Below are 72,089 nucleotides of genomic sequence, written 5' to 3' on the forward strand. Positions count from 1 at the left end.
TCACTGTTAAAGGGGCGGTCACTGTGAAAGTCACTGTTAAAGGGGCAGTCACTGTGAAAGTCACTGTTAAGCAGGCGGTCATTGTAAAAGTCAATTTTTAAAGGGGCAGGAATTGTGGAGGTCTCTGTTAAAGGGGCGGGCACTCTTAAGGTCACTGTTAAAGGGGTGGTCAATGCTAAAGGGGCGGGCACTGTGAAGGTCATTGTTAAAGGGGCGGGCACTGTGGAGGTCAATGTTAAAGGGGCGGGTACTGTAGCGCTCACTGTTATGGGGGAAACTGTCGATATCTTTTTATGACACACAGCAACATAAAATGAAATAGATGAAATATACCCGTGCAAAGCTGGGTCCTTCTGCTAGTCTCTTATATATATAAAAATGAATTTCTGTCTGTCAAACGACCGTACCGATCTTCACCAAATTTGCCACACAGGTACATCAGGTGTCCGGAAAGGTTTTAGACCGGGTCCCAGCTATGAAGTTCACTGTTAAAGGAATGGCCACTGTGAAGGTCACTGTTAAAGGGGCGGTCCTTGTGAATGTCACAGTCAAAGGGGCAGTCACTAAGAAATTCACAGTCAAGGGGGCGGTCACTGTGAAGGTCACTCTTAAAGGGGCGGTTACTGTGGAGGTCATTGTTAAAGGTGCGGGCACTGTGGAAGTCACTGTTAAAGGGGCGGGCACTGTAGAGGTCTCTGTTAAAGGGTCGGGCACTGTGGAGGTCATTGTTATGGGGGAAACTATCTTTTTATGACACACGGAAACATAAAATGAAATAGATTAAATATATTCGTGCGAAGCCGGGTCCTTCTGCTAGTCTCTTATATAAATAAAAATGAGTTTCTGTCTGTCTGTCTGTCTAGACGTCTGTCTGTCTGGACGTTTTTTATGCACGACCAAATGACTGGACCGATCTTCACTAAATTTGGCACACTGGTACATCAGGTGTCCGGGAAGGTTTTAGACCGGGTCTCAGCTCCAATGGACTTACCATTCCTGAGATATTCCTAAAAAATGGCCTGCATTAGCCAATAGAAGTCAGCAAGCCTTTCACTTAAAACCGAACTGCCATATACACTGTCACATGTCCCTTATTAGCCAATAGAAGCTCACAGGTCCTACTCAAGGTTGCCATAACAACTGATTACAGGTTTTAGCAATTTGCAGGTCCTTAAATATTCAGTCATATTAGGTGTGTCAGTCAATATAAGTTCATATTTAATATATCCAGATTTTCATAACAACACAGCCATAAATATACTGTACACACGGTCACATGTCCCTTATCAGCCAATAGGTCACAGTTAAAAGGGCGGTCACGGTTAAAGGGGAGGTCACTGTTAAAGGGGCGGCCACTGTGGAGGTCACTGTTAAAGGGGCGGCCACTGTGGTGGTCACTGTTAAAGGGGTGGCCACTGTAAAGGTCACTATTAAAGAGGTGGGCACTGTGGAGGTCACTGCTAAGGGGGTGGGCACTGTGAAGGTCACCATTAAAGGGGCAGCCACTGTTAAAGGGGTGGCCACTGTTTTGATCACTGTTAATGAAGCGAGTACCGTAGAGATCACTGTTAAAGGGAAGGTTACTGTGGAGGTCAATGTTAAAGCTGCGGCCTTATGGAGGTCAGTGTGAAAGTCACTTTTAAAGGGGCGGATACTGTTAAAGGGGCAGTCACTGTTAAAGGGGCGGTCACTGTGAAAGTCACTGTTAAAGGGGCGGTCACTGTGAAAGTCATTGTAAAAGGGGCGGTCACTGTGGAGGTCACTGTTAAAGGGGCAGGCACTGTGGAGGTCACTGGTAAATGGGCGGGCACTGTGGAGGTCACTGTTAAAGGGGCAGGCACTGTGAAGGTCACTGGTAAAGGGGTGGGCACTGTGGAGGTCACTGTTAAAGGGGTGGGGACTGTGGAGGTCACTATTATAGGGGCCGGCACTGTGGAGGTCACTGTTAAAGGGAGGGGCACTATCGAGATCAATGCTAAAGGGGCGGGCACTGTGGAGGTCACTGTTAAAAGGGTGGGGACTGTGGAGGTTACTGTTAAAGGGGTAGGCGCTATGGAGGTCAATGTTAAAGAGGTGGGCACTGTGTTTGTTACTGTTAAAGGGAAAAGGCGCTGTGGAGGTCACCGTTAAAGGGGTGGACACTGTGGAGGTCACTGTTAAGGGAGCAGGGGCCACTATTAAAGGGGCTTCTGCTGTGGAGGTCAGTGTTAAGACAGCAGGGAACTGTGGAGGTCATTGTCAAGGGAGTAGGGTGCTGTGAAACTCATTGTTAAAGAGCGGGCTGCTGTGAAGGTCGAAGTTAAGTGGATGGGCTGCAGTGGAGGTCCCATTTTAAAGTGGCGGGGCACTGTGGGGGGTCAGTGTTAAGGGGTGGGGAACTGTGGAGCTCACTGTTAAAGGGGCGGGGTGCTGTAGAGGTCACTCTTATGCCTGATACTGTCGATCTCTTTTAACGACACACAGAAACATTAAATGAAATAGATAAATTATACCCATGCAAAGCTGGTTCCTTCTGCTTGTCTATTATATATATAAAAATAAGTTTCTGTCTGCCTGGACGTCTGTCTGTCTGTTCTGTATGTGCAACCAAACAACTGGACCGATCTTCAACAAATTTTGCATGTACATCAGGTGTCCGGGAAGGTTTTAGACCGGGTCTCAGCTCTCTAGGACATACCTTTCCTGAAATATTCCCCAAAAATGACCTCCATTAGCCAATACAAGCCTGCAAGTCTTTCTCTTTAAATCCCAACTGCTGGGGCAACTTCTGTGGAGGTCACTGTTAAAGGGTCGGGCACTGTGGAGGTCACTGTTAATGGGGTGTTTACTGTGGATGTTACTGTTAAGGAAGCAGGCTGCTATGGAGGTCACTGTTAAAGGGGTGGCACTGTAGAGGTCACTTTTAAAGGGGCGGGCACTGTGGAGGTTAAGGGGGTAGGCCACTGTGGAGGTCACTGTTAAAGAGGTTGGCACTGTGGAGTTCACTGTTATGGTGGCAGGGTACTGTAGAGGTCACTGTTATGGCGGATACTGTCAATATCTTTTAACGACACACAGAAACATTAAATGAAATATATGAAATATACCCGTGCGAAGCCGGGTCCTTCTGCTAGTCTCATATATACACTCACCATTATTAGGAACACCATACTAATAAGGTGTTGGACCCCCTTTTGCCTTCAGAACTGCCTTAATTCTACGTGGCATTGATTCAACAAGGTGCTGATAGCATTCTTTAGAAATGTTGGCCCATATTGAAAGGATAGCATCTTGCAGTTGATGGAGATTTGAGGGATGCTGTCACTACCAGAGCTTTGGGACGTTCTCACAGCTCTGTTTCTCCACCCCTGTGATGATGTCACTACTAGAGCTGGGAGGAGTTCTCACTACTCTGTTTACTTTTGGTTTCTTTCACCACAGCTGTTTTTCATGTGTTTGATTTCCCTCTCTTTTTATACCCCCTCCCCCTATGATAGGATGTGGATTATAGTTCTCACTTCAGTTGTAGCTCTTGCTTTAGTTTCTTCACTTGTAGCTATCAGTTCACTGGACCTGTGTTCTGCTGCAGCTAGCACTCCGGATATTGCCAGCCTGTCCTTGGATCCGTCTTCTCTGCGGCTGCAACACCTCCAGCTAAGTGTGCAGACATTGTTGTGTTCCTGTTTATTTTCTGACTGGATCTGAGGTGGCCACGGTTTCCTCCATATACTGAGTAGGGCACTGGTGGCCGTGCCCCTTCCACTATTGTAGGGGTTACAGGGGTCATTAGTCTTAGGCACGTGGGCATGCCTCGTTCCGCCATTTGGATCCGGGCATGTGCTTTAGCAGAATAGGGAGAGCGTTGAGGGTCGGACAGGGGTCACCCTTTATCCTCCCTAGTTCTGGGTCCAGTCAGTAGCTCTTTTACTGTGTATACTATTGTTGCTCACATACAGCCGTGACAGATGCACATCCAGGGCACGAAGCTCCCGTTCCACCACATCCCAAAGATGCTCTATTAGGTTGAGATCTGGTGACTGTGGGGGCCATTTTAGTACAGTGAACTCATTGTCATGTTCAAGAAACCAATTTGAAATGATTTGAGCTTTGTGACATGGTGCATTATCCTGCTGGAAGTAGCCATCAGAGGATGGATACATGTTCTCATTCTGTTTACGCCAAATTCGGACTCTACCATTTGAATGTCTCAACAGAAATCGAGACTCATCAGACCAGGCAACATTTTTCCAGTCTTCAACAGTCCAATTTTGGTGAGCTCGTGCAAATTGTAGCCTCTTTTTCCTATTTGTAGTGGAGATAAGTGGTACCCGGTGGGGTCTTCTGCTGTTGTAGCCCATCCGCCTCAAGGTTGCGCGTGTTGTGGCTTCACAAATGCTTTGCTGCATACCTCGGTTGTAACGAGTGGTTATTTCAGCCAACGTTGCTCTTCTATCAGCTTGAATCAGTCGGCCCACTCTCCTCTGACCTCTAGCATCCACAAGGCATTTTTGCCCAAAGGACTGCCGCATACTGGATGTTTTTCCCTTTTCACACCATTCTTTGTAAACCCTAGAAATGGTTGTGTGTGAAAATCCCAGTAGCTGAGCAGATTGTGAAATACTCAGACCGGCCCGTCTGGCACCAACAACCATGCCACGCTTAAAATTGCTTAAATCACCTTTCTTTCCCATTCTGACATTCAGTTTGGAGTTCAGGAGATTGTCTTGACCAGGACCACCCCCCTAAATGCATTGAAGCAACTGCCATGTGATTGGTTGACTAGATAATTGCATTAATGAGAAATAGAACAGGTGTTCCTAATAATTCTTTAGGTGAGTGTATATATATATACAGTACAGACCAAAAGTTTGGACACACCTTCTCATTCAAAGAGTTTTCTTTATTTTCATTACTCTGAAGGCATCAAAACTATGAATTAATACATGTGGAATTATATAAATAACAAACAAGTGTGAAACAACTGAAAATATGTCGTATTCTAGGTTCTTCAAAGTAGCCACCTTTTGCTTTGATTACTGCTTTGCACACTCTTGGCATTCTCTTGATGAGCTTCAAGAGGTAGTCCCCTGAAATGGTCTTCCAACAGTCTTGAAGGAGTTCCCAGAGATGCTTAGCACTTGTTGGCCCTTTTGCCTTCACTCTGCGGTCCAGCTCACCCCAAACCATCTCGATTGGGTTTAGGTCCGGTGACTGTGGAGGCCAGGTCATCTGGCGCAGCACCCCATCACTCTCCTTCATGGTCAAATAGTGATGGCCACTCGTTTTTCTTCACTTAGCTGCTTTTTTCTTGCCATAATACAAATTCTAACAGTTTATTCAGTGGGACTATCAGCTGTGTATCCACCTGACTTCTCCTCAACCCAACTGATGGTCCCAACCCCATTTATAAGGCAAGAAATCCCACTTATTAAACCTGACAGGGCACACCTGTGAAGTGAAAACCATTTCAGAGGACTACCTCTTGAAGATCATCAAGAGAATGCAAAGAGTGTGCAAAGCAGTAATCAAAGCAAAAGGTGGCTACTTTGAAGAACCTAGAATATGACATATTTTCTGTTGTTTCACACTTGTTTGTTATGTATATAATTCCACATGTGTTAATTCATAGTTTTGATGCCTTCATAGTCATGAAAATAAAGAAAACTCTTTGAATGAGAAGGTGTGTCCAAACTTCCCATTTGCACAAGGTTGGATACCAAGCTAGCCATGTCCCGTTGATGTCATCGAAGGTTTCTTCCTCCACCCAGCAACGTACAACACCAAGGGTCCCCGAAAGGTGAATTTAATAGATTTCTCGAACGGGGAGATGGTTAAAAAACACTGGCTCCCTCCCCTTTGTTTGAATCCACGCCACGGTCACTGCGTCTGTGCCGTGCAATTTACTGTCACACCCGATATGAGTGGTATTTTCTGTAGTACTATTCTCATCAGTTTAATCCCTGTATGGTCCCCAATCTGGTATCCATTTATTAAATTGATTTTTCGAACGGGGAGATGGTTAAAAAAATGCTGGCTCCCTCCCCTTTGTTTGAATCCACGCCACGGTCACTGCGTCTGTGCCGTGCAATTTACTGTCACATCCGATATGAGTGGTATTTTATGTAGTACTATTCTCATCAGTTTAATCCCTGTTACGTCCCATATCAGGGATTGCCTTTTGTGAAAAAAAATTTAGGCCGGGTACCTTCGACTGCCTTCACAGTGACAGACCAAACTCTGACCACACCAAACTGAATTGATTTTAGGAACCGGGAGATGGAAAAAGCAGCTTGGTCGGTCCTCTTACTCCCAACTTGGGGCACTGCGCGTGCACGGAGCAATGTGCTGTGACCGCCTATATGAGTGGTGTCTTAACTAGTACTATTCCTATCAGTTTAATCCCTGTTACATCCCCTATCCGGGGACGTGTGTCGAATATATTAACCATTGTCAAATTAACGAACCATTACGACATCCTGGAATAATTTAGTTCTCAGCTCTGTACTTGCTTTGTATTGGAATTGATGGGGATTTTTTAAATTGTCTGCATTATTTCTAATAAACTATTAAGAGACTTTATTATGATTTTTTTATTTTATGTATTAAAAACCCATACAACTTTAAGAAAAAAAAAAAAATTATGTTTTTTCTATAAAAAATTATCCAGCCGATCGCTTTTGGTCTGATCATAATGAAGCAACGGCCTTATCATCTGGAGTGTGGCAACATTGCCAACACACTCATAGAGGTGATGATCACTTTATTGTGATACGCAAGCCCCTTCACCACAACAAGGTAATGATCACGAACTTGAATTGACACTTGTATGTGCCTTTTTTTTTTTTTTTGCAGCCACAGTGCAGCACCAGAGGCCAGAAAAAATAGGCATGTACACATGCCTAAAAAATAATGTTATTGTTGCAGCCACTGTTGTAGCAGTGGCCGGCAAAATTAATGTTTTCAAGGCAGAAAGGTGACTATAACATTGCGGCTTAAACCCTAGTTGGTGGTGGAGAATTCACGAAAGTCATCCGGTATGCAGACATTACATACAGCAGCGTGGGGACCATTTTAGGGCCAAGGCATGTCATCAGGCTTTTTGTTAGTCAAACGTATCACCCACTGTCAGTCCCTTCGGGATCCATGCCTCATTCATCTTAATGAAGGTGAGGTAATCAACACTTTTTTGACCGAGGCGACTTCTTTTGTCAGTGACAATGCCTCCTGCTGCACTGAAGGTCTTTTCTGACAGGACACTTGAAGCGGGGCAGGCCAGAAGTTCTATTGCAAACTGGGATAGTTCAGGTCACAGGTCAAGCCTGCACACCCAGTAGTCAAGGGGTTCATCACTCATCCGAGTGTCGATATCTGCAGTTAAGGCGAGGTAGTCTGCTACCTGTCGGTCGAGTCGTTCTCTAAGGCTGGATCCCGAAGGGCTGTGGCGATGTGTAGGACTGAAAAAGCTCTGCATGTCCTCCATGAACAACACATCTGTAAAGCGTCCTGTCCTTGCCGCCATGGTCGTGGTAGGAGGAGGATTACTTTCACCTCTTCCCCTGTTAGATTCCCGTTGTGCTGTGACATCCCCCTTATAAGCTGTGTAAAGCATATTTTTTTGTTTGGTTTTGAACTGCTGCTTCCTTTCTGACTTTCGGTAATTTGGTAACATTTCCACCACTTTCTGCTTATACCGGGGGTCTAGTAACGTGGCCACCCAGTACAGGTCGTTCTCCTTCATCCTTTTTATACGAGGGTCCCTCAACAGACATGACAGCATGAAAGACCCCATTTGCACAAGGTTGGATGCCGAGCTACTCATTTCCCGTTCCTCGTCCTCACTGATGTCATTGACGGTCTGTTCTTCCCCCCAGCCACATACAACACCACGGGTCCCAGATAGGTGACAACACCGAGCACCCTGGGATGCTTGCTGTGGTTGGTCTTCCTCCTCCTCAAAGCCACATTCCTCCTCTGACTCCTCTTCCTCATACTCCTCTTACAGCGTTGCCGCAGGTCCGGCAAGCGATGATGACAAGGCTGTTTCGGGTGGTGATGGTGACCACAACTCTTCCTCTTCCTCTTCACGCTCATCTACAGCCTGATCCAGCACTCTTCGCAGGGGACGCTCCAGGAAGAAAACAAATGGGATGAGGTCGCTGATGGTGCCTTCGGTGCGACTGACTAGGTTTGTCACCTCCTCAAAAGGACGCATGAGCCTACAGGCATTGCGCATGAGCGTCCAGTAACATGGCAAAAAAACTTCCAGCTCCGCAGAGGCTGTCCTAGCACCCCGGTCATACAAATACTCGTTAATGGCTTTTTCTTGTTGGAGCAGGCGGTCGAACAATAGGAGTGTTGAATTCCAACGTGTCGGGCTGTCGCAAATCAAGCGCCTCACTGGCATGTTGTTTCACCGCTGAATGTCTGAAAAGTGCGCCATGAAATGTCCACACACCTTCCTGGCCTGCTTGAGGACATCCTGTAAGCCTGGGTACTTAGACACAAAGCATTGTACGATAAGATTCAACACATATGCCATGCACGGCACATGTGACAACTGCTTCCATTTTCACACACCACTTTGCCGATCTTCAGTTGGTGCGGGGTCAGCCACTGATCCACCTGTGCGTTCAGGGCGGACAGGAGTGCTGGTCCGGTGTGGCTCTCTGCTTTCAGGCAAGTCAACCCCAAGACAGCGTGACACTGTCGTATCCGGGATGTGGAATAGCCCCTGGAGAGCTGGGGGGATTCAGTTGATGTGCAGCCAGACGCCGCAGCAGAAGAGGACTCAGCCGAGGAGGTTATGGAAGAGGATGGAGTAGGAGGAGTAGAGGAGGTGGCAGTGGGCCTGCCTGCAAGTCGTGGCGGTGTCACCAACTCTTCTGCAGAGCCACGCATTCCATGCTTGGCAGCCGTCAGCAGGTTGACCCAATGTGCAGTGTAGGTGATATACCTGCCCTGACCGTGCTTTGCAGACCAGGTATCAGTGGTCAGATGGACCCTTGCCCCACACTGTATGCCAGATGTAGTGTCCCACTAGGTAAAGGTGGGCACTACACAAGATTAACATTGTCTTTTGCATTACTGTGATGTTTAATTATGCATTTCCCTGTGTTATCTGGGTGTCAGGCCTGTTAGGGTGTAGTTCAGCCTCCTAGACGTTAGAGGGAGCTAGAGAACCCTAAGTATATATAGGTAGGCCCAGACAGGGGAGAGTAGTTCATTCCAGGTGGCTAGAAGAGTCATGTAGTCAGCCTGAAGCTCCTGAGTCTAAGCTTAGCTCAGTAGAGTCACCCCAGAAGAAGAATCTACCTCCTGAGAGCAACCTGCAGTCACCCACAAACTATGCAGTGTTCTGTCATCCAACTAAGATAAGTAACCTGATGAGCAGAGGCACTTTAATCTAAAGTCAAGAGTCAATACTGGAGGAAGATTTATATACCATGAATTAAAGCCAGCATTTAGGCAGCTAGAATAGCTGAAGGGGATAGTGCAGCATAGGTCTGCTAAGCATTAACTGTTTACCCTCCAAGTATCTTGCAAGATTTGTACCTGCCATATTGAGAAGTAAACCTGCTGTGGCATTTGTGTTACAAGGGACTGCATCATCATTATCAACTGTAAACTGTCTGTACAAAGTTGGACTGTTTTCCAAAGTAAAGCGATGTTTGGTTCACTATACCACCTGTGTACTTCACTTACTGCTACTAGAAACCGGTGTGCCACCATTACAGGCACTGGCGTCACGATCCTTAAAGGGACCTTGCCTCAGGCACTCAAAACACCTGCAACATCCAGGGCACCTCACCCAACATCAGGCCAGGTCTCTCCACACAGAGTGTGCCCCAGAGGAACTTGTGTCTACCTCTCCTTCACTGCCGCCTGCCTGCCCAGGGTCCTCCAAAAAGTGAGTAACCCTCGATTGCCCATAACCGTGACCTCACTGTCGCAATACCCTGCAGGCCTGGCGTGCTGCACAGAGATGCCATGACTTCCTTTTCAATCACTGAGTAGAGGTTTGGGATTTCCTTTTTTGAAAAAAAAATTCATCCGGTTACCTTCCACTGTGGTGTCCCAATAGCGACAAATTTTTTCAAGGCCTCAGACTCCACCAGCTGGTATGGTAAAAGCTGGCGGGCTAAGAGTTCCGTCAAGCCAGCTGTCAGACGCCGGGCAAGGGGGTGACTCTGTGACATTGGCTTCCTACGCTCAAACATTTCCTTTACAGACACCTGACTGTGGGCAGATGAGATTGAACTGCTGAAGGTGAGAGGCGGAGTGGCGGGTGGTTGAGAGGGGGCAAGGAGGACAGCAGTGGTTGACGTGGCTGAAGATGATGGACCAGGAGGAGGATGGTGGCTTTGAGCTTGTGTGCTGCTTCTACTCGTCATCATGTGTTGATCCCATAGGCGTTTGTGATGTAAGATCATGTGCCTTCGCAAAGCAGTTGTACCGAGGTGGGTGTTGGATTTCCCACGACTCAGTTTCTTTTAGCACAGGTTGCAAATGGCATCGCTGTTGTCAGAGGCAGATACACAAAAAAATGCCACACTGCTGAGCTTTGCAATGACGGCATTCTGGTGGTGGCAACAGCATGCGTTGATTGGCGTGCTGTCTGGCTGACCCCGGGTGCCGATACATGCTGTCTGACTGTGCCACTAGCTCCTTGCGACGACCTCCCCCTGCTTCCAACTTGTCTCCTCCTTCTCTCTGTCTCCCCTTCTGAACTTTCCCCGTCTTCTTCTTCTCTTCGAGCAGGCACCCACGTGGCATTCACGGACACATCGTCATCATCAACTACTTCACTTGTATCTGACACCTCAGCAAAGGAAGCAGCAGCGGGTACAACATCATCATCATCATCACACTGTACGTCCATGTGTGTAATGCTGCCTGACTGAGACATATCCCTGTTATCTCCATCCTCTGGCAATAATGGTTGCGCATCACTAATTTCATCCAACTGATGTGTAAATAACTCCTCTGAGGGATCAAGTGAAGCGGGTGTGGTGGTAGTGGTGGTGGTGAGTGGTAACTTGAGAGCAGGTGACCAAAGCTGAGATGGAGGAGGATGGTGCGTCAAGGTTCTTAGCGGAAGCTGAGGAAGATTGGGTGTCCTGTGTAAGAATATAACAAAACAATAACAAACACAGGTGCACTCTGCAGAATCACTAAATCCTCAAACTGATTTTAAAATTGAGAGATTAGTCAACATGTCCTACGGTGTAGAACATGTCTAAGCCCGGACACCACGACAGGGTTTCTCAAGTAGCCCGGGACCCTACACTCTCCTACCTGAGCCGTATGGGCGATACCAGGAGCCAGTGGGCAAATTACAGGAGCATAAGGCCGACTCACAAACAACTCACCAGTTACCTCCAGCATGTGGCCATGCTTGCAATGGGAGGAGGGAGGAGTCTGTGAGTCCCACTCAAGACTTGCTGATATGTCCCAGGCCTCACAGGTGCACCTAAATGTGGCCTGTAGATGGAAAACAGGCACATTTGAATAGGAGTTTATACACCTCCAGAAATCTATATATACAAACTAAGAAGACAGGTTGGCATTAGCAGGAGGTGCTTCAAACCCACATGCAGTTGTGCATATATATAGGGGAGCAAATCCTGCACTTGTGGCCCGTTGCTAATGGCAATCCCCAGCAAAATGCATACAATGGAGGATGCCCTCGGCGAACCACAAGTACCACAATAGACATCCTACACAAGGTAACAAGTGCGGATGTAATAATTAATATAACAATATAACAAAACAATAACAAACACAGGTGCACTCTGCAGAATCACTAAATCCTCAATTTAGTGATTCTGCAGAGTGCACCTGTGTTTGTTATTGTTTTGTTATATTGTTATATTTAATTATTACATCCACACTTGTTACCTTGTGTAGGATGTCTATTGTGGTACTTGTGGTTCGCCGCGGGCATCCTCCATTGTATGCATTTTGCTGGGGATTGCCATTAGCAACGGGCCACAAGTGCAGGATTTGCTCCCCTATATATATGCACAACTGCATGTGGGTTTGAAGCACCTCCTGCTAATGCCAACCTGTCTTCTTAGTTTGTATATATAGATTTCTGGAGGTGTATAAACTCCTATTCAAATGTGCCTGTTTTCCATCTACAGGCCACATTTAGGTGCACCTGTGAGGCCTGGGACATATCAGCAAGTCTTGAGTGGGACTCACAGACTCCTCCCTCCTCCCATTGCAAGCATGGCCACATGCTGGAGGTAACTGGTGAGTTGTTTGTGAGTCGGCCTTATGCTCCTGTAATTTGCCCACTGGCTCCTGGTATCGCCCGTACGGCTCAGGTAGGAGAGTGTAGGGTCCCGGGCTACTTGAGAAACCTTGTCGTGGTGTCCGGGCTTAGACATGTTCTACACCATAGGACATGTTGACTAATCTCTCAATTTTAAAATCAGTTTGAGGATTTAGTGATTCTGCAGAGTGCACCTGTGTTTGTTATTGTTTTGTTATATTGTTATATTAATTATTACATCCGCACTTGTTACCTTGTGTAGGATGTCTATTGTGGTACTTGTGGTTCGCCGCGGGCATCCTCCATTGTATGCATTTTGCTGGGGATTGCCATTAGCAACGGGCCACAAGTGCAGGATTTGCTCCCCTATATATATGCACAACTGCATGTGGGTTTGAAGCACCTCCTGCTAATGCCAACCTGTCTTCTTAGTTTGCATATATAGATTTCTGGAGGTGTATAAACTCCTATTCAAATGTGCCTGTTTTCCATCTACAGGCCACATTTAGGTGCACCTGTGAGGCCTGGGACATATCAGCAAGTCTTGAGTGGGACTCACAGACTCCTCCCTCCTCCCATTGCAAGCATGGCCACATGCTGGAGGTAACTGGTGAGTTGTTTGTGAGTCGGCCTTATGCTCCTGTAATTTGCCCACTGGCTCCTGGTATCGCCCATACGGCTCAGGTAGGAGAGTATAGGGTCCCGGGCTACTTGAGAAACCTTGTCGTGGTGTCCGGGCTTAGACATGTTCTACACCGTAGGACATGTTGACTAATCTCTCAATTTTAAAATCAGTTTGAGGATTTAGTGATTCTGCAGAGTGCACCTGTGTTTGTTATTGTTTTGTTATATTGTTATATTAATTATCACATCCACACTTGTTACCTTGTGTAGGATGTCTATTGTGGTACTTGTGGTTCGCCGCGGGCATCCTCCATTGTATGCATTTTGCTGGGGATTGCCATTAGCAACGGGCCACAAGTGCAGGATTTGCTCCCCTATATATATGCACAACTACATGTGGGTTTGAAGCACCTCCTGCTAATGCCAACCTGTCTTCTTAGTTTGTATATATAGATTTCTGGAGGTGTATAAACTCCTATTCAAATGTGCCTGTTTCCCATCTACAGGCCACATTTAGGTGCACCTGTGAGGCCTGGGACATATCAGCAAGTCTTGAGTGGGACTCACAGACTCCTCCCTCCTCCCATTGCAAGCATGGCCACATGCTGGAGGTAACTGGTGAGTTGTTTGTGAGTCGGCCTTATGCTCCTGTAATTTGCCCACTGGCTCCTGGTATCGCCCATACGGCTCAGGTAGGAGAGTGTAGGGTCCCGGGCTACTTGAGAAACCTTGTCGTGGTGTCCGGGCTTAGACATGTTCTACACCGTAGGACATGTTGACTAATCTCTCAATTTTAAAATCAGTTTGAGGATTTAGTGATTCTGCAGAGTGCACCTGTGTTTGTTATTGTTTTGTTATATTGTTATATTAATTATTACATCCGCACTTGTTACCTTGTGTAGGATGTCTATTGTGGTACTTGTGGTTCGCCGCGGGCATCCTCCATTGTATGCATTTTGCTGGGGATTGCCATTAGCAACGGGCCACAAGTGCAGGATTTGCTCCCCTATATATATGCACAACTGCATGTGGGTTTGAAGCACCTCCTGCTAATGCCAACCTGTCTTCTTAGTTTGTATATATAGATTTCTGGAGGTGTATAAACTCCTATTCAAATGTGCCTGTTTTCCATCTACAGGCCACATTTAGGTGCACCTGTGAGGCCTGGGACATATCAGCAAGTCTTGAGTGGGACTCACAGACTCCTCCCTCCTCCCATTGCAAGCATGGCCACATGCTGGAGGTAACTGGTGAGTTGTTTGTGAGTCGGCCTTATGCTCCTGTAATTTGCCCACTGGCTCCTGGTATCGCCCATACGGCTCAGGTAGGAGAGTGTAGGGTTCCGGGCTACTTGAGAAACCTTGTCGTGGTGTCCGGGCTTATACATGTTCTACACCGTAGGACATGTTGACTAATCTCTCAATTTTAAAATCAGTTTGAGGATTTAGTGATTCTGCAGAGTGCACCTGTGTTTGTTATTGTTTTGTTATATTGTTATATTAATTATTACATCCGCACTTGTTACCTTGTGTATGATGTCTATTGTGGTACTTGTGGTTCGCCGCGGGCATCCTCCATTGTATGCATTTTGCTGGGGATCCTCATTAGCAACGGGCCACAAGTGCAGGATTTGCTCCCCTATATATATGCACAACTGCATGTGGGTTTGAAGCACCTCCTGCTAATGCCAACCTGTCTTCTTAGTGTGTCCTGTGTAAGCTAGTCAACTATTTTCTCTGAATTTTTTGGGTTCAGGGTACGTGGCCTCTGAACACTGGGCATTATTCCAGGGCCAGTGGAAATCACAGCATCACGAACACGACGGCCCCTGTGGGGTGGCCTGCCTCTGCCTGTCATTTTTTGTTAGATAAGTGGTACTATGCGTGCAAGGTACTGTGCCACCCTATATAAGTGGTGGGCAGTGGGCACAGTACAGTCTGTGTGGGCCTGACACACACGGGCTTGCAACTGTGATTATATCACAGAAAAATATTAAATATAAAATTTTTTATTTGCAAGGTATTTGAGTGAGTGACATCCTGTAACGGTATGAGTGGAGGCCTAGCCAGTGGCCACAATACAGTCTGTGTGGGCCTGACACACACGGGCTTGCAACTAGGATTATATCACTGAAAAATATTAAATAGAATTTTTTTTTATCTGCAAGGTATTTTCTGTCACACCCTGTATGAATGGTGTGCACAGAGTACTGTCTGTGACTGAGCCTGCAGCCTCTCACACACGGGCAGGCAACTGCAATATATATATATATATATATATATATATATATATAAATAAAAAATAAAGCAGACTGATGTACCAGCCCTGAAAAGGGCTTTTTGGGGTGCTGTCAGGACGCTGTCCTTACAGCAGATGAGTCTGTGGACACAGAACACTGCCCTAGCTAACGCTTTCCCTATTGAATCAGCAGCAGCAGCAGCACTGTCCCTCCTCTCACTGAGAATGCAGCTTCCGAATGAATCTAAACTGGATGCTGTCCGGGAGGTGGGAGGGTCTGGGAGGGAGGGCCTGCTGCTGATTGGCTGGAATGTGTCTGCTGACTGTGAGGTACAGGGTCAAAGTTTACACAATGATGATGTATAGGGGGCGGACCGAACATCGCATATGTTCGCCCGCCGCGGCGAACGCGAACAAGCTATGTTCGCCGGGAACTGTTCGCCGGTGAATAGTTCGGGACATCACTACTGTTAAGGGGCAGGGGCCACTATTAAAGAGGCAGCTGCTGTGGAGTTCACTGTTAAAGGGTCGTTCACTGTGGATGTTAATGTTAAGGGGACAGGTTGCTGTGGAGGTTACTGTTAAAGGACCAGACACTGTGGAGGTCACTGTTAAGGGAGCACGGGCCACTATTAAAGGGGCAACTTCTGTGGTGGTCATTGTTAAGGCAGCAGCATACTGTGAGGTCACTGTTAAGGGAACGGGGTACTGTGGAGGTCACTGTTAAAGGGACGTGTGCTTTGGAGTTTTCTGTTAAGGGGGCAGGAAAAAGTGGAGGTCACATATAAGGGGACGGTCTTATATAGAGGTCAGTGTTAAGGGGTGAGGTGCTGTAGAGGTCACTGAGGAGGTCACTGTCAAGGAAGTGGGGTGCTTTGAAACTCACTGTTAAAGGGGTGGGCTGCTGTGAAGGTTAAAGTAAGGGGAAGGGCTGCTGTGGAGGTCGCATTTTAAATTGGTGGGGCACTGTGGTAAGTCAGTGTTAAGGGGTGGAGGACTGTGGAGTTCACTGTTAAGGGGGCAGGGTGCTGTAGAGGTCACTGTTATGGGGGATATTGTCGATATCTTTTAACCACACTCAGAAACATTAAATGAAATAGATGAAATATACCCGTGCGAAGCCGGGTCCTTCTGCTAGTCTCTTATATATATAAAAATGAATTTCTGTCTGTCTGTGTCACGACCATGGTCATGGTCGTGACTCAGGATCCGCATGCAGTTGCCTGCGGTTTGGTTTTATTGTCAACCACATGGTGAGGGCTGCTGGTATGTTGCCTCACATGTGGTTGCCGCTGGCAACATGATTTGGTACTTGGCAGTATAGCAGCCTGAGCTGTTGCTAGTCAGCTTGCTGTCAAGTGCATGCGGGTACACCTGGTTGGGTGTGTGTGTATGTATGCAATTTGTATGTCTGGTGTGCACGAGGTTTGTGTAGGTGTGCACTGTGACACTTCCCTTCACTGTGGCTGCCCGTGGCAACGTTTGGTATTGTGTACATGTGGCGGCAGTGTCTCGGCCTTCTGGCTGACTCCCAGGACATGGTTGCCACGCATGTCGTTGCCAGCGGCAACAGCTGCAGTGTGATGTTTATTTGGAGACTTCCCCTTTAAGTGGCTTTTTCCCTAGCCTGGTGTAGGAAGGGTTAACTCGCTTCTTAGTTTGTGAACACTGGGTGTGTGTGTGGGTGTGGCCACTTGGCGCTATTTAGCTCCTGCTGGATGCCAGACTCTGAGGGGTACTTCAGCCATGGTTAGCTGAAGTCTTCCTCCTGGCTAATAGCATCTGTCAGTGAGGGCCACCCTTGTGGTCATAAATTACGTTACATGGTGTCATGAAGGTGTGTGTGTGTGGTCTCATTGTTATTGCAGCTTATGGTCCTGGGTTCCTGTGTGATGTGTGGTGTGTGGTGTGTCCGTTTGTGTTCTGGACAGCAGCACTTGCACATGGGTTCCAGGCTTTGTTGTCTGTGGCACCTGCCATTGCCATAAGTTGTTTCTGTTCCCCTTGTAGCTTGGCCACTTTAGACTCCTGTTTCTCCGCGTCCAAGAGGAACGGGCTGTCTACCCAGCTCCTAGCTCAGGGATCGGCGGAGGGTCAGTAGGGATCCGAGGTTCCTGAGCATGAGCCCTCCTACCTTCAAGGGCGGCTCATGAAGCTAGGAGTCAGGGTCAGATTAGGGAAGCTCTAGGAGGTGACCTGCTCCCTAATTCTGTGGTTCTGGCCAAGTAGCGACTTTTCCATCTTCTGGCATCGCACGGCTGAGGGTTTTCCCCATCCTCAGCCGTGACAGTCTGTCCTTTATGCACTGCCAAATGACTCGACCTGTCTGCACCAAATTTAGCACACAGGTACATCAGGTGTCCGGGAAGGTTTAAAACCAGGTCTCAGCTCTCTAGGACTCACCGTTCCTGAGATATTCCCAATAAAAATGCAAATATGGCACCATCACATGACCTGCATTAGCCAATAGAAGCCTGCAGGTATTTCTCTCATAACCCAACTGCCATAAACACGGTCACATGTCCCATTTCAGTCAATTGAAGCTCGCAGGTCCTCCAGTCTCGACATACACACAGTTTTACACCAGGTTTCCATAACAACCCAGCCATTTTTCTTCACTGCTGTAGGTCACCTTTAAAGGGGCAGGGCGCTGTAGATGACACTGTTAAGGGAGCTGAGTGCTGTGGAGGTAACAGTTAAGGGGGCAGGCTGCTGTGAAGGTCACTGTTAAGAAGTTGAATCACTGTGCAGGTCACCGTTAAGGAGGTGGGGCGCTGTAAAGATTACATTTAAGGGGGAGGGGCATTGTGGGGTGACTGTTAAGGTAGAAAGCCACTGTGAAGGTCACTTTTGAGATGAGGCTACTGTGTAGGTCAGTGTAAACGGAGCAGGGAACTGTGGAGGTCACTGTTTGTGGAGGTCACTGTTAAGGGGTGAGCTGCTGTCGAGGTCACTATTAAGGAGGCAGCGTATTTTGGAGTTTACTTTTAAGAGGGCGGGGTGCTATTGATGTCATTGTCAAGGGGGTGGACCTCTGTGGAGCTCTCTGATAAGGAGGTGGGCTGCTGTGAAGGTCAAAGTTAAGGGGGTGGGTGTCTGTGGAGGTCATTGTTAAGGGGCAGGGTGCTGTGGAGGGTCAGTGTTAAGGGGGTGGGCCGCTGTAGAGAACACTGTTATGGGGGCAGGGGGCTGTGAAGGTCACAGTTAATGCTGTGGGGCACTGTGCATATCACTGTTAAAGGGGTGGGCTGCTGTGGAGGTCACTATTAAGGGGAGGTGCTGTAGAGGGCAGTGTTATGGGGAACACTGTAGATATTGTCTAATCTCCCACACAAATATTACAAGAAATAGTTGGAATATACCCATGCAAAGCGAGGTCATCCTGCTAGTATACGATATTGCATATCTAATGACATAGACCATGTTTGTTACAATAGAAATCCATTTGTGCAGTAAGTGCCGATCCCCGCTGTCATAGTATTCCCATCACCAGTAGCTGGACACAATTGAAGGAACCTGACTGTGGTGAAGCATCTCAAAGACCTCTGGGCTGTAGGAGGAAGAGATATGGAAGTGTTCGCTGTGTGGCTGCATACAGGTCACCTTCTTCTACACTGCACTGGAGCAAAGAGTTGGCACTGTCAATGGTTAGTTTGGATGGACTGTAAATAAGGCAGGTGGAGCACATACATTATTTCTGCAGGCAATCCTTTACTGTACTACAGTATATCTGACACTGATTCACTTCAATTGTGGACATGGTGCTTTGAAATGTTGCATCACCTCATTCACAGATAGGCAGCTGGACATCGCTTATTATGACTACAATCACAGTACTCCTCGTGATCCAGTGTTCCCAGGAGCTGACACACAGTCCAGGGCGTTGACTCCTTTTAAAAGGGTTGTGCACTGGTTTATATTGATGACCTATTCTCAGGATTGGGGAAGTCCAACTCCGTGCGCCCCCGCCGATCGGCTGCTTGAAGAGGAGGAGGTCCCTCTTCAAGATTACACTGCGCGTTGTTTCGCTTATCTTCGCGGTGCAGTTTTATTACAAGTACATTCAAGTGCACTCTGCGTCTGGAGGGAAGAAGGTTTGTACACAAACATTGAAGAGGATTCTTTACGGTAAGAGCAGTGAGACTATGGAGCTCTCTGCCTGAGGAGGTGGTGATGGGGAGTACAATAAAGGAATTCAAGAGGGGCCTAGATGTATTTCTGGAGCGTAATAATATTACAGGCTATAGCTACTAGAGAGGGAGTTATTCTGATTGCCTGATTGGAGTCGGGAAGGAATTTTTTATTCCCCTAAAGTGGGGAAAATTGGCTTCTACCTCACAGTTTTTTTTTTGCCTTCCTCTGGATCAACTTGCAGAATAACAGGCCGAACTGGATGGACAAATGTCTTTTTTCGGCCTTATGTACTATGTTACTATGTTACTATGAATGTAACGAGGACTTGTAAATACACAGCGCCGCCGCTACAAGCGAGATGATGGGCAGTGTGATCTTGAAGAGAAATCAGCACTCACACAAGCTCCAGCTCCTCTTCAAACAGCTAATTAGTGGGGTGGCGGGAGTCAGATCCGCATAGATCAGATACTGATAATGCTGCTGCACAACCTCTTTAAGGTCAAGCGGCACTAAGCTTAATTCTTTAAAAGGATCTTGGCACATTGTTGGGGAGAAAGACTGCCTCTCTTCTTAGGCTTGTTGTAATGGCAGCTGGTCAAAAATGCAGCCATTGCATCTGCAGGGCCTTCTCACCTCACTGTAGCCACCCTATTTTCAGCCATTTCCACGATGGACTCCCTCACCTCCTGTGCTCGTTGGGATATCACTGAATGAATGCAATCACAGTGACTGCTGCATGTCCCTGTCCAGGAATGTGCTTCAGGCCTGGTCTGCCGCCTATTCCACTGGATCTGGTCTGCATCCCTTCTTGTGTTGGACCTAATCTTCTTCTGGTATTATTGAGCCACATGTGAAGGACACTGCCGATGAACAAGAGAGAGTCCCGTTATTCTCACCACCTCCTACTTTTGATGTCAGCAGCTCATAGATAGAGATGAGCAAATCGAAGCTGACGAAGTAGAATTCTATTTCGCCCCAAAATCGAATTTCCCCGCGATTCATGGCAACGAATCGTATTTTTTTTTAAATGGCTGCTGCACATGTTAGAAAGAGGCAGTAAACAGCCCCGGGAACGAGGGAGCACCTATAATGCCATGCAGCCAATCAGCAGCAAGCCAGCAGCTATGAAGTCACAGCCCTATAAAAAGTCTCCTCCTGCCCGGTCTCCGCCATTTTCCAGTGAAATTAGTGCAGAGAGAGATGTTACAGGCACTAGGGACAGTAATTAGGAAAGACTTTATTCAGTAAATATTACTAATGAGTAGTGTTGATTGTGAATATTCTAATCGCGAATTTTGTATTGCGAATATTGGCACTTTGATAATTTGCGAATATATACAATATAGTGCTATATCTTCATAATAGCGAATATTCTAGATTTTTTTTCATCAGTACCCATGATCCCTCACTGCTTCTTGCTTGTGGGCCAATGAGAAGGCTGCAATATCTTTGACTTTAGGAGTAGTGTTGATCGCAAATTTTCGTATCGCAAATTCTTATCGCAAATTTTCGAATTGCTGATTTTCACAATCAAGAAAATAATGACTGGAGATCACGAATTCTTGAATTTGCAAATATATGATGAATATTCGCCCAAATATTTGCAAAATATCGTGAATTCGAATATTGCACCTGCCGCTCATTATTGCTAATGAGCAGTAATGTTTTGTCCCAGTCCCCGAATGCTCTGCCTGCCAGACAGATACAACTGTATGGCCGTCCTCAGGATGGCAATACAATTGAATCTAATGCCTTGCAAGAGCTGAAGGACCTGTGATGACATCACAGTCGCTGTGATCAGTTCTAAATGCAGTAGCTGAAAAGGACCTGCGATGACGTCACCATCATGTGACCAGTGCAGGGGAGGACGGCTCATAGTGAAGAGAAGTCCTCGGAAGAAGCTGTGGTGAGGTCTGTTACATGAGGAGAGGTAAGTAAAGGGGTAGATTACTCAGTGTGAGAGGCAGAGCAATGTTGGGAGTTGTAGTTATTTAACTGGAACTGTATGTTAGGGCTGAAAGGAGGGAAGTTATTTACATGGGACAGTGAGGTGGAGTGATGTTCTTTACATGTGACTGAATGTTGAGGGGGTTATGTTATTTACATGGTAATGCATGTTGGAGGTGGCTGGGGCAGGGTGATGTTATTTACATGGGACTGTATGTTGAAGGCGGCTGTGGGAGGGAGTGATATTATTTACATGAGACTGCATGTTGGAGGTGGCTGGGGCAGGGTGATGTTATTTACATGGGACCGTATGTTGAAGGTGTCTGGTGGAGGAAGTGATGTTATTTATATGGGACTGAATATTGAGAGGGTGATGTTATTTACATGGGACTGTATGTTGAAGGCGGCTGGAGAGGGGGTGATCTTCTTGACATGGTACTGTATGTTGAAGGCGGCTGGGGAGGGGGTGATGTTATTTACATGGGACTGCATGTCGGAAGGGGCTGGGGAGGCAGTGATGTTATTTACATGGGAATGTATATTGGAGGGGGCTGGAGAGATGGTGTGATGGTATTTACATGGAACTCTACGGCAGAGAGAGGGAAATAGTGTTATTGACATGGGACTGCATGGTGGAGGGGCTGAGGAATTATAATTTATGAGGACACTAAATGAAGGAATATAACTACAGGGGGCACTGCAGGAGAGAGCATTATAAATACTGGGGGCCCTTCAGGGTGAGAATTATAACAGTAGGGGGTGATATAAATACTGGGGGCACTGTAGGGGCATTATAACAGTAGGGGGCAATATAAATACTGGGGCACTTCAAGGTAACCATTATAACCGAACGGGACATTATAAATACTGGTGGCACTATAGGGGAATTATAAATACTGGGGGCACTTCAGGGCAAGAATTATATCAGTAGGGGGCAATATAAATACTGGGGGCACTGTAGGGGCATTATAACAGTAGGGAGCTGTATAAATACTGGGGGCACTTCAGGGAGAGCATTATAACAGTAGGGGGCAGTATAAATACTGGGGGCACTGTAGGGGCATTTTAAATCCAGGGGACATTATAGGCGTTCTTATTACTACTGGAGGCTGTATAGGTGTGACTTATAGATCCACCTTATTTCTACTAAGAACCCTATGGGGGCCTTATTACTACTGAGGGGTCTGTAGATAGCTTTATTACCTCTGGCAGAACAATAGGGGGGCCTTATTTCTACTGGGGGCTCTGTGAGGGCATTATTAATACTGGAGGTCTCTTCTACTTATGGGGGCACTCTTAGGGAGCATTATCACTGTTGGGGGCACTGTAGGGGGCAGTATTACTATTGAGGGCATTCTAGACAGGAATTACTATTAGTGGGACTTTGAGGAGCAATATTACTACGGGGGGGCATTCATTTTTCTTCAGGATAGTATTTGGGGATATTGGAGAGCACAGCCAGGTTAACACTGTGGAGACTCCAGGTTGGGGGATGATAATAGAAAAGCGAGGAAGCTAAGATGTTCATGTGTCACACTCTGCAATGACGAGGCGCGGCTGAAAGTAGTTGTCCGAACAGAATGGAGAAGATGATGACAGAGAAGATCTACATCAGAGGAGACGTCACCTGGAGGCCCTGGATGTGAGAGGTACATGCTGCTGTATAGCTGTATAGCAGGTACAGTAAAATTTCTTCAATGCTAGTGTTTGTGGGGAGGGGGGCGGAGGGTTGACTTAGAAAATTGGGCCATATGCATTGTGGCTTGGGATCCGGATCTTTTGAGACCCTAGCAACACCCCTGGTTCAGGGACAGATTATTCAAAGGGTAGGGATATAATAGGGAGGTGTTACCCACATTATAGGGAGAGAACCGAGGCCAATAGAAGAGTGTAAAGTCTGGGTAATAGGAGCTATTCTACAGTATTACACCTTGCTGCACTAAATGAGGATACAAAGTGATCTAATACTACAGATTTTAGGTTGTTTGCATTCTTAGATACATCAGTAATGCCAGTAATCCTTAGTTCTGTTATTGGGGTGAAACCGTGGTTTTACAGAATTTGGGAGGGTTCACGTTTTTTTATATATCATTTAGAGATGAATGAATCGAAGCTGACAAAGTGGAATTCGATCCGAATTTCAGGAAAAATTCCATTTGTAACTAATGCGAATTTCCTCGCACTTTGTTGTAACAAATCTCTTTTTTCCTAATATGGCAGCTACACATCTGAGGACATGGGGCAAGGAACTCTGGTAAGGCGGGACCACCCTGATTGACATGCATGCATGCAGCTAATCAGCAGCCAGCCAGCACTGTGATGTCACAGCACTATAAATACGGCAGCCATTTTAGATTCTGCCATTTTCCAGCGTTCTGAGTGCAGGGACAGACGTGAGAAGGCGCTAGGGACAGCAATTGGAAAACTTGATTGTGCAAAAAAATCAAAAAAAAAAGGGAGGGAGGAATCATTTCACAGAATCTTGGTGCAGGGAGAGACGTCAGAAGGCGCTAGGGACAGTGATAGGAAAGCGATTTGCAAGTGCAGGGAAAGATTATTTGGGGATCCAAATAGCCATTAGACTGCTCTGTCATTTCAGCTATTTGTTCTTGGGGTGCAAGTGCTGTGGTACTCAGTAGAAGTGGCCAAAATCATTAAAAACAAAAAGATAGCATTTAGGAGTTATAAAAATAAAAAAAAACGAGGATGACAGACAAATTTATAAGATTAGGCAGAGAGAGGCCAAACAAGTTATAAGAGCTTCTAAAGCACAGGCAGAAGAGAAATTAGCTCAGTCAGGGAAAAAAGGCGAGAAGGCATTCTTCAGATACATAAATGAAAAAAGGAAACTAAAACAAGGAATTACCAAATTAAAAACAAAAGAAGGAAGGTATATGGAAGAAGATAAAGAACTAGCTGACTGCCTCAATGAATACTTCTGTTCAGTTTTTACAAAGGAAAATGAAGGAGAAGGACCTCAGTTAGGAAAGAAGACTAATGAATCTTTTGATGCATGTGTCTTTACAGAGGAAGAGGTTCTAAGTCAGCTGTCTAAAATTAATACAAATAAGTCACAGGGGCCTGATGGGATACACCCAAAGCTATTAAAAGAGCTCAGCTGTGAACTAGCAAAACCATTAACAGATTTATTAAAACAATCACTGGCAACAGGAGTCGTCCCAGAAGATTGGAAATGAGCAAATGTTGTGCCCATTCACAAGAAAGGTAGTAGGGAGGAATCGGGCAACTATAGGCCAGTAAGCCTGACATCAATAGTGGGGAAATTAATGGAAACCATACTTAAGGAGAGGAATGTGGAACATCTAAAATCCCATGGATTGAAAGATGAAAAACAGCATGGGTTTACTTCAGGGAGATCATGTCAAACTAATCTTATTGATTTTTTTTGATTGGGTGACTAAAATAATAGATGGAGGAGGTGCAGTAGACATCGCTTATCTAGACTTTAGTAAGGCTTTTGATACTGTCCCACATAGAAGGCGTATCAATAAAGTGCAGTCTTTGGGCTTGGACTCCCATATTGTTGAATGGATTAGGCAGTGGCTGAGGGACAGGCAACAGAGGTTTGTAGTCAATGGAGTATATTCAGACCAAGGTCTTGTTACCAGTGGGGTACCTCAGGGATCTGTTCTGGGACCCATATTGTTTAATATCTTTATCAGCGAAATTGCAGAAGGCCTCGATGGTAAGGTGTGTCTTTTTGCTGATGACACAAAGATTTGTAACAGGGTTGATGTTCCTGGAGGGATACACCAAATGGAAAAGGACTTAGGAAAACTAGAGGAATGGTCAAAAATCTGGCAACTAAAATTTAATGTTGATAAGTGCAAGATAATGCACCTGGGACGTAAAAACCCAAGAGCAGGATATAAAATCAGTGATACAGTCCTAACCTCAGTATCTGAGGAAAGGGATTTAGGGGTCATTATTTCAGAAGACTTAAAGGTAGGCAGACAATGTCATAGAGCAGCAGGAAATGCTAGCAGAATGCTTGGGTGTATAGGGAGAGGCATTACCAGTAGAAAGAGGGAGGTGCTCATGCCGCTCTACAGAGCACTAGTGAGACCTCATTTGGAGTACTGTGCTCAGTACTGGAGACCATATCTCCAGAAGGATATTGATACTTTGGAGAGAATTCAGAGAAGAGCTACTAAACGGGTACATGGATTGCAGGATAAATCTTACCAGGAAAGATTAAAGGACCTAAACATGTATAGCTTGGAAAAAAGACGAGACAGAGGGCATATGATAGAAACTTTTAAATACATAAAGGGAATCAACAAGGTAAAAGAGGAGAGAATATTTAAAAGAAGAAAAACTGCTACAAGAGGACATAGTTTTAAATTAGAGGGGCAAAGGTTTAAAAGTAATATCAGGAAGTATTACTTTACTGAGAGTAGTGGATGCATGGAATAGCCTTCCTGCAGAAGTGGTAGCTGCAAATACAGTGGAGGAGTTTAAGCATGCATGGGATAGGCATAAGGCCATCCTTCATATAAGATAGGGCCAAGGGCTATTCATAGTATTTAGTATATTGGGCAGACTAGATGGGCCAAATGGTTCTTATCTGCCGACACATTCTATGTTTCTATGTTTCTATGTTGAAAAGCCTTTAGTGGCTTATATCTGTGGAAAAATATATACGCACTTCACTGCTGAAGTTCTTTCTCGTGAAAGCATATAGGGGCCTATTTCAGTCCTGTAAGAAAAATATATACGCAGTTCAGTGTTTAAGTTTATTCTGGTGAAATCGTATAGGGGCGAATTTCAGTAAAAAAAGAAAAATATATATGCACTGCACTGTTGCAGTTATTTCTGGTTAAAGCATATAGGGGTGTATTTCAGTAAAAAAAGAAAAATATATAAGCAGTTTGCTGTTGCAGTTATTTTTGGTGAAAGCGTATAGGGGCGTATTTCAGTACCACAAGAAAAATATATGTCGGGATTCGAACCCGTGACCAGCCACATCCCAGGCGGTAGGCCTGCTTACTAGGATACCGTCCTCTCTGGACATTCCTCCCTGAAGCCTATTAGTTAACCTCAGTCTTTTTTTTTATATTGACAATTTTTATTGTTTTTTCAAATTTTTACATTCGAAGTCATAATAAAGAGCATTGACTGTTATCTAGCATGTAATGATATGCATATACAGTATTCATGGCTAACAGTCATATACACACTTTGCAATTGTAAATGTAAAGAGAGGCTTGTATGGCCACATAAAGGCAAGTGTCAAATAAAAAAGAACCATAACTCTAACAATAAGTTAGTGTAACTTTGTGACAGGGTATTAAGATAGTACTAAAATCTGACTAAATTAAGACTGACATAAGACTGACATAGGACTGACATGATGTATGTGTGAGAGACATTGAAGTAGAATTTAGGTACTGGCCCCGAAACATTGGGATGGGGGGAGGTGTCTAAGAGAAGTTCCTATAGCCTCTCCAAGGGGACCAAATCCGGAGAAAGGTGTGTCTAGTGTGAGATTCCCAATGAGAGATTTCTTCCATTCTGTAGATTTGATCTACTCTATTTATCCAGTGCTCCAAGTTAGGGACTTCAGCAGACAACCAGTGGGTCGGTAATAAGAGTCTAGCAGCGGCTATCAAAAGTGAGAAGAGTGAGGACTTAGATGAATTAACCCCCTTCATACCCAAGGATAACAATGCTAAATCTGGTGTGCAGGGGAAGGAAGTCTGACATATCTGGTTGCTTAGATTGATTATGCTATGCCACCACGGATTAATTAGCTCACATGTCCACCAGATGTGAAAGAACGAGCCTTTGGTTTTGGAGCAGCGCCAACATACATCAGTAGCATTGGGTATGTAAAGGCATGTTATATCTGGGGTTCTGTACCATCTCATAAGGACCTTGTAACTATTCTCCTGGATACGAATGCATCTGGAGATCTTATGAGGGGTAATTAAGGCTTTAGTAATTTCTAGAGGAGTCAAGGTTCGCTGGAGATCTCTCTCCCACAAACCAATCACTGCAGGTTTAAGTGTTGTAGGGGGGGTTATCAAATTTTTATATATTGTGGAGATGGTTTTAGAGGGATATTTCTTACAGCTTATTAATTCTTAAAACCAGTGTATAGTGTTGGAAGGGATGGTCTTTTTTGCTAGGAGAAGAGATTCAGTTCTGATGAAGCGCATGAGGACCAAGTTATGGATCTGTGTGTTCAGCACTTTACAGATTTCTGGGTCAGAGAGTATACACCCATTTGGGTCTAGAAGTTGGGAGATGGGATTTTCAAGAGATCTTAAAGTCAGGGGACAGCTATCTCTCAAGTCTTTCGGAGCCAGATTAATAAGATCTCTTATCTGAAGAAGAGGGGAGGGCAGGTTTAAACTCTTGGAGCAAAGTGAGAGACCCTTCCAAACTTTCAATGTGTTGCGAATGAGAGGGTTTGGGATGGTACTAAGTGAGGAAGGTAGTTTATCGGCCAATAGGAGGGCTCTGATGGGAGAGGACAGGAAAGCATTCTCTATTATGGGCCAAGATTTATGGGGAGGATTTCTGATCCAATCAACCACTCAAGAGAGTTGTATGGCTTTCATATAAGCCTCCGGGTCTGGGAGATTGATACCTCCTTTAGCTTTGGGCCTTGTAAGTGTGAGAAATGAGATGCGGGAATTTTTACCATTCCAATTTTTCGAATGAGCTTATTAAGAGAGACAAAGAAGGACTTAGGGATTTCAATAGGGAGTACTTGCATTAAGTAAGTAAGTCTGGGTATAATTAGGGACATTAGGATGTTTTTTCTACCAAACCAAGAAAGGTATGGGTATTCAATTGAGTCTATTTGGGCTTGGATAGATGTTAGAAGAGGTTTATAATTCAAATTAAATAGTTCAGACAATTTGGGAGAAATCTTGATACCTAAATATGTTAATAATTGGGTCTGCCAGTTGAAGGGGGAGTTTGCTCGTAAGGAGGAAAGACTCAGGGGAGAAAGACCTATGTGAAGAATTTGAGATTTCAAGGGATTTACTTTAAAGTTAGATAGTGAGCCGAATAGGGAGAGCTTTGTCAAAATTCTGGGCATAGATATACAGTATGGGGGTTAGTGGTTAGGATCAATAAGTCATCTGCGAAGGCCGCTAATTTAAATTCTTGACAACCAACCTTCAAGCCTTTGATCTCCTTGTCTTGTCTAAGAATTTGTAGGAGAGATTCCATAACCAGGACAAATATGAGGGGGGATAGCGGGCAGCCTTGCCTCGTACCATTTCTTATTGTAAAATGAGAGGATAAGAGTCCATTGACCGACACGGATGCTGAAGAATTTGTATACATAGAAAACACTGCATTTGTGTATTGTAAAGGCAACTGAAATTTCGAGAGGATCAGTTTAATGTATGTCCAATCGATTCTGTCAAATGCTTTTTCAGCATCCGTGCCGATCATGACCAGGGGGATAGCTTTATGTGAGGCATAGAATAAGGCATTCAGTACTTTAGTGGTGTTGTCTCTCCCCTCCCGACCCCTAACAAACCCCACTTGATCAGGATTTATCAAGAGAGGGAGGAGGCTTTGCAATCTTGTGGCAAGCATTTTAGCTATAAGCTTGAGATCAACGTTGAGTAAGGATATGGGGCGGTAATTGGAGCAGGACGTGAGATCTTTACCCTCTTTAGGGATTATTGTAATAGTAGCTTTCGTCATGTCTGAGGAAAGAGGTTGGCCGGCTAAAGCACCATTACAGATGGGGAGCATAAAGGGGATTAATAGGTCTCCAAAGGCAGACTAGTATGATATCGGAAGGCCATCAGGGCCAGGGCTCTTTCCTTTGGGGGTAGATTTGATGGCAGATGTTAACTCCAGGGAAGTAAATGGCTTGGATAAGGATTCTTGCTGTATAGCAGTCAGGGACGGGAGAGTGAGGGTGTCCAAAAAAGATTTGATATTGGCTTCTCTATCTAGGGAGGTGTCTGGAAGAGCAGAAGGAGGGAGGTTGTATAAAGTTTCATAGAACTGTTTAAATTGATCAGCTATTTCTTCTGCTTTGAAAAGCTGAGTACCTATGGGGGATTTAATGCTCTGGACATAACGGGAGTCTCTTCTCTGTTTTATTCTACGCATCATGTATTTTGATGCTTTGTTTCCGTGAGCAAAGGCTTTTTGCTGGGCCGAAAGGAAGTACTTAGCTGAACACTCGTTTAATAAGTTCTTCAGTTGTGTTCTAAGAGAAGAGAGTTCCGTTAATTGAAGAGCGAGTAGGGATTGTTTATGAGTTTTTTCCACAGAGTGGATTTTGGACAGAAGAGTATTTAGTTTCTTTTCAGACTCTTTCTTTAAATAAGAGCAGAGACTGATCAATCTGCCTCTGATGTAAGGTTTGTGGGCATCCCAGAGTATTTGGGGGGATATCTCAGGGGTATTGTTTAATCTGAAATATTCTTCCAAGAAGGATAGTATTTGTGATTTATGTTTAGAATTACCCAACAGGGATTCATTAAGTCTCCAGTTTGTATACCTACTGTTTTTGACTTCTGGGCATATAGTGCAATATATAGGGGAGTGATCAGAGAGTGTGATGTTTCCTATCTGAGCAAGGGAGCAATGTTGTAGGTTTTCTTTTGGGGTTAAAATGTAATCTATCCTGCTGTACGAGGAGTTAGGTGGGGAATAGAAGGAATAATCCACTAATTCAGGGTTGAGGCAGCGACATATGTCTATCATACCCATATTATAGAGTTTAGTATGTAACACTCTAAGAGCTTTTGTAGAGACTGAGGATTTCTTCGAGGAAGTGTCAATGAGAGGGTTGAAGGCGAGATTAAAGTCACCTGCTATGACCAGGAGGCCTTCCCTATGAGTATCTACTAAGGCCAGGGTATTGGAGAACCAATTAACCTGATCCTCGTTAGGAGCATATACATTAACAAATGTAAACATAGTTTGTCCTATTTTACCCTTAAGAATGAGGTATCTACCATCTGGGTCCTGTAGATGGGATTTATATTGGAAAGGGAGCCCCCTACGGAATCCTATGCTAACTCCCCTCGAGGCGGCGCCCCCAGCCCCACAGTGGTACCAGCAGGGGAATCTAGAGTAGGAGAGATTCGGGTAACAGCCATGTTTATAGTCGGTTTCCTGGAGGAAAACCACTGAACATTTTTCCTTATGTAACATAGAAAAAATTTGGCTTCTCTTGGAGGGAGATCTCAGGCCTTTGACATTATAGGATACTAATTTAAGGTCAGACATCATTGAGTAGATTTTATTCTGTTTATGAGGAATTTAGTGGCTTTATCCCCGTGTGCAAAGAACTTATATTGGGAATTGAGGTAGTATTTAGGCGAATTGATGTGCATTAGAGCTTTTAATTCAGCTCTTGCTTTGGAGAGCTCTTGTAGTTGGGATTCCGAGTGGGTACTCTTATGGGTAGATTCTAGCTCATTTATTTTGGAGAGAAGGTTATTAACGTTACTTTCCCTGTTTTTTTTTAAGTGCGAACCTAGGCTAATGAACTCACCCCTGATAAAGGGTTTGTGAGCATCCCAAATGGTTTGGGGTGAAAGTTCTGGTAGAGAGTTTAGATTAAAGTATTCTTCCAGTAATGACACAATTTTCTTTATGGAGTCTGAGTTCCCGAGGATAAATTCATTTAGTCTCTAATTAAAGTTTTTAGGTTTGCGAGTAGGGGAGGATACCTTTATAAAAATTGGGGCATGGTCAGACAGATGTATTGATCCAATCTTGGCCATCGGGCATAGTTGAAGGTGTTCTTTTGAGATAAAAAGGTAGTCTATGCGGTGATAATTATTGTGTACATGGGAATAAAATGTATAGTCTAGAGTGCTGGGGTTGTGAGTGCGCCAAACGTCTATTAAATGGAGATCCCAGAGAGTGTTTCTAATGAATTTTAAGGAGTGTTTTGAATGGGAAGTTTTGCGTGCTGATGAATCCATTTGGGGGTTAAGGGCTATAGTAAGATCCCCACCCAGAACTACAATACCTTCCTTGAAAGACGTGATCGTTGGGGATATGGAAGAAAGCCATCCAGCCTGTTTGGTGTTTGGGGCGTATAGGTTTATAAAGGTATATTTCTGAATCCCTATATTCCCTTTTACCATAATAAATCTACCCTCAGGGTCTTGTATATGGTCTATGTATTTAAAAGGAACCTTCCTCTTGAATCCTATGCTTACTCCCCCGGACGAGGCAGAGCACCCCCCACAATGGAACCAGAGTGGGTAGTGAGAAAATTCCATATTGGGATAATGGTTGAACCTGAAATGTGTCTCCTGGAGAAACAGCACATCCGAGCCCTCCTTGCGTAAGATAGTGAAAATCTGACTTCTTTTGGAGGGTGAATTGAAGCCCTTTACATTATAAGAAGCTATGTGGATATCAGCCATGGGCAAGGGTTGTTGTGGCTGGAATGGTGCAAGGTGTGCTAGTCCCCCAGGAGAGGACACTCACGGTTTCGGGCATCTCCACCCCGTCCAGGAGAGAAGTCGGGTCTCTCGGGTCTTGTCTGTCCCTCAGGAAAGTCAGATAGTTGTGTGTCAGGTACCTAGAACTAAACAAAGGGAGAGGGGAAAAAGTGAGAACAAAACAGAAAACCAAAAAATAATCTAGTCTGTGGGGCAGATTTTACCTGGAAGTTTAGAAACTTGCATATAATATCCCTTGGGGGTTCCTCCGCTTTGGGTTTAGGACGCAGTGCTCTGTGTGCCCTTTCCAGTACGATCTCTAGGGCGAATTCTGGGCCCAGGAGTGAAGAGCAAAGGGAGATAACTGCAGCCGGGATGTCACCAGGAAGTACGGCCTCAGGAATCCCTCTTATACGCAGGTTGTTTCTGCGACCTCTATTTTCTTGGTCTTCTAGGGCGTTCTGAAGTTGGTTCAGGTAGGACCCACATTTCTGGAGTGAGTTGGAAGTGGCCCTCTGGTGATCCATTATCTGGGCCTGTTGGTTCTCTAGGGCTTCCACTCTGTCCCCTATGTGGCGCATATCTTGGCGCATGGCGGCAAATTCGCTCAGGAGGGGTTCGAGGGCTTTACCCAGGGTGTTCTTTAGGTAATTCCTGGTGTTCGGGAGGGTCCCCTTACCTTGCGGTTCTTCACCATCGCTCTCTTCCTCCGATCTGGCCTTTTGAGACTGAGCGGGCGCCATTTTGGAATCGCGAGCCACGTATGAAGCGGCCGCTTTCTTCAGGAACTTGTCCATATCTCCTCCCGCAATTTGACTTTTATTAGTGCTGGGGTGCTCCCCGGCTTTAGGGTTCCCGATTTTTACCATTTTTCAAGCGATTCGCTAAAGATAGCTAGTGCATCAGACGGTCTGTAGAGCAGAGCTCAGGATCAAGCGGCCATCTCAGACCGGCGCTGGCTCCGCCCCCCCTACCGACTACTCTTCTGCCTTATCCCTACCTACTGAACTGCTACCACCATTGCCATCCGGATTGTCTGACCACGCTTACTGCAACCTGCCCTGACCCACCGCCTGCCTACCGACTACTCTTCTGCCTTATCCCTACCTACTGAACTGCTACCACCGTTGCCATCCGGATTGTCTGACCACGCTTACTGCTGCCTGCCCTGACCCACCGCCTGCCTACCGACTATGCCTCTGCCAGACTTCCTGCACCTACTACCTGCCTGCGGTCCTTGCCACTGGGCTCCACTCCTACCCCCAGCAAGCGGTCCTCTGACTCAGGTGAGCCTGTAGGACTGTTACAATATATAAAGCAGTTCACTGTTTACGTTTTTTCTGTTGAAAGCGTATAGGGGCGTATTTCATTAAAAAAAGAATAATCTATACGAACTTTACTGGTTATTTTTTTCCTGGTGAAAGCGTATAGAGGCGTATTTCTGTAACAAAAAGAAAAATCTATACACACTTCACTGCTTAATTTTTTCCCGGTGAAAGCGTATAGAGGCGTATTTCATTAACAACAAGAAAAATCTATACACACTTCACTGCTTAATTTTTTCCCGGTAAAAGCGTATAGGGGCGTATTTCATTAAAAAGAAAAATCGATACGCATTTCACTGCTGAATTTTTTCCCGGTGAAAGTGTATAGGGGCGTATTTCTGTAACAAAAAGTAGAATCTATACACACTTCACTGCTTAATTTTTTCCTGGTGAAAGCGTTTGTTGGCCTATGTCAGTAACAAAAAGAAAAATCTATACGCACTTCACTGCTGCAGTTATATGTGTTGAGAGCGTACAGAAAGAAAAAAGCACTTCACTGGTGCACTTATTTGTGGCAAAAGTGTTTAGTGCCTATTTCTGTACAGAAAGACAAAAATATACGCGCTTCACTGGTGCAGTTATTTCTGCTAAAAGGGTTTTCTGGCCTATTTCAGTACAAAAAGAAAAATATATTCTCAGTTCACTTCTGCAGTTATATGTGGTGAAAGCGTTCAGTGTCATATTTCAGTACAAAAAGGAAAAAAATGTGCGCACTTCACTGTTGCATTTATTTGTGGTGAAAGAGATTAAGTGGCCTCCTTCAGTACAAAACGAAAAATACACTGCTCAAAAAAATAAAGGGAACACAAAAATAACACATCCTAGATCTGAATTAATTAAATATTCTTCTGAAAATACTTTGTTCTTTACATAGTTGAATGTGCTGACAACAAAATCACACAAAAATTAAAAATGGAAATCAAATTTTTTAACCCATGGAGGTCTGGATTTGGAGTCACACTCAAAATTAAAGTGGAAAAACACGCTACAGGCTGATCCAACTTTGATGTAATGTCCTTAAAACAAGTCAAAATGAGGCTCAGTAGTGTGTGTGGCCTCCACTTGCCTGTATTACCTACAACGCCTGTGCATGCTCCTGATGAGGTGGCGGACGGTCTCCTGAGGGATCTCCTCCCAGACCTGGACTAAAGCATCTGCCAACTCCTGGACAGTCTGTGGTGCAACGTGACGTTGGTGGATAGAGCGAGACATGATGTCCCAGATGTGCTCAATTGGATTCAGGTCTGGGGAACGGGCGGGCCAGTCCATAGCATCAATGCCTTCGTCTTGCAGGAACTGTTGACACACTTCAGCCACATGAGGTCTAGCATTGTCTTGCATTAGGAGGAACCCAGGGCCAACCGCACCAGCATATGGTCTCACATAGGGGTCTGAGGATCTCATCTCGGTACCTAATGGCAGTCAGGCTACCTCTGGCGAGCACATGGAGGGCTGTGCGGCCCTCCAAAGAAATGCCACCCCACATCATTACTGACCCAATGCCAAACCGGTCATGCTGGAGGATGTTGCAGGCAGCAGAACGTTCTCCGCGGCGTCTCCAGACTCTGTCACGTCTGTCACATGTGCTCAGTGTGAACCTGCCTTCATCTGTGAAGAGCACAGGGCGCCAGTGGCGAATTTGCCAATCTTGGTGTTCTCTGGCAAATGCCAAACGTCCTGCACGGTGTTGGGCTGTAAGCACAACCCCCACCTGTGGACGTTGGGCCCTCATATCACCCTCATGGAGTCTGTTTTTGACCGTTTGAGCAGACACATGCACATTTGTGGCCTGATGGAGGTCATTTTGCAGGGCTCTGGCAGTGCTCCTCCTGTTCCTCCTTGCACAAAGGCGGAGGTAGCGGTCCTGCTGCTGGGTTGTTGCCCTCCTACGGCCTCCTCCACGTCTCCTGATGTACTGGCCTGTCTCCTGGTAGCGCCTCCATGCTCTGGACACTACGCTGACAGACACAGCAAACCTTCTTGCCACAGCTCGCATTGATGTGCCATCCTGGATAAGCTGCACTACCTGAGCCACTTGTGTGGGTTGTAGACTCTGTCTCATGCTACCACTAGAGTGAAAGCACCGCCAGCATTCAAAAGTGACCAAAACATCAGCCAGGAAGCATAGGAACTGAAAAGTGGTCTGTGATCACCACCTGCAGAACCACTTCTTTATTGGGGGTGTCTTGCTAATTGCCTATAATTTCCACCTGTTGTCTATCCCATTTTCATAACAGCATGTGAAATTGATTGTCACTCAGTGTTGCTTCCTAAGTGGACAGTTTGATTTCACAGAAGTGTGATTGACTTGGAGTTACATTGTGTTGTTTAAGTGTTCCCTTTATTTTTTGAGCAGTGTATATACACATTTCCCTTCTGCAGTTATATGTGGTAAAAAATGTTGTGACATATTTCGGTGGAAAAAGAAATTTTATTCAGCATTCAGTGCTGCAGTAATATGTGGTAAAAAAATTTGTGCGGTATTTCGGTGGAAACAAATTTTATTCAGCGTTCAGCGCTGCAGTAATACAATATGTGGCAAAATCTTTATTGAAGTATTTCGGTCGAAGAACAAAATTAATTCAGCGGTCAGTGCTGCGGTTATATGCAGTAAAATCTTTAGTGACGTATCTTGATGAACTTCGCGACTCTTACGGGCTCAAAGCTATTTTGATGCTTTGTCTTCTCATTGTCTGTAGCTACTAGAGGCCTGTTCATGCCAGGCAGGTTCCCCCAGAAGTATCTTGGTCGATAGACACTCTGTCGTTGTGCCATTCTGTGGCTTCCTCATGCTGCTGCCACCTCCACACTTTGTGATTGTGCCATTCTGTGCCTTACTCATGCTGCTGCCACCTCCAAACTCGCTCATTGTGCCACTCTGTGGCCTACTCATGCTGCTGCCACCCCCAGACTCGGTCATTGTGCCACTCTGTGGCTTCCTCCTGATGCTGCTGCCACCTCCAGACTCTGTCATTGTGCCACTCTGTGGCTTCCTCATGCTCCTGCAACCTCCAGACTCTGTAATTGTGCCACTTTGTGGCTTCCTCCTGATGCTGCTGCCACCTCCAGACTCCATCATTGTGCCACTCTGTAGCTTCCTCCTGATATTACTGATGCTGCCACCTCCAGACTCTGTCATTTTGCCATGCTTCAGCTTCCTCATGCTGTGGCCAACTCCAGACTCTGTCATTGTGCCACTCTGTGGCCTCCTCCTGATGATGCTGCTGCTACTGACACCTCCAGACTGTGTCATTGTGCCACTCTGTGGCCTCCTCCTGATGCTGCTGTCACCTCTAGACTCAGCCATTATGCCACTCTGTGGCCTACTCATGCTGGTGCCACTTCCAGACTTGGTGATTGTGCCACTCTGTGGCTTCCTCATGCTGCCACCTTCAGACTCTGTCATTGTGCCACTCTGTGGCCTCCTCCTGATGCTGCTGCCTTCTCTAGACTCGGCCATTATGCCACTCTGTGGCCTACTCATGCTGCTGCCACCTCCAGACTCGGTGATTGTGCAATTCTGTGGCCTACTCATGTTGCTGCCACCTCCAGAGTCTGTCATTGTGTCACTCTGTTGCTTCCTCATGCTGCTGCCACCTTCAGACTCTGTCATTGTACTACTCTGTGGCTTCCTCCTGATGCTGCTGTCACCTCCAGACTCGGTCATTGTGCCACTCTGTAGCTTCCTCCTGATGCTGCTGATGCTGCCACCTCCAGACTCTGTCATTTTGCCATGCTTTGGCTTCCTCATGCTGTGGCCAGCTCCAGACTCTGTCATTGTGCCACTCTGTGGCCTCCTCCTGATGCTGCTGCTGCCGACACCTCCAGACTCGGTCATTGTGCCACTCTGTGGCCTCCTCCTGATGCTGCTGCCTTCTCTAGACTCGGCCATTATGCCACTCTGTGGCCTACTTATGCTGATTCCACCTCCAGACTCTCTCATTGTGCCACTCTGTGGCTTCCTCATGCTGCTGCCAACTCCAGACTGTCATTGTGCCACTCTGTGGCCTCCTCCTGATGCTGCTGTCATCTCTAGACTCGGCCATTATGCCACTCTGTGGCCTACTCATGCTGCTGCCACCTCCAGACTCGGTGATTGTGCAACTCTGTAGCCTACTTATGCTGCTGCCACCTCCAGACTCTGTCATTGTGCCACTCTGTGGCCTCCTCCTGATGCTGCTGCTGCCACCTCCAGACTCTGTCATTGTGCCACTCTGTGGCTTTCTCATGCTGATGCCACCTCTGGACTCGGTCATTGTGTCACTCTGTGGCCTACTCATGCTGCTGCCAACTCTAGATTTTGTCATTACGCCACTCGCTGGCCTCCTCATACTGCTTCCACCAACAGACCCTGTGATTGGCCCACTCTGTGGTCTCCTCATGCTGCTTCCACCTCACTACTATGTCAAAGGTCCACTCTGTGAACTTCTCGTGCTGTTCCCACCCTCCCCATTTCATGACTGGTCCTATTTTGGCTTTCGGCCTGGCTGACATCATCATTTATTTGACACTTCTTCTGATCTGTCAGAAGGAAGGAAAAATGAGACGCACAACTGATCCTGTCTGTATAGCAGCTTTAAGGCCTGTATGGGCCCATCAGAATTGGATTATGATTTTGTAGCCAAAAGCAGGAGTGGCTACAATACACAGAAGACATGCAAATATTCCATTCACGCGTCATCTCTGTTTTAGAGTGAAGGCGTATACTCAACAGGCAGGATTCGTTTTTTTTGGGTTATTGTTTTGACAGATCAGAAAATTGGGAAAATGTATCAGTGACGTCAACCAAAACTTACTGCTGACACCTTATCCACTCTGTCAGGGGGGCTCTACTTGTATAAGTGTTTAATATAAGAGGTTCTGTAGACATCTATGTGGAATCAGCTGATGGTGTAAAAGGAGTGCGCTTCTTCTTGACGCTAACAGCTTCCTGTAAGGCTGAGTTGATACTTCTCTTATTTGGTCAGTTTTGCCCAAATAAGTGAAGTATGCAGTGATTCTAAGAGCGACGCCTGTCATCTGTATGTCTTACTAACCCACAGTATTATTTCACTACCACAGCAGACTCCCTATGCGTGTTACAGCAGGGTACAGTGTCCTACACCCCTACAAAGGCTCTCTGCAGCCCGGAAATAGCAGTTTTTTAACGTGATTCGGCGCAAATAAATTCGGATTGAACCAAATTTTCCCTAATTATTCGGCGAACCAGCGAAATTGAATTTTTGAAAAATTCGCTCATCTCTAATTTCATTCAATCCGTTAATCCTTGATTGTCTAACTGGGGTGAAATTGCAGCTGGATACTACAGATTTTAGGGTCTCCGTATTCTTTTATATGTAATTCAGTCGGTTAATCCTTGAATGTCTAATTAGGGTGAAATTGCGACTTGATACTACAGAATTTAGGATACTCACGTTTTATTATACACAAGTATATCCGTTAATCCCTAACTGTATAACTGGGGTGAAATTGTGGCCTGATACTACACATTTTAGGGTGCTCAAGTTCTATTATCTAATACAGGGAGTGCAGAATTATTAGGCAAGTTGTATTTTTGAGGATTAATTTTATTATTGAACAACAACCATGTTCTCAATGAACCCAAAAAACTCATTAATATCAAAGCTGAATATTTTTGGAAGTAGTTTTTAGTTTGTTTTTAGTTTTAGCTATTTTAGGGGGATATCTGTGTGTGCAGGTGACTATTACTGTGCATAATTATTAGGCAACTTAACAAAAAACAAATATATACCCATTTCAATTATTTATTTTTACCAGTGAAACCAATATAACATCTCAACATTCACAAATATACATTTCTGACATTCAAAAACAAAACAAAAACAAATCAGTGACCAATATAGCCACCTTTCTTTGCAAGGACACTCAAAAGCCTGCCATCCATGGATTCTGTCAGTGTTTTGATCTGTTCACCATCAACATTGCGTGCAGCAGCAACCACAGCCTCCCAGACACTGTTCAGAGAGGTGTACTGTTTTCCCTCCTTGTAAATCTCACATTTGATGATGGACCACAGGTTCTCAATGGGGTTCAGATCAGGTGAACAAGGAGGCCATGTCATTAGATTTTCTTCTTTTATACCCTTTCTTGCCAGCCACGCTGTGGAGTACTTGGACGCGTGTGATGGAGCATTGTCCTGCATGAAAATCATGTTTTTCTTGAAGGATGCAGACTTCTTCCTGTACCACTGCTTGAAGAAGGTGTCTTCCAGAAACTGGCAGTAGGACTGGGAGTTGAGCTTGACTCCATTCTCAACCCGAAAAGGCCCCACAAGCTCATCTTTGATGATACCAGCCCAAACCAGTACTCCACCTCCACCTTGCTGGCGTCTGAGTCGGACTGGAGCTCTCTGCCCTTTACCAATCCAGCCACGGGCCCATCCATCTGGCCCATCAAGACTCACTTTCATTTCATCAGTCCATAAAACCTTAGAAAAATCAGTCTTGAGATATTTCTTGGCCCAGTCTTGACGTTTCAGCTTGTGTGTCTTGTTCAATGGTGGTCGTCTTTCAGCCTTTCTTACCTTGGCCATGTCTCTGAGTATTGCACACCTTGCGCTTTTGGGCACTCCAGTGATGTTGCAGCTCTGAAATATGGCCAAACTGGTGGCAAGTGGCATCTTGGCAGCTGCACGCTTGACTTTTCTCAGTTCATGGGCAGTTATTTTGCGCCTTGGTTTTTCCACACGCTTCTTGCGACCCTGTTGACTATTTTGAATGAAACGCTTGATTGTTCGATGATCACGCTTCAGAAGCTTTACAATTTTAAGAGTGCTGCATCCCTCTGCAAGATATCTCACTATTTTTGACTTTTCTGAGCCTGTCAAGTCCTTCTTTTGACCCATTTTGCCAAAGGAAAGGAAGTTGCCTAATAACTATGCACACCTAATATAGGGTGTTGATGTCATTAGACCACACCCCTTCTCATTACAGAGATGCACATCACCTAATATGCTTAATTGGTAGTAGGCTTTCGAGCCTATACAGCTTGGAGTAAGACAACATGCATAAAGAGGATGATGTGGTCAAAATACTCATTTGCCTAATAATTCTGCACGCAGTGTATATAAAGCTGAGTGTATGTGTGTGTGTGTATGTCCGCTAAAGGAATCCGCACCGTCGCATTTACAATCACGAAATTTGGCACACAGGTACATCAGGTGTCCGGGAAGGTTTTAGACCAGGTCTCAGCTCTCTAGAATGTACCGTTCCTAAGATATTCCCAAAAAATGCATTAGCCAATAGAAGCCTGGTCACATGATGTCACAGCCAGACAGCTGAGAAGCTCTGACAGGAGCTTTCCAGATCCTCCTCCTTGAATTTCTTTGTTTTGGTTTAGTTCCTCATCTCGTTAGTCTATCTCAGCTGTCATGCAGTTGGACTGATTGCTGCCCTTTAAGTTCCTCCCCATAATGCAGTAGTGTGCGGCTTATACAACTTCCTGGAGTGTGTGTGCATGCTGTTTCTATTTCTCAGTCCTCTGCAAGATAAGTGTTGTTCCTTTATTTGTTATTTTCTGTCTGCTGGATTTTAGGAGACCCTGACTCCCTCCGTGTCTAGTGTAGAGAGCCGGTGGTCATGTCCCCTCACTATTGTAGGGTATTCAGGTATTAGAAAGCCGAGGTATGTGGATATGCGCCCATCCACCTTTGGGGTGTTCGCATAGGCTGAGCAGTGAGGGAAAGTTGCAGGTCTTATGCAGGGGTCTCCCTTTTGTTCCTTAGTTGTGGATCCAGTGAGTCATTGATTGTATTACATTATCTTGTTTCCTGTACACCATCCGCGACATTAATGTCGCGGATGGTGTACAGGAAACAAGATAATGTAATACAATCAGGACGGGGCACTGTGGGGGGGGGGGTTCAGTGTTAAGGGGTGGGGGCTGTAGATGTCACTGTTATAGTGGATAGTGTTGATATCTTTTAACGACACACACAAACATTAAATTAAATAGATTAAATATACCCGAGCAAAGCCGGGTCCTTCAGCTAGTACATTATATTCCTTAATCCCTAATTGGGGAATTTTATGTATTTTAAGTTTTGGGGTGTTCATTTTTTTGTTATATAATTACAGCCAGTCATCCTTGATTCAAAGGTGAAATTGCGGCCTGATGCTACACATTTTAGGGTGCTTACGTTCTCATATATAAGTGCATCCATTCAACCTTGTTTCGATGGTTAAATTGCAGCCTGACACTTCTGCTCATGTACCTTTACAGTTACAGTACAGTATGTCCAACAGACAGGTGACAGGTAGAGTTGAGGGAACCCGAACTGTATCAACAAGCGTCATACTACTTGCCCCAAGAGGCCATCACAGCAATGCCTACTATTGGCATGGCTGTGATTGGCCAACTGCAGCATGTGACCCAGCCTCTATTTAAGCTGGAGTCACGTAGGGCCACCCGTCACTCTGCTCGGATTAGTGTAGGGAGAGGCTGCAGCTGCTGTGACGGAGAGATCAGGGAGGAATCTTATCAAGAACTGTTTTTTGTACTCAGCGATCTACAACAAAAGTGTTTTGTGGGTGCAGAGCACAAATTTTTTAAGCCTGCCCTGAGCCAACTATTGCTGAAAACGAACTTTATTTCCTTCAGTTAGTCAATATCAATACATATTCGGCATTTTATGCAACCATAATGCACCAGCACAGGCTATCTGCATGTCTGCAAGTCCAGAAATACTGCTTTGAGACACTGGGGTTAAAAAAAAACTCTGTTTCATATAGTGCACATCTAGGATTATTGCTGCATAAGTGACTGTTCAATTTAGGCCAGAAATACGGCTTTGGCATACTGGGGCATACTGGGTGAAAAAAAAACTCTGTTTCATATAATGCACTTCTGTGATTATAGGTGCATAAGTGACTGTTCAATTTAGGCCAGAAATACAGCTTTCTCATACTGGGGCATACTGGGGTGGAAAAAAAAACCTCTGTTTCATATAGTGCACATCTGTGATTATAGGTGCATAAGTGAGTGTTACATTTAGGCAAGAAATATGGCTTTGGCATACTGGGACATACTGGGTGAAAAAAAAAAAAAACTCTGTTTTATATAGTGCACATCTAGAATTATAGGTGCATAAGGGACTGTTCATTTTAGGCCAGAAATACGGCTTTCGCATACTGGGGTGGAAAATACACTGTGTTTTATATACTGCACATATGTGATTACACGTGCATAAGTTACTGTGAAATTTAGGCCACAAATACGGCTTTTGCTTACTGGGGTTAAAAAAAAACCTCTGATATACTGAACATCTGGGATTAGAGGTGCATACGTTACTGTGAAATTTAGGCCACAAATACCGCTGTCCTACACATTTTAGGGTGCTTACGTTCTCATATATAAGTGCATCCATTCAACCTTGTTTCGATGGTGAAACTGCAGCCTGACACTTCTGCTCATGTACCTTTACAGTTACAGAACAGTATGTCCAACAGACAGGTGACAGGTAGAGTTGAGCGAACCCGAACTGTATAAACAAGCGTCATACTACTTGCCCCAAGAGGCCATCACAGCAATGCCTACTATTGGCATGGCTGTGATTGGCCAACTGCAGCATGTGACCCAGCCTCTATTTAAGCTGGAGTCACGTAGCGCCGTCCGTCACTCTGCTCGGATTAGTGTAGGGAGAGGCTGCAGCTGCTGTGACGGAGAGATCAGGGAGAAATATTATCATTAACTGTTTTTTGTACTCAGCGATCTACAACAAAAGTGTTTTATGGGTGCAGTGCACAATTTTTTTAAGCCTGCCCTGAGCCAACTACTGCTGAAAACGAACATTATTTCCTTCAGTTAGTCAATATCAATACATAATCGGCATTTAGGCCACAAATACCGCTGTCCTATAGAGTTAAAAAAAAAAAATTGAGTGCATTACCCTACATCAGGGTTTTTATTGGCGGATAATTATTTTTAACAGACTCAACCATTTTTTACTTTGCTTGGTGAATGCTAACTATGAGGCAAACATTTAATAAGGAAAGCGGTCATGGTGGTGGTGTTGGTGGAGCCTCTGGTGCAGGAAGAGGACGTGGCCATTCTGCCACAGCTACACGTCCTACTGAACCTACTACCTCAGGTCCCAGTAGCCGCCAGAATCTACAGCGATATTTGGTCGGGCCTAATGCCGTTCTAAGGATGGTAAGGCCTGAGCAAGTACAGGCGCTAGTCAATTGGGTGGCCGAAAGTGGATCCAGCACGTTCACATTATCTCCCACCCAGTCTTCTGCAGAAAGCGCACAGGTGGCGCCTGAAACCCATGCCCATCAGTCTGTCACATCACCCCCGGGCATATCGGGGAACCTGTCTGAGCCTCAAGTCATGCAGCAGTCTCTTATGCTGTTTGAAGACTCTGCTGCCAGGGTTTCCCAAGGGCATCCACCCAGCCCTTCCCCAGGGGTGGAAGACATAGAATGCACTGACGCACAACCACTTATGTTTCCTGATGAGGACATGGGAATACCACCTCAGCACGTCTCTGATGATGACGAAACACAGGTGCCAACTGCTGCGTCTTTTTGCAGTGTGCAGACCGAAAAGGAGGCCAGGGAGGAAGAATGGGTGGAAGAGGATGCAGGAAACGATGAGGTCCTAGAGCCCACATGGAATGAAGGTCGTGCCACTGACTTTCAGAGTTCGGAGGAAGAGGCAGTGGTGAGACCGAGCCAACAGCATAGCAAAGGAGGGAGCAGGGTGCAAAAGCAGAGCAGCCATCGCCAAAACATTTCGCCTGCTACTGGACACCGCCACTAGGGACCGAGCACACCAAAGGCAGCTTCAAGGAGTTCCCTGGCATGGCACTTCTTCAGACAATATACTGACGACAAGACCCAAGTGGTTTGCACGCTGTGCCATCAGAGCCTGAAGCGAGGCATTAACGTTCTGAACCTTAGCACAACCTGCATGACCAGGCATCTACATGCGAGACACAGGCTGCAGTGGAGTAAGCACCTTCAAAACCAAGAAAGGGCTCAGGCCCCTCCTGCTCCCTCTTCTGCTGCTGCCTCTGCCTCCGCCTCAGGAGGAACGTTGGCACCTGCCGCCCAGCAAACAGAGGATGTGACACCAACACCACCACCTCCGTCACCAAGCACCTCCACCATGTCACACGGAAGCGTTCATCTCTCCATCTCACAAACCTTTGAGGGAAAGTGTAAATTCCCACCTAGCCACCCTCGATCCCTGGCCCTGAATGCCCGCATTTCTAAACTACTGGCCTTTGAAATGCTGTAATTTAGGCTGGTGGAGACGGACAGCTTCAAACAGCTCATGTCGCTTGCTGTCCCACAGTACGTCGTTTACAGCCGCCACTACTTCTCCAGGAGAGCCGTGCCCTCCCTGCACAACCAAGTATCAGATAAAATCAAGTGTGCACTGCACAACGCCATCTGTGGCAAGGTCCACCTAACCACAGATACGTGGACCAGTAAGCACGGCCAGGGACGCTATATCTCCCTAACTGCACACTGGGTAAATGTAGTGGCGGCTGGGCCACAGGCGGAGAGCTGTTTGGCGCACGTCCTTCCGCCGCCAAGGATCACAGGGCATCATTCTTTACCTCCTGTTCCTACTCGGCTTCCTCCTCCTCTTCTACTACCTCCTCATCCGGTCAGCGACTGACCTTCACCAACAACTTCAGCACAGCCAGGGATAAAAGTCAGCAGGCTGTTCTGAAACGTATGTGTTTGGGGGACAGGCCCCACACCGCGCAGGAGTTGTGGCGGGGTATAGAACAACAGACTGACGAGTGGTGGCTGCCAGTGAGCCTCAAGCCCGGCCTGGTGGTGTGCGATAATGGGCGAAATCTCGTTGCAGCTCTGGGACTTGCCGGTTTGACGCACATCCCTTGCCTGGCGCATGTGCTGAATTTGGTGATGCAGAAATTCATTCACAACTACCCCGACATGTCAGAGCTGCTGCATAAAGTGCGGGCCGTCTGTGTGCGCTTTCGGCGTTCTCACCATGCTGCGGCTCGCCTGTCAGCGCAACTTCGGCCTTCCCACCCACCGCCTCATATGCGACGTGCCCACCAGGTGGAACTCCACCTTGCACATGCTGGAGAGACTGTGCGAGCAGCAGCAGGCCATAGTGGAGTTTCAGCTGCAGCACGCACGGGTGAGTCACACTGTGGAACAGCAATACTTCATCACCAATGACTGGGCCTCCATGCGAGACCTGTGTGCCCTGTTGCGCTGTTTCAAGTACTCCACTAACATGGCCAGTGGCGATGACACCGTTATCAGCGTTACAATACCACTTCTATGTCTCCTTGAGAAAACACTTAGGGCGATGATGGAAGAGGAGGTGGCCCAGGATGAGGAGGAGGAAGAGGGGTCATTTCTAACACTTTCAGGCTGGTCTTTTAGAAGTGACTCAGAGGGAGGTTTTTTGCAACAGCAGAGGCCAGGTACAAATTTGGCCAGCCAGGGCCCAGTACTGGAGGACGAGGAGGAGGAGGATGAGGAGGATGAGGATGAAGCATGTTCACAGCAGGGTGGCACCCAACGCAGCTCGGGACCATCACTGGTGCGTGGCTGGGGGGATACGGAGGACGCAAACAATACGCCTCCCACAGAGGACAGCTTGTCCTTACCTCTGGGCAGCCTGGCACACATGAGCGACTACATGCTGCAGTGCCTGCGCAACGACAGCAGAGTTGTCCACATTTTAACGTGTGCTGACTACTGGGTGGCCACCCTGCTGGATCCCCGTTACAAAGACAATGTGACGTCCTTAATTCACTCACTGGAGCGTGATCGAAAGATGTGCGACTACAGGCGCACGTTGGTAGACACACTTATGAGAGCATTCCCGACTGACGCCGGGGGACTAGTGGAAGCAGAAGGCGAAGGCAGGGGAGGAGGAAGAGGTCGCCAACGCAGCTGTGTCAGCGCCAGCACCTCAGAAGGCAGGGTTAGCATGGATGACATGTGGAAAAGCTTTGTCACCTCGCCGCAACAACCGGCCACAACTGCTGATATGGAGCGTGTTAGCCGGAGGCAGCATTTGAACGACATGGTGGAACAGTACCTGTGCACACGCCTACACGTACTGACTGATGGTTCTGCCCCATTCAACTTCTGGGTCTCCAAATTGTCCACATGGCCTGAGCTTGCCCTGTATGCCTAGGAGGTGCTGGCCTGCCCTGCAGCCAGTGTACTCTCTGAGCGTGTATTTAGCACGGCAGGAGGCGTCATTACAGACAGACGCAGCCGCCTGTCCACAGCCAACGTAGACAAGCTCACGTTCATTAAAATGAACCAGGCCTGGATCCTACTAGACTTGTCTGTACCTTGTGCAGAATAGACAGTTCTAACACCCTCAACCATCCATCCTTGTACTCAAGTGCACTTATTCCTTATTTTTTTTTTATATGTCCCAATATTTTGGGGGATACCCCTATGTAAAAATGCAAAATAACACACATCTGTGTTGGCTACCTATTCCTACTTCGCTGCCGCTTCCACCTAGACCGCCATGTGAGCCTACACCGCCACATCCACCCATTCACCGCCTTCTCAACCTCTTCCTCCTAAATCATTCCAAATTATTATTTTTTTTAAGGTCTTTTATGTTTTTTTTTTATTCATTTCCCTATCTACATTTGTTTGCAGAGCATTTGCCATGCTCTTAACCACTTTCCGTCCGCCCATAGGATATATATGTCCTATGGGTGGACCTCTATTTCTGAAAGCACGTTTTAAAACGTCCGTTCAGAAAGTGCAGCTGCACGCTAACCGTGCAGCTACTGATCGGGTTGCCCGCTATGTGCTTCCTGTTCCGGCCCGGTGGTCATGTGACCGCCGGGACCGGAGAGTGCAGGAGCTGTGTGAGGTCTTCTACAGACCTCGATCAGCCCTGCTCTGAGGCTGTACAGCGCTGGATTGCTGCTGTACAGCCTCTCTAGGGGTGCATTTCTTCTGTAACTGGGGCTACTATGTCAGCCCCAGTTACAGGAGAAATCAACAGTGAAAAAAAAAAGAAAAAGTGAAGTAAATGTCCCCCAGAGGTCTTGTATGACCTTATGGGGGACGAAAAGTGTAAAAAAAAAAAATAAAAAATAAAGGGTTGAAAAAAAAAATAAAAAAAAGTTTCACATGTAAAAAAAAAAAGTCCCCAAGTAAGGAATAAAAAAAAAAATTAAAAACAGAAAAAATAAAATAAAATAGACATATTAGGTATTGCCACGTCCGTAAAAACCAGCTCTATAAAAATATCACATGAGCTAACCCCTCAGATGAACACCGTAAAAAAAAAAAAAAAATGTGTCAAAACAAGCAATTTTTGTCACCTTGCATCACAAACCAAGTGATCAAAAAACGTGTATGTCCCACAAAATTGTACCAATAAAACCGTCACCTCATCCCGCAAAAAATTAGCCCCTACATAAAAAAAACTATAGCTCTCAGAACATGGACACATTAAAACATAATTTTTTTGTTTCAAAAATGCTATTATTGTGTAAAACTTTAATAAATGAGAAAAAGTATACATATTAGGTATCGCCACGTCCGTAACAATCTGCTCTATAAAAATGTCCCTTGACTGAACCCCTCAGGTGAACGCTGTAAAAATAAATAAATAGAAACTGTGCTAAAACAACCAATTTTTTGGTCACCTTGCCCCATAAAGTGTTATAATGAATGATCAAAAAATCATATGTACCCAAAAATAGTACTAATAAAACTGGCACCTTATCCCCTAGTTTCCAAAATGGGGTCACTTCTTGGGAGTTTCTACTGTAAGGGTGCATCAGGGGGCTTCAAATGGGACATGGCATCTAAAAACCATGTGGAGTTCCTTTTCTTCTGCGCCCTGCCGTGTGCCCATACAGCAGTTTATGACCACATGTGGGGTGTTTCTGTAAACTGCAGAATCTGGGTAATAAATATTGAGTTTTGTTTGGCTGTTAACCATCGATGTGTTAAAGAAAAAATTGAATCAAAATGGAAAATCTGCCCAAAAAGTTAAATTTAAAAATTTGATCTCCATTTTCCTTTAATTCTTGTGGAACGCATAAAGGGTTAACAAAGTTTGTAAAATCGGTTTTGAATACCTTGAGGGGTGTAGTTTCTACAATGGGGTCATTTATGGGGGTATCCACTATGTAGGCCCCACAAAGTGACTTCAGACCTGAACTGGTCCTTAAAAAGTGGGTTTTGGCAATTTTCTTAAAAATTTTAAGAATTGCTTCTAAACTTCTAAGCCTTCTAACGTCCTAAAAAAATAAAATGACATTTCCAAGATGATGCCAACATAAAGTAGACATATGGGGAATGTTAAGTAATAAATATTTTATGAGGTATCACTTTCTGTTTTAAAAGCAGAGAAATTGAAATTTAGAAAATTGCGAATTTTTCAAATTTTTGGGTAAATTTGGGATTTTTTCATAAATAAAGGTGAAATATTTTGACTCAAATTTATGACTATCATGAAGTACAATGTGTCACGAGAAAACAATCTCTGAATGACTTGGATAAATAAAGGTGTTCCAAAGTTATTACCACATAAAGTCTGGTCAGGAAGGGGGCAAATGGCTCAGATGGGAAGTGGTTAAGCACATTTTGCTGCCTTTTGCAGCCCTCTAGCTCTTTCCAGGGCTATTTTAGAGCCATTTTAGTGGTCAAAAGTTCGGGTCCCCATTGACTTTTTCAAGTTCGGCCGTACCTGCCGAACCGGAACATCCAGGTGTTCGCTCAACTCTAGTGACAGTCCCTTGTAAGGGAACGAGCAGTGGCCAAAATGTTTAAGGAGCTGTCAGAAGTAGCAGCAGCAGAAGTTGGGGTGGTCACAGCAGTCGCAGCGACAGGCCAGAGCTGCCAGTGTCATCCGGCAGTCGTGTTTTGACCAGCAACTCAACTGTCCATGAATGGTTGACTAAGCCTAATATCTAATCTCAAGTGACATCAGACAACCCCATAGGAAAATAGGAAAAGAAGGATTGCGCTGCAGGAGAGTGTTCTTATTATATTTAGGTCCAATGATATTGGTGTTCTATTGTCTATGGAAATCTTCAGTCAAACAGGTTCATCTATACACATCAGTCACAGCTACGGTGTGGAAATCTGAAAAAAAAATAGAAACCGCACTATGGTGTAGTAACTTCTCAGAGGAGGTGTCACCTGTGAACAGGTTATACTCACAAGACTCAGATGGTATTACGCGTAACTAGCAGGCTCAGCGATGTCATCCACCAGGGAACTTCACACACTGAAGTGAAGGTAAAACTGGAGTGGTCAGGAGGTCCGGAAGACGGATGTAGGTTTGTACTGTAGCTGGTAGATGTAGAATCACCCTTGGATGTCGCCTAAGAAGCCGCACGGACGGGGGGCTTTACCGCTTGTGTAGAATCTTGCAAATGTCCACGATCCCAAAGATGGAAAACCACTTTCACAGGATATCACCAGACTCTCCACTCTTCGGAGTCTCAAAGAAAGGAGGTCAACCAATAGTGAAGTACGTACCACAGTGTTGAATGAATTTTTTTTTATTATACTCACAAAAAACACAAGTATAGGAGCAAGTTAAAAAAAGTACACAGTGCCCGACCCGGGTTTCGCCATGATGCTTCGTCTGGGGCGTGTGTTGCTAAGTGGATGCAGCTGGAAATAAAGGATCCGGGGAACCTCCCCTGTTGGGCGTCATTAAAAACTCTTAAAATAACGTTAAAAAATATCTTCTATAATATATATACACATGTCCCAATATTTTGGGGGATAGAAAAGTACACACACATATACAAATGTATAAATAGATAATAAAATATAAAATTGATGAAGACAAAATCAATAAAATCACATTCAGGATCTACAAACCTAGTACAATCGCATTTGGGACCTACATCTCCCTATCATATACAACGCAAACCATATTTTTTCAAACATCATATGGAGGATTTTAGACTATACAGGCATTCACGTCGCATTCAATGTTTAGTCCCTGGGGCTGAATGGTGTTTAGTAAAAACATCCACTCCACCTCCTTTTTATTTAATATTGAAATAAAATCTCCTCCCCGTATAGGAGTATGGACCAACTCAATACCAGTAAAAAGGAGCCCCTTGGGATTTTTTTGATGGTGAATTTTAAAATGGAGAGAGACACTGTGAGTCTCCAGTCCTTTTTTGATGTTGCAAATATGTTCTTGCACTCGAGTTTTCAAACTACGTGTGGTTCTCCCCACATATTGGAGGCCGCACGGGCACTCCAACAAATAAATGGCACCCACATTATTACAGGACAGATTGCCTTTTATTTTAAAATTAGTACCTGCTCTTTTTTTTTTTTTTTTTGGATGCTACAGAGTCCACAGACATTTTCCGATGTATGCAAAAACCGCACCATGTGAACTTACCCTTGTATGCGGTCTTATATTTTTTATTGGTAGCAAAGCTAGCACTATGCACCAACCTATTGGTAAGATTACTGGCTCTTTTAAAAACTACAGGGGGTTTCTCTGGCAAATCCTTGCTCAAAACGGGGTCATTTTTAAGTATATGCCAATTTTTGCTAATCATATGTTTGATATGGCCCACTTGGTTATTGTATTGTGTTAGGAACATATATCTAGAGTCTTTCTTTTGTTGATCACTTTTTTTGTCTATTGGGGTCTGGGTGATGTAACGCTTGTCTTCTATTTCTCTTCTACAATGATCCAAAAGATTTTCTTGGTATCCCTTTTCAAGAAATCTGGTTTTTATCATCTGGTTTTTATCATTAGTTCAATATATGTATTTACATCCACAGTCTTAAAAAAGGTTTTAGTTTTGAGTCTATTCTCTTCTATAAAAATAACTAAATCTAAAAAGTCAACAGAGGTATCACTAATGTGGCTGGTGAACTTAAGGTTAAAGTGGTTCTTGTTAATATCCGTTATAAAGGACTCGAGTCCCTCTTTGTCGCCTGACCAGATGAGGAGGCAGTCGTCGATGTATCTGCACCATGTTAGAAGACGTCCCCTTCCTAGATCTTTGTTGAGGATCGTATCTATCCTCCCTCTCTCCCACATAGTCATGAACAGATTGGCGAGGCTGGGGGCGAATTTCGCCCACATCGCCACGCCAGAATGCTGAAGATAGAACTGATCACTATACATAAAGTAATTGTGGGTAAGGCAGAAGGTTACGCAGTCCAGAACAAAGTTCCTTTGTGCTTTCCCCATCTGGGCATCGCTATCTAGGGCTTCTCGAACTCCTCTTATGCCTAGGTCTTGTGGTATGCAGGTATACAGGGAGGAAACATCAACTGTGGCCAGCCAAGTGGTTCCTTGTAGTGATCCCATTTCTTCAATTAGATCAATAACACCGCAGAATTTTTTAGAAAGGAGGGGGCCATTGTTACATATTTTTGCAAAAAATAGTCGATATATTCCGAGACTCTGCTGTTCAGGGAATCGATCCCCGAAACGATAGGTCTCCCAGGAGGATGTACTGGATCTTTATGTATCAGGCTTCACGTCACCCACCACTGGAAGAGGCCACTGTCACACATTTAGGCCCTGGCACCCAGACAGAGGAGAGAGGTCCCGTAACAGAGAATCTGGCTTCATGTCAGCACAGAATCAGTCTTCATGTCATAGCAGAGAATCAGGCTTCACGTCACCCACCACTGGAACAGGCCACTGTCACACATTTAGGCCCTGCACCCAGACAGAGGAGGAAGGTCCCGTAACAGAGAATCTGGCTTCATGTCAGCACAGAATCAGTCTTCATGTCATAGCAGAGAATCAGGCTTCACGTCACCCACCACTGGAACAGGCCACTGTCACACATTTAGACCCTGGCACCCAGACAGAGGAGAGAGGTCCCGTAACAGAGAATCTGGCTTTATGTCAGCACAGAATCAGTCTTCATGTCATAGCAGAGAATCAGGCTTCACGTCACCCACCACTGGAAGAGGCCACTGTCACACATTTATTCCCTGGCACCCAGACAGAGGAGAGAGGTCCTGTAACAGAGAATCTGGCTTCATGTCAGCACAGAATTAGTCTTCATGTCATAGCAGAGAATCAGGCTTCACGTCACCCACCACTGGAAGAGGCCACTGTCACACATTTAGGCCCTGGCACCCAGACAGAGGAGAGAGGTCCCGTAACAGAGAATCTGGCTTCATGTCAGCACAGAATCAGTCTTCATGTCATAGCAGAGAATCAGGCTTCACGTCACCCACCACTGGAACAGGCCACTGTCACACATTTAGGCCCTGCACCCAGACAGAGGAGAAAGGTCCCGTAACAGAGAATCTGGCTTCATGTCAGCACAAAATCAGTCTTCATGTCATAGCAGAGAATCAGGCTTCAGGTCACCCACCACTGGAAGAGGCCACTGTCACACATTTAGGCCCTGGCACCCAGACAGAGGAGAGAGGTCCCGTAACAGAGAATCTGGCTTCATGTCAGCACAGAATCAGTCTTCATGTCATAGCAGAGAATCAGGCTTCATGTCACCCACCACTGGAACAGGCCACTGTCACATATTTAGGCCCCGGCACCCAGACAGAGGAGAGAGGTCCCGTAACAGAGAATCTGGCTTCATGTCAGCACAGAATTAGTCTTCATGTCATAGCAGAGAATCAGGCTTCACCTCACCCACCACTGGAAGAGGCCACTGTCACACATTTAGGCCCTGGCACCCAGACAGTGGAGAGAGGTCCCGTAACAGAGAATCTGGCTTCATGTCAGCACAGAATCAGTCTTCATGTCATAGCAGAGAATCAGGCTTCACGTCAGCCACCACTGGAACAGGCCACTGTCACACATTTAGGCCCTGGCACCCATACAGAGGAGAGAGGTCTCGTAACAGAGAATCTGGCTTCATGTCAGCACAGAATCAGTCTTCATGTCATAGCAGAGAATCAGGCTTCACGTCAGCCACCACTGGAACAGGCCACTGTCACACATTTAGGCCCTGGCACCCAGACAGAGGAGAGAAGTCACGTAACAGAGAATCTGGCTTCATGTCAGCACAGAATCAGTCTTCATGTCATAGCAGAGAATCAGGCTTGACGTCACCCACCACTGGAACAGGCCACTGTCACACATTTAGGCCCTGGCACCCAGACAAAGGAGAGAGGTCCCGTAACAGAGAATCTGGCCTTATGTCAGCACAGAATCAGTCTTCATGTCATAGCAGAGAATCAGGCTTCACGTCACCCACCACTGGAACAGGCCACTGTCACACATTTAGGCCCTGGCACCCAGACAAAGGAGAGAGGACCCGTAACAGAGAATCTGGCTTCATGTCAGCACAGAATCAGTCTTCATGTCATAGCAGAGAATCAGGCTTCACGTCACCCACCACTGGAAGAGGCCACTGTCACACATTTAGGCCCTGGCACCCAGACAGTGGAGAGAGGTCCCGTAACAGAGAATCTGGCTTCATGTCAGCACAGAATCAGTCTTCATGTCATAGCAGAGAATCAGGCTTCACGTCAGCCACCTCTGGAACAGGCCACTGTCACACATTTAGGCCCTGGCACCCATACAGAGGAGAGAGGTCTCGTAACAGAGAATCTGGCTTCATGCCAGCACAGAATCAGTCTTCATGTCAAAGCAGAGAATCAGGCTCACGTCAGCCACCACTGGAAAAGGCCACTGTCACACATTTAGGCCCTGGCACCCAGACAGAGGAGAGAGGTCCCGTAATAGAGAATCTGGCTTCATGTCAGCACAGAATCAGTCTTCATGTCATAGCAGAGAATCAGGCTTCACGTCAGCCACTACTGGAACAGGCCACTGTCACACATTTAGGCCCAGGCACCCAGACAAAGGAGAGAGGTTCCCGTAACAGAGAATCTGGCTTCATGTCAGCACAGAATCAGTCTTCATGTTATAGCAGAGAATCAGGCTTCACGTCACCCACCACTGGAACAGGCCACTGTCACATATTTAGGCCCCGGCACCCAGACAGAGGAGAGGTTTATTCAACTTTGGGTTGCCCCGCAATATAATGGTAAAATGAAAATAAAAATAGGATTGAATGAGGAAGTGCCCTGGAGTACAATAATATATGGTTAAGGGGAGGTAGTTAATGTCTAATCTGCACAAGGGATGGACAGGTCCTGTGGGATCCATGCCTGGTTCATTTTTATGAACGTCAGCTTGTCCACATTGGCTGTAGACAGGCGGCTGCGTTTGTCTGTAATGACGCCCCCTGCCGTGCTGAATACACGTTCAGACAAAACGCTGGCCGCCGGGCAGACCAGCACCTCCAAGGCATAAAAGGCTAGCTCTGGCCACGTGGACAATTTGGAGACCCAGAAGTTGAATGGGGCCGAACCATCAGTCAGTACGTGGAGGGGTGTGCACAGGTACTGTTCCACCATGTTAGTGAAATGTTGCCTCCTGCTAACACGTTCCGTATCAGGTGGTGGTGCAGTTAGCTGTGGCGTGGTGACAAAACTTTTCCACATCTCTGCCATGCTAACCCTGCCCTCAGAGGAGCTGGCCGTGACACAGCTGCGTTGGCGACCTCTTGCTCCTCCTCTGCCTTCGCCTTGGGCTTCCACTGGTTCCCCTGTGACATTTGGGAATGCTCTCAGTAGCGCGTCTACCAACGTGCGCTTGTACTCGCGCATCTTCCTATCACGCTCCAGTGTATGAAGTAAGGTGGGCACATTGTCTTTGTACCGGGGATCCAGCAGGGTGGCAACCCAGTAGTCCGCACACGTTAAAATGTGGGCAACTCTGCTGTCGTTGCGCAGGCACTGCAGCATGTAGTCGCTCATGTGTGCCAGGCTGCCCAGAGGTAAGGACAAGCTGTCCTCTGTGGGAGGCGTATCGTCATCGTCCTGTGTTTCCCCCCAGCCACGCACCAGTGAAGGGCCCGAGCAGCATTTGGTACCACCCCGCTGTGAACATGCTTCATCCTCCTCCACCTCCTCCTCATCCTCGTCCTCCTCGTCCTCCAGTAGTGGGCCCTGTCTGGCCACATTTGTACCTGGCCTCTGCTGTTGCAAAAAACCTCCCACTGAGTCACTTCGAAGAGACTGGCCTGAAAGTGCTAAAATGACCCCTCTTCCTCCTCTTCCTCCTGGGCCACCTCCTCTTCCATCATTGCCCTAAGTGTTTTCTCAAGGAGACATAGAAGTGGTATTGTAACGCTGATAACGACATCATCGCCACTGGCCATGTTGGTGGAGTACTCGAAACAGCGCAACAGGGCACACAGGTCTCGCATGGAGGCCCAGTCATTGGTGGTGAAGTGGTGCTGTTCCGCAGTGCGTGCTGCAGCTGAAACTCCACTATGGCCTGCTGCTGCTCGCACAGTCTGTCCAGCATGTGCAAGGTGGAGTTCCACCTGGTGGGCACGTCTCATATGAGGCGGTGAGCGGGAAGGCCGAAGTTACGCTGTTGCGCAGACAGGCGAGCAGCGGCAGGGTGTGAACGCCGGAAGCGCACACAGACGGCCCGCACTTTATGCAGCAGCTCTGACATGTCGGGGTAGTTGCGAATGAACTTCTGCACCACCAAATTCAGCACATGCACCAGGCAAGGGATGTGCGTCAAACCGGCTAGTCCCAGAGCTGCAACGAGATTTCCCCCATTATCGCACACCACCAGGCCGGGCTTGAGGCTCACCGGCAGCAACCACTCGTCGGTCTGTTGTTCTATACCCCGCCACAACTCCTGTGCGGTGTGGGGCCTGTCCCCCAAACATATGAGTTTCAGAACGGCCTGCTGACGTTTACCCCGGGCTGTACTGAAGTTGGTGGTGAAGGTGTGTGGCTGACTGGATGAGCAGGTGGAAGAAGAGGAGGAGGAAGCTGAGTAGGAGGAGGAGGAGACAGGAGGCAAAGAATGTTGCCCTGCGATCCTTGCCGGCGGAAGGACGTGCGCCAAACAGCTCTCCGCCTGGGTCCCAGCCGCCACTACATTTACCCAGTGTGCAGTTAGGGAGATATAGCGTCCCTGGCTGTGCTTACTGGTCCACGTATCTGTGGTTAGGTGGACCTTGCCACAGATGGCGTTGCACAGTGCACACTTGATTTTATCGTACACTTGGTTGTGCAGGGAAGGCATGGCTCTCTTGGAGAAGTAGTGGCGGCTGGGAACAACATACTGTGGGACAGCAAGCGACATGAGCTGTTTGAAGCTGTCTGTGTCCACCAGCCTAAATGACAGCATTTCATAGGCCAGTAGTTTAGAAATGCTGGCATTCAGGGCCAGGGATCGAGGGTGGCTAGGTGGGAATTTACGCTTTCTCTCAAATGTTTGTGAGATGGAGAGCTGAACGCTGCCGTGTGACATGGTTGAGATGCTTGGTGACGCAGGTGGTGGTGTTGGTGGTACATCCCATGTTTGCTGGGCGGCAGGTACCAACGTTCCTCCAGAGGCGGAGGAAGAGGCCGAGGCGGCAGCAGCAGAAGAGGCCGAGGCGGCAGCAGCAGAAGAGGTAGCAGGGGGAGCCTGAGTGACTTCCTTGTTTTTAAGGTGTTTACTTCACTGCAGTTCATGCTTTGCATGCAGGTGCCTGGTGGTCATGCAGGTTGTGCTAAGGTTCAGAACGTTAATGCCTCGCTTCAGGTTCTGATGGCACAGAGTGCAAACCACTCGGGTCTTGTCGTCAGCACATTGTTTGAAGAAGTGCCATGTCAGGGAACTCCTTGAAGCTGCCTTTGGGGTGCTCGGTCCCAGATGGCGGCGGTCAGTAGCAGGCGGAGTCTCTTGGCGGCGGGTGTTCTGATTTTGCCCACTGCTCCCTCTTTGTCTTTTGCTACGCTGTTGGCTCGGTCTCACCACTGCCTCTTCCTCCGAACTGTGAAAGTCAGTTGCACGACCTTCATTCCATGTGGGGTCTAGGACCTCATCGTCCCCTGCATCGTCTTCCACCCAGTCTTGATCCCTGACCTCCTGTTCAGTCTGCACACTGCAGAAAGACGCAGCAGTTGGCACCTGTGTTTCGTCATCATCAGAGACGTGCTGAGGTGGTATTCCCATGTCCTCATCATCAGGAAACATAAGTGGTTGTGCGTTAGTGCATTCTATCTCTTCCACCCCCGGGGAAGGGCTAGGTGGATGCCCTTGGGAAACCCTGGCAGCAGAGTCTTCAAACAGCATAAGAGACTGCTGCATAACTTGAGGCTCAGACAGTTTCCCTGATATGCATGGGGGTGATGTGACAGACTGATGGGCTTGGTTTTCATGCGCCATCTGTGCGCTTTCTGCAGAAGACTGGGTGGGAGATAATGTGAACGTGCTGGATGCACTGTCGGCCACCCAATTGACTAATGCCTGTACCTGCTCAGGCCTTACCATCCTTAGAACGGCATTGGGCCCCACCAAATATCCCTGTAAATTCTGGCGGCTACTGGGACCTGAGGTAGTTGGTACACTAGGACGTGTGGCTGTGGCAGAAGGGCCACGTCCTCTCCCAGCACCAGAGGGTCCACTAACACCACCACGACCATGTCCGCGTCCGCGTCCCTTACTAGATGTTTTCCTCATTGTTACAGTTCACCACAATAAGAAAAATATTATTCGGGCCAATGTATTGAATTCAAATTCAGGCCTTTTTTACAGACACCTAACACTATCTGGCTATCTATTTAGGTACCATATTACACTAATACAGGCACACCAGTAATGACATATTTAGCTGAATATAAATTTGAGGCCTATTATTTAGGCGCTGGGTGACAGGTATACGTTTACGGACAGAATTAGACTTGGATCTGCACTGTAGCATGTGTGTGAAGTTCTTGAGAATTACCCTATCAGCACCTTGAATCTAATATACCCTTTTAGGGATAGATTTAAAGTAGGCCTGATACAGCAGAAACTACTAATTTTGAGAATTGCAAAATTGGGAATTGTATTTCAACCCAGAACAAAAACTGTGCTTTGACGGACACTAAATAACTTGACCAGATAAAGCAGTAATGACAGATTTGGATGAATATAAATAAGAGGCCTGTTTTTTAGGCGCTGGGTGACAGGCTCAACTTGCCCCTGATGTAGTATATGGCCAAAAAATAACCACACTATTGATGGTTAAATGCACTTGATGACAGCTTGACCTTGATGTAGGATATAGCCAAAAAATAACCACACTATTGATGGTTAAATGCACTTGGGTGACAGGCTCAGCTTGCCCCTGATGTAGTATATGGCCAAAAAATAACCACACTATTGATGGTTAAATGTACTTGGTGGCATCTTGTGCTGGCGCACCACAAGCCACAAAATGGCCGCCGATCACCCCAGAAAAAAGTGACTGAAAAACGCTCTGGGCAGCCTAAAAACAGTGAGCAATTGAATAGCAGCAGTTCAATGATCCACAGCTGTAGATCGATCACTGAATGAAGTCTTTTGGAGGAGTTAATCACTGCCTAATCTCGCCCTAACGTCGCAGCTGCAACCTCTCCCTACACTTGTATCAGCAGAGTGACGTGCAGCGCTACGTGACCCAAGCTTATATAGAGGCTGGGTCACATGCTGCACTGGCCAATCACAGCCATGCCAATAGTAGGCAAGGCTGTGATGGCCTCTTGGGGCAAGTAGTATGATGCTTGTTGATTGGCTGCTTTCCAGCCTTTCAAAAAGCGCCAAGAAAGCGCCGAACACCGAACTCGAACCCGGACATTTACGAAAATGTTCGGGTTCGGGTCCGTGTCACGGACACCCAAAAATTATGTACGAACCCGAACTATACAGTTCGGGTTCGCTAATCCTTATTTATAATATTTACTTGCGTGGTAGCTTTTTTAGCGGTATAGGAGTTGTACGGACGATTCCATGTGAGATACTTATGGTATTGATTTTTTGGTGTTTTACTTGTATCAGTGTGTAAAAGAACAGGTTCTGTAGAAATCTATGTGGAATCAGCTGATGACGATGTAAAAGGAGTGCGCTCTTTTACCGTATAGTATAATCTTCGGACTCTGCACGGTTCTTTATACCTGATGCCAACAGTGACCTATAGGGTTAAGCTCATGCAGCCAGCCAGTCGCGCAGGGGCAACACGTGAGGTGCACGGTGGACCGATGAGGGGCCAAATGATATAACACACAGTTCATCAGTTTACTCACGGTTAGCAGAAAGCCTCCCTGGGCTGGCAGCACAGTGTTGATGTGGACAGCACGAAATCCTCCGGGGTACACTCTGTGTAGGGAAGCATCAGCCAAGATGGTGGTTGAGGTGCCCTTGATGTTAGGGGTGCTTAGGGTGCTTGTTGCGGCTGAGTCCCTTGATTGTTTTTGTCGTGACGCCAGTACCGTTAATGGTGGTACAACCAATAGTGGTAATAATGAGGTAGACAGTGGTAAGATGCAACTCACACCTTTTACTGTTGATGACTTTGGTTGCAGCAGTACAAAAATGCAGTCTCTTGATGTTACAGAGTTGATTCTGCAAATCCACTGTTTCTAGGCTTTTCAGGTTTGATTTAGAGCTGTGGGTTAGGTGTACCTTGTTCCGATTGATGTGCTCAGTCCCATTGCTTGTCCTTTCCCTACAAGCTGAACATTTGGACAGGAAAACTCAACTGTCTCTCAGCAGTATGGTGTGGCTGCCAGAAGCTATAAATCCTCCACCATGCAAAGGTGTCTGTGGCCCCTTAATAATGGCTCTTATCACCGATGATTCCTTAGGAAGCTTGTTTCTATTCCAGGGAAGCAAACTCTCTCCTACTGGTCAGGGATGTAAGTATATAGTCCGGCCACAGAAGGAAAACGCTCTTCTGCGCCTCACATCTTACTGTCATAGTCGTTACCTTTGACTGTGACCTTCCGTCCTTGCTCGTTCGGCGCTTCTCGCTGAAGTTTCGTTCCTGTGTTATTTGTGGTTCTTTATGGGTTAACTCCCCTGTGTGCCTATTTGGAGTTAATCCTCTGTCTGCTCCATTGGTGTGGCCTCTCTGCTGCACCCATGGAACCTGTATATAAGGCTGAGGTTTCCTCAGTTCTGGGTCAGCTCTCTTGGTATGTGTTGTCTTGTCCTGCTCCTGTTTGTACTCACTCTCCCATGCTGCTGACCCATGGGATCCGTGTCTGTCTGTGCTCTGTGGGTTTCCCTACTTGTTCAATGACGTCCTCTTTCCCGTCCTCTTTTATGTCCTCTTTCCTGTGTTTCTGTTATCTGTTCTGCCAGTTATGTTTTAGTTACCTTGTGTGTATTCATGTCTCTGTTCAGCAAGTCCTTGCTGCACCTTTTTTTGCAGCAGAGTGCAATGCGCAAGGCCATGCAGTTTACTACTGGTGGAGCAAGTCCTTCTCTGCTCATTGTCACTCCTGTTTCCTTGCTATGTATTCCTGCTTGTGGTCTCTCCTGGGACCTCCAACTCGTGACACTTAGTATCACCTCATAGCGAAGTTGGCTCCACTCACTAATCTGTGTCATGAAGTCTTCACTCTACATTTTCTCCTACTAATCTAATCTGATTTCCTCAGATCTGCTCTAGACTCTGACTACTTTCTCAACTCACTCATCTGATCTCTGGTCTCAACTGACTAACTAGGCCTGACCTAGGTATATATATGACCTAAGTTTTATCCCCATCTAGTGGTGGGATGTATAAATTACACCTAATCTGCCTGGTAACAGGGATTTTGCAGATACATGAAGTTGCGTAAGGGTGGATTGACGTGCTACAGTGGAGCTGTTCACCATGAAAATAAACCAGGGGGCTACCAGATGTGTATAAAACAAGAGTTCAGTGGTCCCTTCTGCGTATGGGGCACCAAAGCCAATAGAGTTTGAAAAGAGTAGCAGTGTCCATGCTCAAACACTGCTTTATCTAAAGAGTGGACATGGGACCTCTTCTCCCGGCGGTTTGACACAATTTAATAGTTATGCTCTAGAGAGGGGATAACTTGTTGCTACTGAAGTCCCCCTTTAGTATGACCCTTATGATTACAAGCTTCAGAACCTGATGCTATAAAACTACAATTAAAGGTGTCTATATTGTTTTTAGAAATATTATAATTAAAGTTGTAATAATGAATATCATTATCTCAAGTGTTTATTTATTTATTTATTTGTTAAGCTAACCCAGTACATCAAAAGACTCCATTCTGAAAAAGAACTGGACCTGCATATATTTTTCAATGAGAAAGGAGAATGGTTACTACCTATGTTTATTACAAACTGGGTAAAACTGGATGGTTCAGAAACTATTTCACAGAGACTTGTCGGAATATTTGATCCTTTATCTCCAGATCAGCTGAATATCACAGAACAGATAACATGGAGACATAATTCGGTAGGTAGGATATGAAATGAATGATAAATGCATACATTTATGTGCTAAAATCAAGTATCATCATATTGAATATCACTGGACATAAGGTATCAGGATGTCCGATCTCCGGAGATGATTGGTTTTGCATGCAGGCGAGACCTACACAAGACCAAATGTGTATGTTTTCCAGTTTACCGAGGTGTTAATGAGGTGAATGTCCCGATGACCTTTCTCCAGCCCAACCAACTTCTCTCTATGTCTGCAGGTCCCTATTAGGGTCTGTTTGTCACACAGTCATTTTCAGAACCATGGAGTCTATGGGGTTATTCATGACTGTATTTTTTAACAGCCAGTTAATCTGGGAAATCCAAAAATATGACACATCCTATTTTAGGACGTTTTGATTTCCAGATGGACCCGTTGAAATCAATGAAGTGCACCTTCTAATGGCTGTTAGAAATGGGTACACTATGAAAATCACAACCTCAGGCATGCACAGAAACACTTGCTCCCCAGGACCTGGCACTCCCAGCGGGATCATGTGACATCACTGGGAGCGTGGGAAGGAGGGGGCACTATATATACCAGGGCACAATAAGGAACCATTATACATACTGAGAGCATTACATCTACAAAAGGCACCGTGCAGTTATTATATATACTAGGGGCACTATTGAGGGGCATTATTTCAATGGGGGCACTATGAGGGCCATTATCTATACTGGAGACACTATAAAGGGGCATTATTTATACTGGGCACACTATGGGGGCACTGGAAATACTGAGGCAATGCAGGGTTTGGGGCTTTAAAAAAACAAGCCAATGAAATTCATCCATGTTAATATACCGATTTTAATTGCCGTTAAATGTAGGTTAGAAACAGACTGCCGGAAAATGAATGCACACACAAGGATGCAAAATGACTATGAAAAACTGACAGTTTATTCGCTTTTGACTGCATTTGTTATACTGTCATGTGAATCTAGAGTCAAAGGAAAATATAATACTCCAAAGCCTCCACTTGCTATAAAATAATTCACCTTTATATTCCCAAATCATGTATTAGTTACACTTTTTAATATTTCATATTCATACTTTGGAATTTGCCCTTATATTATCTCTAGTGTTTAGCGAATCAAAGCTGACGAAGTGGAACTGTATTCGAAGTTTAAGAGAAATTTGATTTGCACCGAATCCCCTTCACGTGTTACTTTCACTCTGTAAGAAGCCCGGGAACAAGAGATCACCCATAATGCCATGCAGACAGCCAATCATCATCCAGCCAGCTCCTGTGATGTCACAGCTCTATACAATCCTCATCCTGCCCGGTCTCCAACATTTTGTGAACTGAGTGTAGGGAGAGACGTGCCAGGTGCTAGGGACAGTGATTAAGAAAGCCTTTAATTGTGAAATATTGAATAGAGACAGTGCAGGGACAGTGTAGGAAGATCACAGGGTGACTTTTTACACAGTATAGGGAGAGCCTAGGGAGAGTGAAAGGACTAATTGAACAGTGTCCCCCTTGGTTAATAGATAAGCAATTCTATAACACATTGATTCTCTAATTGAGGTTAAAACGCTGTCTAATACTACTGCTATTGTGGTGACCACATGATGTTATAAATAAGTAATTCTATAACACCTTGAATCACTAATTGGGGTGAAAAAGCTGTCTAATACTACTGCTATTGTGGTGTCCACATTGTTTTATACATAAGTAATTCTATAACGCCTTGATTTTGTAATTAGGGTAAAAAAGCTCCCTACTTTTTCAGTTATTTGTAGTGATGAGTGGACCTGTAGATGTTCAGGCTTAACCAGTTTGGCTGAACTTTGTTTCAAAGTTTGGTTCCGGTCACGAACTTGACCCTGAACACTGAACTCCATTGAAGTCAATGGAGACCCGAACTTTGGCGCTGAAAAATGGCTGTAAAAAAGTCATATAAAGGGCTAGAGGACTCTAAAAGGATTTAAATGGGGTAGGATCAGCACAATTGCCCTGCAAATGCATAAAAATAAAAAATTGAACCAGGAGGAGGAGGTTGAAGTGGAGTAGGTAGTTGAGGAGGCTGTAGATGTGGTGGTGTAAGTAGAAGAGGCGGAGGAGGAAGCCAACACAGTTTATTTAATTATTTTTTATTTGTCTGTTAATTTTGTGTGTGACATAGCCAATTTTGGGGTGTGGTCAGTATACTTCTGTAATTGGTGGAAGAGGTAGAGGGGGTGGCCAACATTTTATTTTTAATTTGAATTATTTTTTGTTTTGTTTTGTGGAGTATCAAAACATTGGATACTTTCCCAATGTTTTGGGACTCCACAAACCCCAAAAAAATATAAAAAGTATAATGGAAGTCAATGGGAGAACCCGAGCATTAAACCAGGCACCCCCTGCTCTGAAGAGGGAACGGTGCCTGGTTCATAGGAAAAGGTCAGAAATTGATGGAAATACCACCAAAATGGTTCGGGAACAGCATGGGGAGGATGTATCGATGCATCTTGGACTCCCAGGTTGCTGCTGGGAACCATGTTGTCCGAGTAGTACACCACAGATGAAAGTTCTCTTTGTAGCGGGGGTCGAGGTGAACAACCAATAATCCGTTTTGTCTAAAATGCGTATAATGCGTGGGTCACGGGAAAGGAAGCCTAACATCAAGTCAGCAATGTGTGTCAGAGTACCAACAGGCAAGACTTCGCTGTCGGCATCAGAAGGTGAGCTGACCCTGTAAAAGATTGTAGGGTGAGGGCCTGCAGGTGAGCTGACCCTGTAAAACATTATATGCGAGGGCCTGCAGGTGAGCTGACCCTGTAAAACATTATATGCGAGGGCCTGCAGGTGAGCTGATCCTGTAAAACATTATATGCGAGGGCCTGCAGGTGAGCTGATCCTGTAAAACATTATATGCGTAAGATGATTCTTTTGCCCAAGGGCCTGTATCTCCTGGCACATGCATGCACACCGGTACAGAAGGGATTCTTTGGTCGCATTCATTCACTGGTAGCTCATTTTATCTGGGGCGAGTCCAGACGGAAGCTATCCCTTAATGTTCTGCAGAGATCTAGGTTAGAGGGGGGAGCTGCCTCACCAAACACGGCAGGTGGCAGTCCGGACACCATTGGGGAACATCACGAGTGACATCCCTCTTCATCGACAAGAGAGTCTGTGTGAGTTACCCTGACCCAAGTACGGCCTGCCTCACGGTATCATCCAGGACATAGTATTTACACTTTTTATCTATCTATTTATCCTGCTTTGATCCATGATGTTATTCATAACAATTATCATTCTTTAACCGACCCCCTGATGAACCGTAGTGGGGAAACGCGTCGGGGTTAAAATTAACATCAGTATATGTGCTAAATTCCCAAGGTACAGGGTTGTACAGGGCCAGACAGGGCAGGTAAGGGGACAGGGTGATCCCACCATCAGGCATCATCCCTGGGCATAGGGTTAACCTAGGGCGGGTACAGGGAGAGAACCATCCCCAGCACCCATAATAAGTGCCCTCACCTTTTCCCCATATCCCACACCTCTCATTAATGTCATAAGTGCCCTTGGAAGTTGCACCACTTACATCTTATTTATTTTTTTGCACCAATTCACGGTGGTAGCTGGGCGATATCCTGTCCCGATATATTAGTTTTTTGGTCACCCAGTTATCATAGCGTGATACTTTTTGCTTTTTAAATTGAACCAATAAAAGCTACATTTTAAAAGGGTCCAATCTCTAGGCTAATATTCACATTCACGGACACTTATACTATTGTTATATATCTAATTTTTCTCCGGGATTTTTTAGTGGGGGGAGCTGCCCTACATGACTTTTTCCTATATTACCTGGCTGGTCAGTTGAAATTCTTAACTCCTTGGATCTCAGCTTCAGAATTGCCAAACGCGGAATACTATCTTAAGGAATATTTACACTTGTCTTCCCTATAGCCTGTACTAGAAGAGCCACGTTCCGTCCCCACACACCTGCTACCTATACATAGATTGGCTCATCAGGTATGGAGCGCTGCTAAGATGTAGTCACTCAAAGACCTCCCGGATGATATTCCAATATGGGATAACCCCATGTTTACTCATTTGAGAGAGTTAGAAGGGGTGAATCTGTGGTAATCCCATGGGGTCTTCATCCTGCGAGACTTATATGCTGAGGGCACTCTGCGCTCCTTCCTTCTCACAGATGCAGGAGAAATTTGCCCCGGAATCTTTTCTTTAGATATCTGCAGCTGAGACATGCGCTAATGGCTCAATTTGGGGGAAAAGAGCGAAACATTTCAAAATACACTCTAATAGGAGTTCTAAGATCACAGGGTCCGAGGGGTATCATTTATGTGCTTTATACGCATCTGCTCAATAACCGAATGCTACTGAACCCCCTCGCTATCGAGGGGAAGTGGAAAATCTCAATACCTTCTCTGACGGCTGATGACTGGAATGAAGCCTTGATGGTTCCGGTGAAGGTCTCCCCATCAATCAATAACAGGTTGATCCAGCTGTTTATTCTGCACAGAAGTTACCTCACGCCCACTAGACTGCACAAGATGGGCAGACTACCACACAATAGATGCCAAAGATGCTTACAGGATGGCGCTGACTTCTGGCACCTCATGTGGGATTGTATGCATTTAAAAAGCTTTTGGAGAGCAGTGATAGAGGTACTGGCAACTATGGTCCCCTTTGCACTACCGCTTTGCCCTAAGATTTGTGTTCTGGGTATATTAGATGAGGAGACTTGGGAACATTACCACAGGGTATTCTTGAGTGAGGCTCTGTTCTTCGCTAGAAAAGCTATTGCCTTGAGATGGATGGCTGATAGGGCACCCACACTTGGCCAATGGAAATCACTGGTCAACCACGCTGTGAGTATGGAAATGTTTTTATTTATTCACAGGAAATGCCCACAAAAGTTCCATAAGGTATGGGGAGAGTGGTGTTCATCTTCTTTAACTTTACACAATGCATGTATGTACTCGGTGGTTGATATAATTCGCGCTCCTGCTGTATAATAATATGCAAATCTCGTGCTCTGGAATGCCGCTTCATTATATCTGCTGTTTACTTCTTCCTGACCGAAACTGGATCTCTCTTCATGTTGGATGCAAAGTTGTAGAAATATTTCATGATGTCAATGTATCCCCTGCGTGGGATTTAACCCTGCTTGATAATGCTGTAACTTGCCTTACTTGTTAAACTCCAATAAAACGAGTTTAAAAAAAAAAAAACATTATATGCGAGGGCCTGCAGGTGAGCGGACCCTGTAAAAAATTATATGCGAGGGCATATATGTGAGGGCATTACAGTCATGGCTGTAAATGTTGGCACCCCTGAAATTTTTCAAGAAAATGAAGTATTTCTCCCAGAAAAGTATTGCAGTAACAAATGTTTTGCTATACACATGTTTATACCCTTTGTGTGTATTGGAATAAAACCAAAAATGGGCTGGACAAAATTATTGGCACCCTTAACTTAATATTTGGTTGCACACCCTTTGGAAAAAATAACTGAAATTAGTCGTTTCCTATAACCATCAATACGTTTCTGACACCTCTCACCCGGAATTTTGGACCACTCTTCTTTAGCAAACTGCTCCAGGTTTCTCTTATTGGAAGGGCGCCTTTTCCCAACAGCAATTTTAAGATCTCTCCACAGGTGTTAAATAGGATTTAGATCTGGACTCATTGCTGGCCAGTTCAGAACTCTCCAGCGCTTTGTTGCCATCCATTTCTAGGTGCTTTTTGATGTATGTTTGGGGTCATTGTCCTGCTGGAAGACCCAAGATCTCGGACGCAAACCCAGCTTTCCGACACTGGGCTCTACAGTGCGACCCAAAATCCGTTGGTAATCCTTTCATGATGCCTTGCACACAATCAAGACACCCTGTGCCAGAGGTAGAAAAACAACCCCAAAACATCAATGACCCTCCACCATATTTCACTGTAGGTACTGTGTTATTTTCTTTGTAGGCATCATTCCGTTTTCAGTAAACAGTAGACTGATGTGCTTTACCAAAAAGCTCTATCTTGGTCTCATCTGTCCACAAGACGTTTTCCCAGAATGATTTTGGCTTACTCAAGTTCATTTTTGCAAAATGTAGTCTTGCTTTTTTATGTCTCTGTGTCAGCAGTGGGGTCCTCCTGGGTCTCCTGCCATAGCGTTTAATTTCATTTAAATGTCAATGGATAGTTTGCGCTGACACTGATGCTCCTTGAGCATGCAGGACAGCTTGAATATCTTTGGAACTTGATTGGGACTGCTTATCCACCATCCAGACTGTCATGCGTTGACACCTTTCATCAAATTTTCTCTTCCGTCCACACCCAGGGAGATTAGCTACAGTGACACGGGTTGCAAACTTCTTGATAATATTGCGCACTGTGGACAAAGGCAAATCTAGATCTCTGGAGATGGACTTGTAACCTTGAGATTGTTGATATTTTTCCACAGATTTGGTTCTCAAGTCCTCAGATGGTTCTCTTCTCCTCTTTCTGTTGTCCATGCTTAGTGTGGCGCACACTGACACACAATGCAAAGACTAAGTGAACTTCTCTCCTTTGTATCTGCTTTCATGTGTGATTTTTTTTTTTATATTGCCCACACCTGTTACTTGCCCCAGGTGAGTTTAACCACTTCAGCCCCCATAGCTTAAACACCCTGAAAGACCAGGCCACTTTTTACACTTCTGACCTACACTACTTTCACCGTTTATTGCTCGGTCATGCAACTTACCACCCAAATGAATTTTACCTCCTTTTCTTCTCACTAATAGAGCTTTCATTTGGTGGTATTTCATTGCTGCTGACATTTTTACTTTTTTTGTTATTAATCGAAATTTAACGATTTTCTTGCAAAAAAATGACATTTTTCACTTTCAGTTGTAAAATTTTGCAAAAAAAACGAGATCCATATAGAAATTTTGCTCTAAATTTATAGTTCTACATGTCTTTGATAAAAAAAAAAATGTTTGGGTAAAAAAAAAAATGGTTTGGGTAAAAGTTATAGCGTTTACAAACTATGGTACAAAAATGTGAATTTCCGCTTTTTGAAGCAGCTCTGACTTTCTGAGCACCTGTCATGTTTCCTGAGGTTCTACAATGGCCAGACAGTACAAACACCCCACAAATGACCCCATTTCGGAAAGTACACACCCTAAGGTATTCGCTGATGGGCATAGTGAGTTCATAGAACTTTTTATTTTTTGTCACAAGTTAGCGGAAAATCATCATTTTCCGCTAACTTGTGACAAAAAATAAAAAGTTCTATGAACTCACTATGCCCATCACGAAATACCTTGGGGTCTCTTCTTTACAAAATGGGGTCACTTGTGGGGTAGTTATACTGCCCTGGCATTCTAGGGGCCCAAATGTGTGGTAAGGAGTTTGAAATCAAATTCTGTAAAAAATGACCGGTGAAATCCGAAAGGTGCTCTTTGGAATATGGGCCCCTTTGCCCACCTAGGCTGCAAAAAAGTGTCACACATCTGGTATCCCCGTACTCAGGAGAAGTTGAGGAATGTGTTTTGGGGTGTCTTTTTACATATACCCATGCTGGGTGAGATAAATATCTTGGTCAAATGCCAACTTTGTATAAAAAAATGGGAAAAGTTGTCTTTTGCCAAGATATTTCTCTCACCCAGCATGGGTATATGTAAAATGACACCCCAAAACACATTCCCCACCTTCTCCTGAGTACGGCAATACCAGATGTGTGACACTTTTTTGCAGCCTAGGTGGGCAAAGGGGCCCATATTCCAAAGAGCACCTTTCGGATTTCACAGGTCATTTTTTACAGAATTTGATTTCAAACTCCTTACCACACATTTGGGCCCCTAGAATGCCAGGGCAGTATAACTACCCCACAAGTGACCCCATTTTGGAAAGAAGAGACCCCAAGGTATTCGCTGATGGGCATAGTGAGTTCATGGAAGTTTTTATTTTTTGTCACAAGTTAGTGGAATATGAGACTTTGTATGAAAAAAAAAAAAAAAAAATCAGCATTTTCCACTAACTTGTGACAAAAAATAAAAAATTCTAGGAACTCGCCATGCCCCTCACGGAATACCTTGGGGTGTCTTCTTTCCAAAATGGGGTCACTTGTGGGGTAGTTATACTGCCCTGGCATTTTCCAGGGGCCCTAATGTGTGGTAAGTAGGTAAATGACCTGTGAAATCCTAAAGGTGCTCTTTGGAATATGGGCCCCTTTGCCCACCTAGGCTGCAAAAAAATGTGACACATCTGGTATCTCCGTACTCGGGAGAAGTTGGGGAATGTGTTTTGGGGTGTCATTTTACATATACCCTTGCTGGGTGAGAGAAATATCTTGGCAAAAGACAACTTTTCCCATTTTTTTTATACAAAGTTGGCATTTGACCAAGATATTTCTCTCACCCAGCATGGGTATATGTAAAATGACACCCCAAAACACATTCCCCAACTTCTCCTGAGTACGGCGATACCAGATGTGTGACACTTTTTTGCAGCCTAGATGCGCAAAGGTGCCCAAATTCCTTTTAGGAGGGCATTTTTAGACATTTGGATACCAGACTTCTTCTCACGCTTTGGGGCCCCTAGAATGCCAGGGCAGTATAAATACCCCACATGTGACCCCATTTTGGAAAGAAGACACCCCAAGGTATTCAATGAGGGGCATGGCGAGTTCATAGAATTTTTTTTTTTTTGGCACAAGTTAGCGGAAATTGATATTTTTATTTTTTTTCTCACAAAGTCTCCCGTTCCGCTAACTTAGGACAATAATTTCAATCTTTCATGGACTCAATATGCCCCTCACGGAATACCTGGGGGTGTCTTCTTTCCGAAATGGGGTCACATGTGGGGTATTTATACTGCCCTGGCATTCTAGGGGCCCTAAAGCGTGAGAAGAAGTCTGGAATATAAATGTCTAAAAAATTTTACGCATTTGGTTTCCGTGAGGGGTGTGGTGAGTTCATGTGAGATTTTATTTTTTGACACAAGTTAGTGGAATATGAGACTTTGTAAGAAAAAAAAAAAAAAATTCTGCTAACTTGGGCCAAAAAAATGTCTGAATGGAGCCTTACAGGGGGGTGATCAATGACAGGGGGGTGATCAATGACAGGGGGGTGATCAATGACAGGGGGGGTGATCAATGACAGGGGGGTGATCAGGGAGTCTATATGGGGTGATCACCACAGTCATTGATCACGCCCGTGTAAGGCTTCATTCAGACGTCCGGATGTGTTTTGCGGATCCGATCCATCTATCAGTGGATCCGTAAAAATCATGCGGACGTCTGAATGGAGCTTTACAGGGGGGTAATCAATGACAGGGGGGTAATCAATGACAGGGGGGTGATCAGGGAGTCTATATGGGGTGATCACCACAGTCATTGATCATGCCCCTGTAAGGCTTTATTCAGACGTCCGGATGCGTTTTGCGGATCGGATCCATCTATCAGTGCATCCGTAAAAATCATGCGGACATCTGAATGGAGCTTTACAGGGGGGTGATCAGGGAGTCTATATGGGGTGATCACCACAGTCATTGATCATGCCCCTGTAAGGCTTCATTCAGACGTCCGGATGCGTTTTGCGGATCGGATCCATCTATCAGTGGATCCGTAAAAATCATGCGGACATCTGAATGGAGCTTTACAGGGGGTTGATCAATGACAGGGGGGTAATCAATGACAGGGGGGTGATCAGGGAGTCTATATGGGGTGATCAGGGGCTAATAAGGGGTTAATAAGTGACGGGGGGGGGGTGTAGTGTAGTGTAGTGGTGCTTGGTGCTACTTTACTGAGCTACCTGTGTCCTCTGGTGGTCGATCCAAACAAAGGGGACCACCAGAGGACCAGGTAGCAGGTATATTAGACGCTGTTATCAAAACAGCGTCTAATATACCTGTTAGGGGTTAAAAAAAACACATCTCCAGCCTGCCAGCGAACGATCGCCGCTGGCAGGCTGGAGATCAACTCTCTTACCTTCCGTTCCTGTGAGCGCGCGCGCCTGTGTGCGCGCGTTCACAGGAAATCTCGGCCATCGCGAGATGACGCATATATGCGTGACTCTGCGCAGGGCTGCCACCTCCGGAACGCGATCCCGCGTTAGGCGGTCCGGAGGTGGTTAAAGGAGCATCACATGCTTGTAACAATCTTATTTATCCACAATTTTGAAAGGGTGCCAATAATTTTGTCCAGCCCATTTTTGGAGTTTGGTGTGACATTATGTCCAATTTGCTTTTTTTCCTCCCTTTTTTGGTTTTGTTCCAATACACACAAAGGGAATAAACATGTGTATGCAGCATCCCACTACGTGTGTGGGCACTGCTTAAAAGTACTTTTTGATCCTAATAATTGCATTGTACAGTATGGTATAACTTTGCATTTGTGTATCTGCAAAATCCCTGTTGACAGGCCTATTAGGTGCAATTTATACATCCCACCACTAGATGGGGATAAAGTTCAGGTCATATATATACCTAGGTCAGACCAGGAGCGAATGGAGAGCTTTAAGCAGATTAAGCGTGGAGTTCAGTTGAGACCACAGGTCAGTGTGGAGATCAGTGAGTAGATTAACACTGAGAGAGTGAAAAGGTGCAGATCCAGCACGTCAGCTCTAAAAAGAAGTTTTAGTCCAGAAAGGGACAAGAGGAAAGGACAAATTTCAATTCATCCAAAGGATAAAAGCCGTAAACCAGGAATAAAGGACCTTTGGGATATTTTAGGTGAAGGATACCCTAGCCTCCGGCAACCTCACCAGAAGTTCCACTGACATTGAAGTAACCCACTGCTCCAAAGCCACAAAACCTAAACAGCCTAAAACTGTGGATTTGCAGAATTAACTCTGTACCATCTAGAGACTGCATAATTGTACTGCTGCAACAAAAAGACATCCAAAGTAAAAGTTGTGAGTTGCATCTTACCACTGTCTACCTCATTATTACTACCTATGGTTGTACCACCATTAACGGTA

The sequence above is a fragment of the Bufo bufo genome, chromosome 2 (assembly GCF_905171765.1).
Source record: "Bufo bufo chromosome 2, aBufBuf1.1, whole genome shotgun sequence".
NCBI classification, from domain to species: Eukaryota; Metazoa; Chordata; class Amphibia; order Anura; family Bufonidae; genus Bufo; species Bufo bufo.